General features: G+C 40.6%; 1 protein-coding gene across 2 annotated transcripts; it reads left to right on the top strand.

The window, feature by feature from the left end:
* The first annotated feature begins 20,399 nt into the window (after positions 1 to 20,399).
* Positions 20,400 to 65,682, top strand: LOC131248013 (protein PAT1 homolog 1-like). Of its 2 annotated transcripts, XM_058248057.1 has the most exons (6): positions 20,400 to 20,814; positions 29,062 to 29,219; positions 31,287 to 31,332; positions 34,588 to 34,644; positions 43,664 to 43,733; positions 63,019 to 65,682. In XM_058248057.1, exons 2-6 carry the CDS (start codon positions 29,179 to 29,181, stop codon positions 65,118 to 65,120), a joined length of 2,316 nt encoding a protein of 771 aa, XP_058104040.1. In that variant the 5' UTR covers positions 20,400 to 20,814; positions 29,062 to 29,178; the 3' UTR covers positions 65,121 to 65,682. The 2 variants fall into 2 exon arrangements, with proteins under 2 accessions (XP_058104040.1, XP_058104031.1); XM_058248048.1 differs by lacking the exon at positions 31,287 to 31,332 and having other exon boundaries at positions 20,403 to 20,814.
* The last annotated feature ends 6,407 nt before the right edge of the window (positions 65,683 to 72,089 follow it).

Here is a 72,089-nt window from a genome sequence, read left to right as displayed (position 1 = left end):
CGTAAGGGTGATCGAGACTCAGCAGACAAATGAGTCATTGCGGAGTTATAGAGCAGAGGCAGCATATGACAGTCAGTCAAATTGGCAGATTAGTTTTGATGGTAGATTTCGCTTCAAAGGCCGATTATATGTCCCGAATATTATAGAGTTGTGCAGAAGTCTTATGACTAAGGCACATTGATCACGGTTTTCTATTCACTTGGCTCGAGCTCGACGAAGATGTACCGTGATATGAGGCGACAATATTTTTGGGCGGGGATAAAGCACCTGATCGCCAGTTTTGTAGCCGAGTGTAACACATGTCGGCGTGTCAAGGCCAATCATCAGAGACCCCCTGGTCCTTTGCAGTCATTGAGTGCCCCAACATGAAAGTGGGAGCACGTATCAACAAATTTCATTATGGGCTTACCGAGAACTTAGCGCAGTTATGACACCATTTGGGTTGTTGTGGATCGCCTGACGAAGTTGGCACATTTTCTCGTGATTCATGCAACTTGGTCTATGGACCAACTTACCAGATTATTCATTGAGGAAATTGTGAGACTGCATGGCGTTCCATTTTCGATCATTTCTGACCGAGACCCGAGGTTCACATCTCAGTTTTGGAGGAGCTTTCAGAGAGCGATGGGGTCTGTTTTGTAGCTCAGTACCGCGTATCATCCGCGGACCAATGGGCAGACCGAGAGGGGCAATCAGACCTTGAAGGGTATGCTTCAGGCATACATGATTGACTTCAAAGGTAGCTGGGATAAGCATCTGCGATTGGTTGAGTTTGCATACAACAACACCTATCATGTGACTAATGGCATGACTCCTTTTAAGGCACTATATGGCAAACCGTGTAGATCACCAAGTTGTTAGACCGAAGTTAGAGAGCAGTGTCTCCTAGGTCCCGAGCTTGTGCAGCAGATGTCGGAGGCTATCAATATCATCAGGTAGAAGATGTGCATAGCTCAGAGCCGGCAGAAGAGTTTTGTTGATCGCCAGCATCATCCCTAAGAGTTCATTGTTGGGGACAGAGTGTATCTCAAGGTCTCGCCCATGAAGGGCGTAGTTCGATTTAGAGCAAATGGCGAGCTTGCCCCAAGATTTATTAGACCTTTCGAGATCACTAGGCGCATTGGCGCCATGGCCTATAGGCTTGCCTTGTCATCTCAGTTGTCTGGCATCCACAACATTTTCCATGTCTCTATGTTAAGGAAGTGTGGGTTAGACATCATTCATATTATCGATTGACAGACATTAGAGGTTCAAGAGAGCACTTCTTACATTGAGCAGCCAGTTCGTATCCTTGATTGAAATAAGTAGGTCCTCCAGACCAAGGTTATCCTTTGGTGAAGGTGCAGTAGGGTCACCATTCTATTAATGAGGCATCTTGGAGCACGATGCCGAAATTCGAGAGCGCTATCCTCATCTCTTTAATGATTAATTATATGTCATATCTTGTATGCTATCTCCGATTTTATATGATGATGCTATGTTTCCACTTTCCTTGTGAGTTATGTTTAGTTGCGCAATAGTGTAAATTTCGAGGATGAAATTTTTATTAGGAGGGAAGAGCTGTAAGGCCTATATCCTAGTACGTACTGTTCCTTAGACTCCCGCGGTCCTCCCAGTTGAATTTCGATAACTCGCAATGCGTATATAGCATGTATGCACGACCCTTATTTGCACCCTGTCAACCCGAGTCGACTTGACCCGAGACTTCTACCCTTGCGACCGGGTTGTCGCCGTAGTTCTAACGCCGCGTCTTGCACATAGATGTCATACCCAGGCCAGGAGTTTTGGGCTCACATTTATCTCTAGAAAACACTGCACGTTGCGAATTTCGAAAGAATCTTTACCACCTTTCACATCAATCAATCAAGTACAAGCAAGTACACAACCCATCCCTCTCTTGCCAATAAAGCATGGCACCTATCTCTCTTCCATTCCCAAGATCAATTCTCATGTCCCCTCTCTTACATCACCCATCCTTTCCTTACATCCATCTCATCCCCTTTCATCCCATCACATCTCCTCTTCCTCCCATTCTCTCTTCCATTTCCAAGCAACCTAAGGGAGTGGACGTCCAAGCAATTCCTAAGGAGAGAAGAACCTAGGTGTGGCCCACTCCCTACCACCTAATCTCTCATCCTAGTCATCCATACTTCATCATCATCCATCAAAATCAAAGCCAAGGAGCTAAGGAAGTTCAGAGATCCAGAAGGAGGGCAATCGGTGGGTGATTTTAGGATATCCACTGTTGATTTTCATTTAAGGGCCCACTTGTGATGGGACCCATTTTAATATATGTGTTGTAAACAAAGGGGCCCATAATGACGGGGTCCCTCCACTACACCATCTCTCTCTCTGTCTGTCTCTCTCTCTCTCTCTCTCCTGATTGTATGGCCCACCTATGAAGTATGTATCATATCCATGTCGTCCATGCATTGGGCCCACCTTGCTGGACTATCCAACAAACAGGATTGCCAGATGAAGGAAAACACAAATATTAACTGATCCAAATCTTTGGTGTGCCACCACGTGGACCCACCTTTGATGTATGTGGTGTACCCACAACGTCCAGACCCTAGACGGTGGGTCCCACGCAGCCACAACTACTTTATAACGTCAGCAAGTTTTGTGGATCTCAGCGTGATGTATGTGATTGATCCACACCATCTAGCCTCCCAGATGGTGTGACCCACCTCAATGTGTGTATATATATAATATAATATTATGGTGGGCCCCACGTGGGACCCACCTACAGTAGAAGCTGATTGGCTGGAGTACCTCACACGTGTTGCACATGTGGAGGTGAGGCCCACCAGGTGTATGCGTTGTATATCACACCGTCCATTCCTGGACGGGATAGGTGAGGGCCTAGCATGATGTATCTGTACATCCTCACTGTCCAATTAATTTGGCAGCTGTGGGCCCACCCCACACGTGCTGCACGTGTGGGGGGTGGGGCCCACCTCGTATGTATATATTATGTATCTAGGTCGTCCGTCCAGCTGGGACGTGGATGCCCTACCATGATATATGTGTTCTCCACGCCATCCATCTATTTTGGCAGTGTGTGGGACCACCCCACACGTGCTGCACGTGTGAGGGGTGGGGCCACCTTAATTTATGTATTCTATATTCACACTGTCCACCTGGGAGGCGTGGGGTGGGGCCCTTCTTGATGAATGTATTCTATATCTAGCCGTCCATCTGGATGGTGCTGGTGAGGCCATACCATGATGTATGTGTTGAGATTTCCACTGTCCATCCCTGAACGGTGGTGCCTCGTGGGGCTAGTAGTGATGTATAGGTCTTATCCACACCGTCCAGCACCCTGGATGGTGGGACCCACCCCATATATGTGTTGTATATCTAGCCACCTTCCGTTCCTTAGAGTGAGGCCCATTATGATGCATTCGAGGCCCATGGTATGTGGCCCATTGTGAGGTATTTGAGAACCATGAGATATGGCCCAATGTGATATACATGTGAGGCCCATTGTGATGTATTTGTGGACCATCTGGTAAGGCCCATTGTGATGTATTTGTAGACCATCTAGTGAGGCCCATTGTGATGTATTTGTGACCCATTTGGTGAGGCCCGATGTGATGTATATATGGTCCATGTGTGAGGCCTAATGTGATGTATATATGGCCTATATGATGAGGCCCATTATGATGTATGAGAGGGCCATTTGGTGAAGCCCAATGTAATGTATATGAAGCCTTTATGTAAGGTCATGGGCCCACTATATCTTTGGCTCCATGAGGGCCAGTCCTTAGGAGTTAGTTAAATGTCCACATTAATGGGCAATAATGGTTAGATGTCCACATTGTGACCTTCCCTTAGGCCTTGATTAGGCCCATTCTCATTCTCCCATAGTGGGCCACTCCAAAATGATGGGCCCCTACTAATATTAGTATGACCCATCTCACCTTATTGAGCTAACCCCAAACCGATGGGCCCCATTATTGTTGATTCCATCATGCCTTAAAGACTTGTCCAAGTCCTTAAGCCCGCCTTGTGCTTATTGGGCCCTTAAGAAGCCCAGATTTGCTACATGATGGGATGGCTAAGGAAGCCCATTCCCTTATTCTTAGGCCCATCCTTAATATGAGAAGAGTTCATCATCATCGTATAATATGCTTCATGATTCATACTCATGCACATCATATGTATGTTTAATATGATGAGTGATTGATCATCGTAGATGTCATTGGGCGGATTATTATGAGACTCCCTGAGTGGAGGAGTTGCCCACATGAGCGCGCGGTACGCGTAGGATTGCTATATGACTGGATAGTATGATTCATACATCTCGCATTTGTGTGATATGATTTCTATATGCCTTAGCGACATTAGGGTCATAGCATCCACAAGCATATCGTGGATGGCTGGATTGGATACCGGAAATACCATTACTAGCATCGGGGCGCCATAGATGTCCCTTGGTGAAAATCCCTACCCCCAATGATACCAGAGGATGACTCAACGTCGAGACCAAGTGGATAGATGAGCGCACGAGACCCGGATACCAGTAAGCTGCGTTTCTCACTGTGTCATAGTCGGTTGGAATGGGGTGTGGCCTTATTCGCCTGAGGGTAGGGGGTAATGCTAGGCTGAGTCTGACCAGCTTATAAATAGGTTCACTATCGACAGGTCACGTCGATATTGGTAAGCGGATAGTGAGGTCTCTTCCACTTGCATGGTTGCGCGTCCAGTGGGCGACGAGATGGTGTATAGTGTACTAAACCCCGGTGATATATATTCCAGAGATAAACTGTATTAATATGAGGATTCAGATGAGATTTGGCATGCTTGAGTTGCATCTCGCATATGACATTGTCCCTATAGACCTTAAAGTATGGCCGATAGCATTCATGCCTTGCATCGTATAGCCTTGGTATGGCTGTTAGCATTCATGGACTTGTCAGTATGTTTTCGCATTACTCTGATGTTGTATCTTGAGCACACTTATATTGCGCACACACAATACCACCCTCTAAGCTTTCTATAAACTTATGTACGATTGATGCGTGTAGGTGACGTTAGGCCGTAGCTGAACAGGAGAAGGAGCATGCCATAAAGCTTCTGGAGTTTTGTCATTATTATCATTATATTTCCCTTTATGCGCATTGTACTCAAGTTTTGATCATAGTGAATTTTTATGATGGTGTTCTCGTTATTGTTCATCGGTTATGCTTATAGTTATGCTTATTATAAATTAAATTCATATTGAAAATCCTCCTTGTATAATCCAAGGATCGAAACCTAGTATATGGGTGCTGGGAGCCGAGAATGGGGTACTACGGAGGCTGTCGGCACTAGATTCGGCGATTGAAAATTTTGTGAGCCCGGTTTCCAAGTTTAGGGCATGACATTGAAGATATTTGACAATCTCTTCTACGAATAGTGTATGGTCTCTCTTCCCTCTCTCACATCACTATTTTGCTGGTCACCTAATTTGGTCTATTTACTGCTTTTTAAAAAAAAAAAAAAGTTACAACACTCATTCTCTCTTCAATCTTCTTTAGTTTGTCCGAACGTACACTCTAAGGCTTACTGGTTTACCCGAATCCTGCCTCATAAAAAATTTCAGTTGACTGAGACTTTCTATTTCTTATTATCCTGAGTTAGACATTGCATTCACATCTCCCTTGCATTTTATACCTTTTGCATTCACCATGTTTAGTCAATCATAGTGTATGCTTTGTGGCTTGTAGGTTCCCCAAATCCTACCCATCAAAAACTTAGATTAACTAGATCTCGTCCGCTTCTTCAAGTAGGTGAGTCATGGTGGGGAAGTCTTTCTTGGTCCATTGCTTGAAGCAGGCATCACATCTCCACACACATTATTGCATCATTTGCATGCAAGAACTATCCCAATCCCTTATATTTTATTAAGTGATGTGAAATAAAGACCATACGTTCATACGAGTAAAGAGAATGCCTAACACCTTCCTATTTATTACCACAATCCTTAGAATCTCAGTTCACAGATTAGGAGTCATTTAGACAAGAACATATTCGGATTGTCTAGGTCGTTAGTTTTGTAGGGTTTACCCAATTGTGGAAATATGAATAACTAGTTAGTGATGACTCCAAATTAGATATACAACACCTTGAGTTACAAATATACTCAAAAGACCACGTGATCATGATATGCTCTTTATCCAACATCCACATAATGAAGACTCTGATGGAGACTTGCTAGTACAACTAGTCGTGACTCAACTTGAAAAATAGAGCTTTACAAAGTTTTGGAAATTATAACTCCTGTGCATAATATTAGCATCCAACGTTCATATTAAGCCAAACCCATATGCCTCACAAGTTAGATCTAACATATCCCAAGACACAATGAAGTCATTCTTATATCTAACCCATGTATCTCAAGGCTAAGATTAAACCCAGACATAGCATGTAATTGTCACTTGGCCGCTAAAAAGATCTAGAATTCAAAGATGATCTAGTGTAGGATCCACAATTCTAAGTTGTTGATCTAACTTCCCTCGCCCATGTTAGAAGCACACATCGTATGGTGTAGCCCATATGCCCAAACGCATGATTTTTTCTTGTTTTTAAAAATTAGGTTCCGGGCTAATATAGGAGAACACAAATCTTATGGGATTTTATTTCTAGGAAAGAGTAATTTGCCTATATATGTGTTGGGTAAAAATATGACAAGTCCGGAGACCCGATTATGGAATGGACCAACTCTACGGACAAAGCCTGAAGACCCGAGGTAACGGGTTTGACCGAGGAACGATAGTAAAGCCTATAGGAGACTTAGCTCAGATTGCAGGAAATGAATTTCGACCAAGACTCAAAGAGTCAAGAGCCATGGGCAAAATATATAAGACGCATTAAGTTGACTCGGTTAACAAGCTAGCAACGTCTAAAGGACCAACTAAGGTCCCAAGGCTAGAAATCGCCCGATCGATCATAAAACCGACTCATGTTAAGACGGTTGTATCGGTTATCGGAATAAAAAAGAGTATCAGTTACGAGCTGACTCTGTTTCATCCGATAGAAGATAAAAAGCCCTGTCCTTGTAGCCAGCCGAGACTCGTCTATTGCTAGAGTCGGTCAAGGCCAAGCCGAGCAAAGAAGAAACGGTGTAAGCATGAATACCATTCTGAAAATCTTATGAAATGATTTTGACCCCGAAAATCTCGGGATTGGGAAGCATCCATAAACACAAAGCAACTAAATCAAATCTCCTAGAAATCAGGGAGAAAATCCTTCACGCTGGGGCCTCTCACTCCTATAAAAGCAGGATTCTATGAGGCTAAAAGGTACGTAGAAAAATACCTCAAAAACTCCTCCCTTCTTCTCCAGTCATTGGCTTAAGCATCGGAGGTTCCCTGGCTCTAGCCAGGGTCCCCTTTTCTATCTTTCTTGTACAGGTGACAACTCAAAAGGAGGTGTACCAGTTTTTTGCATCAACAGTTTCGCACCGTCTGTGGGAAACGATACAAAAAGTCGTTCTCCAGGCTCTATTCAGAAGTTTTAAGTAAGCGTTAATGCGAGAACCAGAAAAACTGGTCCTAGCGAACCAAATGAGGCCGATAATGCTGGGCCATCAGGTCCAGACGAGGCCCAGGGAGCTCAGAACCAACCTGATAATCAACAAGGTTCCACGGCTCATCCTGCAGCATCTGCCGCAACTAGAAATACCCGGCGAAATTGAGGAAATGGGCGATTGAATCAGGAGGTACAGGAACTCAGAGCCGATATAAACGTTATGAAACAAATGTTGGAGTAGATGCACCGTCAACAGACTCAGTAGCTTCAACAAGAACAGGTGATGAATGTTCCGCAACAAGTTGCCGACCTTCAACCCACTGCCCCGCGATCGCTAGCACAACCGAGTCAGCCCTATGGGTCGTTCGAGCCAGCGCCCGCTCATTCCGCGACTGTCGTGCTACCTCCCACTGATCTCCGACACGAGATAGATCGGAGGAGGTGCGGTCGGCCTCCGGTTGAAGGTGTGGTAGAAAGTAATGAGCCTTGGAAAGCTGACCTTCGGGACTTTAAGAAAGAAGTGCTAGAAGAGATGGCGGACATGAGGCATAGTCGGGATGTATATTCAACCAAGACCGAAACAAAAGCATCCCCGTTCTTTGATGAAGTGATGTAAGCTCGGCTACCGGAAAGGTTTCGCCTCCCGCAGATTACACCTTTTACAGGCAAAACCGACCCAACTAAACACATCGAATGCTTCCTAACGTACATGGAACTACATAATGCCTCGAATGTCGTGATGTGCTGCGCTTTCTCTCTCACTTTAGCCGACATAGCCCAACTTTGGTTCAAGCAGCTGAAACCAAAGTCCGTCAGCACGTTCGCAAAACTCAACAATGTCTTCCTCACCAATTTCATTGGCGGAAGAAGAAGTTGAAGCCCCCTGCGCATCTGAACAATATAGTTCAGAAGGAGGGAGAGCTACTGAAAGACTACATCAAACGTTTCAACTTTGAATCACTCCAAGTTTGGAAACATTCAGAGAAGACGACACTCAATTCCATCATGCAAGGCGTTAGGGATAAGTAGTTTCTGGCATCCCTGGACAAGAATCCGCCTGAAACTTTGGCTAAATTCATGACTTGGTTAGATAAATACATAGACGCCAAGGAAACACGGAACTTGCGTTAGGCCGCCCAAAACGCAAAAACCCCAGCCAAAGAGTCAGCCAAAAAGGAAGTTGACTCGGCCGGAGGAAAGAAGCGTAAGGACGATCGAACGAGCGACGAACGCAAGTCGGGCAAGCAACTTGACCGAAGGTTTTCTACATATACTCCGCTTAATAAACCACAAGAGTGGGTGTTGATGGAGATCAAGAGTGAAAGATTTATCAGTTGACCGAATAAGCTTCGGAGTAATCCGAACCAGCGGAATAAGGATAAATATTGCCACTACCATCGCGATCATGGCCACAATACGAGTAATTGTTATCACTTGAAGGAAGAGATCGAAAGGCTTATCCGAGAAGGCCGGCTCAGAGAACACGTCAAAAGAACCGGTACAATGGAAGAATGCTCGAGGGACAACCGACCTACAGAGGAAATCCGGACTATTGTTGGCGGTCCCCGAGGCGGAGGCGACTCAAATAATGCTCGCCAAATCACGCCAGGAGCATTAGTTGACCTAAGTCTGAGATCCTGATCATAGCTCGACCTTCGAAAGAAAAGAAGTGAGAAAAGTACTGTATCTCGTTCACCGATAAAGATGCTAGAGGCATCCATCACCCCCATGATGATGCGTTGGTCATTACTCTCACTATCGCAAACCGAAAGGTATTCCTCATACTCGTCGACATAGGATCATCTGCTGATGTGTTGTTCACTCAGGCGTTCGACAAAATAGGTGTTGAACAATCGACCTTACGGCCGATGCATACCCCATTGATCGGATTCTCGAGAGGACAGATAATCCCAAAAGGTATCATATCGTTGCCACTTACTGCTGGAAAACTTCCGCGTTAGGCGACAATTATGGTCGATTTTCTGATAGTCAATCAGTTATCAGTCTACAATGCGATACTTGACTGACCCTCCCTGAGTCTCCTCCAGGCCGTGGTATCTACATACCACCTCTCCATGAAATTTTCGACCGACTTGGGAGTAGGAGTCGTCAAAGGAGATCAGCATGATGCGAGGCGTTATTACGCCACAGCCATGAAAGCTCCGGCCGAGGTATCTATGATAGAATCACTGGATCCCCGGGTCAAGACTCGCGAACGAGGACAACCAGTGGAAGATCTTATCTTGGTGCCTCTAGTCGAGACCGATGAATCTAAAACGGTGCATATTGGCTCGTCTCTCCGCTCGCCCCTAAAAGATAATTTAATAGCCCTGCTTCGAAGATATGCTGATGTGTTTGCATAGAGTCATGAAGACATGCTGGGAATCGATCCATCAGTAATCACTCACGGACTCAACATTGATCCGACCTACCGGTCGATCCGACAAAAGTGACGTCCACTCAGCCCTGAAAGGTATGCTATCATTAAAGAAGAGGTCAGCAAGCTCCTCAAAGTTAAATTCATAGAAGATATATACTATCCAGAATGGGTAGCCAACGTCATACTTGTGAAGAAAGCCAATGAGAAGTGACGTGTCTGTATTGACTATACCGACCTAAATAAAGCCTGCTCAAAGGATAGTTTTCTCTTTCGAGGATCGATCAGTTGGTGGATAACACTGTGGGGTACGAACTTTTTAGTTTTATGGATGCTTATTCAGGGTACAATCAAATTGTAATGTATCAGTCTGATAAATCTAAGACTACCTTTGTCACCGACAAAGGTCTTTATTGTTACCGAGTGACGCCGTTTGGTTTGAAAAATGCTGGAGCAACTTATGAAAGGTTAGTGAACAAAATCTTTGCTCGGTTGATCGGCAAAACTATGAAAGTGTACATTGATGACATGCTCGTCAAAAGTGTACACGCAACCGACCATATAGCTGACCTAAAAGAAACGTTCCTGATCCTACGCAAGTTCCAAATGAAGTTGAACCCGAGCAAGTGTGTCTTTGTGTGAGCTCTGGAAAGTTCCTCAGATTCCTAGTCAGCCACCTAGGAATCAAGGCAAATCCATAAAAAATTAAGGCATTACTCGATATAGAGTCTTCGAAAACTATAAAAGAGATACAAAGATTGACTGGACGAGTAGTGACACTCAACCGTTTCCTCTCCCGAGCCACTGATAAATGTCTCCCATTCTTCAAACAATTGAAGGGACGACAAACGGTGGATTGGACGGAAGAGTGCGAAGCAGCGTTCCAGCAATTAAAATCTTATCTCGGATCTCCGCCTCTCTTATCGAAACCCAAGCCGGGAGAAGCTCTGCTGTTGTATCTTGCGGTGTCCGAGGCAGCGGTTAGTTCAGCACTGATACGGGAGCACGAAGGAAAACAACTGCCGATTTACTACGTCAGTAAAGCACTACTACTGGCAGAGACAAGATATCCGCTTCTAGAAAAAGTGGCCTTAGTCCTAATAGTTTCCTCGCGGTGACTTCGGCCGTACTTCCAAGCTCACACTATTGTCGTTATGACCGACCTCCCACTGCATCAGATTCTACAGAAACCAGAAGCTTCAGGTCGATTTACAAAGTGGGCGATTGAACTCAGCGAATTCGATGTTCAATTCAAGCCGAGAGTGGCAATCAAGGGGCAAGCCGTGGCCGACTTCATTGTTGAAGTGACACCACGAGCAGATTCAATGACTTGGAATATCGAGCCTATTGAAGAATCGACGACCGCTTCTCCCGAGTCAGTGCCCGAACCAATCCCCTGGAAGCTGTATGTCGATGGCTCCTCCAACTCTAAGGCAAATGGGACAGGAATAGTGCTGGAAACTCCTGATCAAACTTACATGCATTATGCCTAAAGACTTGGATTTCAAACCTTAAACAATACAGCAGAATATGAAGCTTTATTGTTCGACCTCCGACTCGCAGCCAGTTTAGACGTTACATATCTCAATGTTTTCAACGATTCACAATTGGTCGTCAATCAAGTTGCCGGTGTGCATCAAACACGTAAAGAGCAATTGAAAACATACGTAGAGAAAGCCAAAGAGTTAATCGATGAATTCCAACAGTGTGTGGTTACTCAGATCCCTCGGACAGAAAACGCCAAAGCCGATCTGTTAGCAAGACTTGCCTCAGCCAATGATGACGACATACGTAAATCCATTCCGATCGAGTACGTCGCCAAGCCGAGTATCAGTGAACCAGTTAACTCGACCATGCATACAATTGATTCGGAACCCACTTGGCTCGACCCGATCATCCGATATCTCGACAATGGAGAGTTGCCCGAAGATCACACCGAGGCTCGACAATTAAAGATCCGAGTTTCTCGCTACACCATACTCAATGGGGTGCTGCACAAGAAAGGTTATTACGCTCCGTTGCTACGATGCCTAAACCCCAGTCAAGCTGATTACGTACTGCGAGAAATACATGAAGGAATATGTAGAAATCATTCAGGAGGACGATCACTCACGCATAAGGTTCTACGTCAGGGGTACTACTGGCCAACCATCCAGCACGACGCTCATAAGCTTGTCCATAAATGCGACAAATGCCAACGGATCGCAGCCATTCCGAGGTAACCCTTGAAGGAGCTGTCTCCAATGACTGGTCTTTGGCCCTTCACGCAGTGGGGAATCAATATTATTGGACCACTTCCCATGGGAAAAGGACAGACTAAGTTCGCTATCGTGGCAGTGGACTACTTCACAAAGTGGGCCGAGGCTGAGCCATTGACAAAAATAACTGAGCAGAAGATCACAGACTTCATATGGAAGAACATTGTCTGTCGGTTCGGGATACCCCGGACCATTGTTATCGACAATAGGAAGCAGTTTGACAATAGGAGCTTTCGTGAGATGTGCGATAATCTCGGAATCAGAAATGTATACGCATCGCCCCATCATCCTCAGACAAACGGACAGGTTGAGGTGGTCAATAAGATCATCAAACAGCATTTCCGAACTAAGTTTGACCGAGCCAAAGGAGCATGGGCCGAAGAACTCCCAAAGATACTGTGGGCATACCGAACTATGGTTCAAACCGTTACAGGAGAAACTCCTTTCTCCCTCGCTTATGGCTCGGAAGCCGTTACCCCGATCTAGATCGGGCTACCCTCAGCTCGAATCAGTTCGTTTAACGAAGAGGATAATGAAGAACCCTTGGCCCTCGGACTTGACCTTGTGGACGAACAAAGAGAAAGAGCTCGGCTACAAACTATGGCTCGGCAGCTAAAAGTAGCTCGATTTTATAATGCCCGAGTCAAGGTCAGACGATTTTGAGTCGGGAACATGGTTCTCTGAAAAACGTTCCTCGACACCAAGAAAGTTGGTACGGGCACACTGAGACCCAACTGGGAAGGACCATATGTCATCTCAAGCACCATCCGACCAAGAACATATCGATTGGAAGACCTAACCGGACAATTGCTACCTCATCCGTAGAATGCTGAGCATCTAAGAATCTACTATCCCTAAGTCAGCCTAGCGAAGTGCTCAGAAAGACTCAGGCTTGACAAACATGTAAACCGAATCAAAATGAGAAAGAAAACCAAGTATATTCATTTATCAGTACATTTGTTAAATTGAGTAACATCTTGTTGCGGCATTACATTGATGAAGTAAAAGGCTTAAAAGCAAAAGGAAAGGTCAGCCGTGACATGCAAGCATCTTCCTTGGCTGTGGATACTCTCGAGCCTGCCCTGGAGCTCGGTCGGTTTGGAGAGCTGGTGTGAGTGCCAAAAATGGAGCTGATGATGGTACCAAAAAAAGTGGTTCAGACTCAGCTACCACTACTAGAGCAACCTCAGCAACCTCAGGAGCTACCTCAACCTCGACACCAGCCGCAGCATCAGCAGATTCGGTGGTCTCAGCCTCCGGCTCCTCGAAATCAGCGGCACCTTCATCAAATCCCAAGAGATCAAGGTCAGAAAAAGATTCCTTCATCACCTTGATACAAGCTGTGTATCCGCTCTGATACAAGCGATCCCTCTCTTCCTCAAACTCTTGGGATTCGAGAAAGGCCTGCACAACCCGATCTTTGGCCTCCGTAGCCTCGTTGATGGCCTTCTGAATGGCTGCCTCAGCCGCACCCTGGGTTTGAGCCAACTTATCCGCGCAAGAGGCATGAGCTTGACGGATTCTCCGACTCTCTTCTTGAGCCTCCGTCAATAGCGAAGCCACACGAGCACACTCGACTTTGGCGTCAGCAGCGGCCTTCCTAGCGAGTCCCAACCGCCCGATAGAATTTCAGCCCGAGCCAAGGCAGCCTCGACTTTAGCTCCCGCCTTAGCAGCCTGCTTTTGAGCGGCAGTCAGATCCGAGCAGGCCTTAACCAAATATGGGGCCAACTGCAAAAGGAAAATGTGAAGCTAGACTGAGTTATCAATAGAAGAAATCACAAACAAAAAAAAGAGAGAAAAATCACCGACGTTACCTCAAGAAGTATCTTCGCTGCATAACCAAGAGTTTGCAGCGAAGAGGCGTTGTAAAGACTAGCAAAGTCTCTCTCGCTCCCATGAGCGATGGCCCAAGGGATCATCCCCGATACGACCTGTTGGAAAGGCGATGGCTCTTATTCAGTCATCCTCCCTCCTAAAGTCTCCCCTCTCTGCTCCTCTCTTAGTTCCGAGACTCGCTCTGTAACGGGTCCCGGCTCAGAAGCCACTTGAGACTCGGCAGGAGCCGCTCCTACCTCTTCCACCCTCTCTTCGGGGTTAAAAAGCACGATGACGGTGAGGATGACCGGAGCAGGGGCGACTGGGGCGGATGGCTCCTTAGCCTTCGGAGCTGTCTTCGCCTTCTTTGAAGGCCAAGGCTCCGACAGAAGCACCGACCTTGGAGGAGCCTTCATTTTTTACGCCGGTTTAAGAAAGGGTCAAGCTTCAGCCATCTCTGTATCAGATAAGGTAAAGAGTTAGGGAAAATTCAATAGAAACGCGTCAGAATAAATAGAGGATACCCGTCACGACAGAATCTAGGCCCGAGAGAAGAAGACGTTTTGGCTGAAGAAAAGCCTTCCAAGACCGATCCTCCAGACTTAGCGCCCTCAGATCCTTGATTCGACCTAGAGCACCAGCTCCTAGCTTCAGCCTTCTCTTAGGGATATCTGCAAAACGCGTTCAGTCAAACTTAGGAATGTCAAAACAAAAAAGATACGAAGAAAGGAAATGCTGAGCCACCTGCTTTAGAAAACGCCCGGGGAACACGAGACTCGAAGAGCCCAAGCTCGGTAGTCTCTCAGCGACCACATGCCCAGAACCACCTCTCTCTCCAGTGTTTGTTGAAGGTAGGAGGGTCGGTTATCAAATGACCGCCCTTGTTCAGCCAAGCGCACAAGAAGTACTAGCCGGGTTGTTGAGGGTTTGACCATACTTGGTACAAATAAAGGAACTCGTCCATAGTCAGTGAGGGTTGCTCTGTCTCGGCCCATAACACTGAACATCCAAACAAGTTCCTCCACCCGTTCAGCACTATCTGCCCAGGAGATTCGGAGTCGGGATAAAAAATCCTGAGCAACGGGTTGGAGGGGCAGATGTAAGCCACATTGCATTGCGAGTTGAAAAATTGCGACCATCCCATCAGGAGGATGGTCAGGCAATTCACTTGGAAGGGAGAGAAGAATAATAACTGAGTCGGGGACATGATACCCGACTCGAATCCTGTCTAAATTCGAAGGGACCGAATCCCTTTGATCGTCTCCAACTTCTCCTCCCTCGACAGCATCTCCTTCTTTGTCTGCCGACTCAACGGCCCTAGCCAACCTTCTAAGATGAACCGATTCAGTGGTTTCTTCTAACTCCTCATCTTCTTCTTCCAAGTTATCCCCAGGAAAACGAGGGTTAGGTCTCCCAGGGGCAGTCGCCAGAGACGCTCCTCCGCCGGAAGGAGCTGCCGAAGCAGGACATTCCGCTGAAGTTCCAGACGTTCTTTTAGAGAACTGAAAAGCTTCATTGACACTAATCGCCATCTCCGCCAGCAATGAGGGCGATTCCGAGACATTCCAGGGATGTCCCATTCATCCTCATCACCGGAAATCCCTTCACGGGGACTTGAAGAATGCGTCATCATTAAAGAGTCGAAAAGGAAAGGGAGGGAAAGAAAACTCACCGGAGAGGCAAAAAGCGCACAGTTGGGGAAGTAAAAAGGAGAAGAATGACGAAAATAAGGGAGGAAGTGGCGAAACGCGAAGACATGCAGTGAGAAGAAGAAAGGAAGAAGAGAAAACAAAAAGGGAAAGCACACGCGAAAATGGGAAACAAATCCCGCTCTCCCCTTTTATATCCGAGCCACGTGGTAACGACATTTAAGGAGGAGTCGAATCGACGCCTGCTTCGACTCCCCCGCCCGACACGTGGCGCACGCCAACTGACGCAAGTAACGCCCTCGCTACGCGTTCGATGCCCATAAGCAGACGAAACGTTCTAACGGCTGTCGGCTCGTGCGACCTCGAGGACCGAACCGATGCCAGTTAAGAATGACACAAGAAGCATTAAATGCTCCATTATAACCTCAATCTTTATGGCACACCGACTTCAAAGACTCATTACTCCTCAGTGTCGATATGATTGACACAAGGAGTAAGGAGGCTTACTGTTGGGTAAAAATATGACAAGTCCGGATACCCGGTTATGGAATGGACCAACTCTACGGACACAACCCGAAGACCCGAGGTAACGGGTTTGACCGAGGAACAACAGTAAAGCCTAAAGGAGAGTCTTAGATCGGATTGCAGGAAATGAATTTTGACTGAGACTCAAAGAGTTAAGAGCCATGGGCAAAATATATAAGACACGTTAACGAGCCAGCAACGTCTACAAAACCAACTAAGGTTCCAAGGCTAGAAATCGCCCGATCGATTATAAAACCGACTCATGTTAAGACGGTTGTATTGGTTATCGGAATAAGGAGTATCGGTTACGTGGCGACTCTGTTTCATCTGATAGAGGATAAAAAGTCATGTCCTTGTAGCCAGCCGAGACTCATCTATTGCTAGAGTTGGTCAAGGCCGAGCCGAGCAAGGAAGAAACGGTGTAAGCATGAATACTGTTCTGAAAATCTTGTGAAATGATTCCTGACCTTGAAAATCTTGGGATCGGTAAGCATCTATAAACACATAGCAACTAAATCAAATCTCCTAGAAATTAGGGAGAAAATCCCTTCATGCTAGGGCCTCTCACTCCTATAAAAGCAAGATTCTATGAGGCTAAAAGGTATGCAGAAAAATACGTCAAAAACTCCTCCTTCTTCTCCAATCACTGACTTAAGCATCGGAGGTTCCCCGGCTCTAGCCAGGGTCCCCTTTTCTATCTTTCTTGTGCAGGTGACAACTCAGAAGGAGGTGTACTGGTTTTTTGCATCAACAATATATATATAAAATCCTTAGTCCTATTCATATGGTAAAAAACATGTGCTCTCCAACCATAGCACTTGCACATAAGAAAGAAATAGGAAGAAAGTGATCCAAAGTTAGATCAAGATCATTGGACGCATGGATCAAGTGATCATGAACTATCAACTTCAAGCTTGGCACACTACAAAATCAAAGATCAAATGACACAAAGATAAGTGCTCGGTCTTACGATCAGTTAGGTGATTCTCATTTTGAATTCGTATGGTACGCATTTTTTATCCGTGAACATGGACTAAAATATACAAGTTCTGATAATAAATAACACTCCATAGATGAAGGATGTTCCAAAATCTCCTCCATTTAAAGATCCAACCATCCAATCTTTGCCCTTTTATTCCCATTCAATGGATATTATAGCTGCATTTATATCTTTAGGGTGCATTTGGTTGCACCCAATATTGTAAAATTTCATAATATTTTGATATAAGTCATACTTATTAGTCACGAAATATCATGAGTTGCACCTAATATTGGAGAAAATTCATTATATTTAATAAATGTAATGAAATTTGATGATATTTAGTGCAACCAACGCAACCTTACCATCTATTCGCATGGAGGAAATCTTCAGGGTATGGTCCATACCTGGACGCTGCACAGCAAGTCATCCTTTCGGATAAGCGAAGCATGTACCCTAGTTGCACAGACTTACGGCCTTGATTCCCTCAGCTCCTCTCTTTTCGCCCAACACGCTCAAGGGCATAATCTAGATCGTCCATCAGCTGGGTCCAACCAGAAAAAATGCCTGTAGCTTAGAAATGAGTAATATCCTCTTGTCAGGGGGGGCCGATGTGACTTTTGAACGTATACCTTCTCCCCTTTCTTTTCCCATGCGTGTATAATTCGAATTGCATCCACCACAAACCCACATAAAGTTCCTGTGCTCCCGTCCTAAATCCACTCCATCCATCAATTTCTAAAGATCACAATAAGATAGCAACTCAAAAATCATATGGATCAAAATCTCATATGGGCCACATCACACGAACAGCATGGATTGAATGGCCACCATTGGAAAAATTTTGGCTGTTTTTTAATTATCAGGATGATATTTGTGCCAACAGTTTATCTGAGTGGTGGTAAGAGCAGTTTGACATGGCATATAAAGATCATGGTCGGCACCAGGAAATTTTCAACTGTGAACGTTTATATTGTCACTTTTTCAAATGGTGTGGCCCACTTGAGTTTTGAATCTGAATGGTTTTTGGAATCCTGTTATAGTATGATCTCGAGAAACTGATGGACGGAGTGGATTTGTCACAGACATCTCTGTGAGCCCAACCTAGCTTCCGAGCATAGTAGCTTCATGTGGCCGGGGGCACGAGCAATTCACGTCCCAAATCACGTGGATCTGCCAGTATATTTTGCGAGTAGTTAAGGTGTTCTTCACTTCTACGTGTTTCTTTACACCTTGCTTGTGTTTGATTCGTAAAAAGGCTAATCTCACTCGCACACTTACTCGGACACACCTTCACTTACTGCGTACTCGTGAACTTACTAAGAGATCAGACCCTCTCATTAGGTGAGGCCCGCTGTAGGAATAGATAAATGTAAACCTCAGATTGTTGTGACAATCCTAACTAGTGAATTTCAGACAGATACCTTTTTCAGCCGTTTTTGTTTTTAAAATATACTGGAGATGATCATCCAACCGTTCTAATTTCCAGATCAGGTCATATCCACGGTGGGTCCCTTCTGAAGGGCACCTCAGGTCTTGCACGCCTGTGATTTGTTCGACCGTTTGCCGCGAGTAAGTTTTGTAAGTAAGATTGGCAACGTATTGACTGCGAGAATAATGGGCGGCAAAAAAAAGTAAAATGGGAGTGATAAGGTGCTGAGTATATTCCACAACTAAATGTGGCAGTGAGGCTTATGTATTGTACACATGGATCTACCTCAAATCTGAACTGTTAAAAAGGTGGGACCCATAGTAGATGGACTGTAACACAAAGCATACATTGGAAGAATGATCCTCATGGCCGACTGGTGGACAATAATAAAAGATCCATCTTCCGAAAATGGTACAAACCAATCAAAGGTCAGAATCGTGTAAATGTGACGAATCCACAGTGTATTACCTATTTCAACGGTTCAGATTGGAAGTAGATGCCAAGTGAATGTAAAGAGCGCCAAATACAGAACTGGAGTTGGGTTACAGTGCACAGCACAGTATCATTCCCAAAAAATTTCTATAAAAATAAAACCAACATAAAAAAACTCAACTGCTCCCATCAAGAATCCATCTCTCACTCGTAATCTCGTGCACTCCCTCGTGTAAGATGGAAGGACGGGCGTCGCTACAGATTAGCCAAAGGCATACGTGTATAGAATCTGGACCATTTATCGGGTAGATCGTATTTAGAGAATTCTGTATATAAAATATGTGGTTAATATACTCCTAATATAGGCCGCAATTGTACTTTGATTCTTAACCGTTGGTCATACTATTCCAACCGTCTATTTTTCCAATGCTAGGTAACCCAATATGGCCCGATTCGTTTGATATTTAGGCACATCGTGCCAGCCTAGTTGTCCTCTTCTTGCGCACGTGCTACGTTCGCACGTGCGAAGCGGTCATCCTCCTCTGTCACAGACGAGGAGGTACATTTTGCGTCTCTCCTCGGACGCAGATTGCGTGGCGATCCCAATACCACGTAGCTACGTTATGTTAGGACTCTGTGGGCCCACCGTAACGTATGTACTTTTATTCCCGCAGTCTATCCGTTTTTCAGCTCTTGTTAGAGAATGAGACCAACATTGAAGCCAATCCAAATCTCAAGTGGACCACATCATAGAGAAAAGTGAGGATAATGATTTTCACATCATGCAACCTGCTCATAAGATCAGTCAAACATGGATGAATGAAAAAAACAAAATATCAGCTTGATCCAAAACTTCTTTGGCTCCGAAGAAGTTTTCAACGGCAGGTATTCAATCCCCACTTTTCCCGTGGTGTGGTCCAATTGAACGTCAGATATGCTCGAATTTTGAACCTTGAAACTTAAATGATCTGAAAAAAATGAATGGGCGGCGTGGATAAAATAAGTACTCTACTGTGAGCCCTAGAGAGTCCTTTCACCAAGTAGCTGGGCAGTACTGAGGTCACCGAGCAATCCGCGTGTTCGTCATTCCTTTCCCTCTGTCGTGCACCGGCTCTACGTGAGCTTTCAACATGGCCATTCCTAGAAACGTGTCACATGCGTGGAATATGCAAACAGTAGAAAAAGGTGGGCCACTCCATGATGATCACCTGGTATGAAAAATCATGCCGGTACACTCGTCGAGAGCGGGACGGACATAACGTCAAAACCATTGGACAGCTGACGTTACAGCTCAGAGTATTGGTGAGGCCCAATCAATAATTTGGTCGGTCTGATTTTCATAACAGGTCATCATCATGTTGGGGCCCACGTTTTACGCGAATAAGATATGCTGAAACGTGGCAGCTTGGCGGAAAAGAAATGGCTGTATGTGAAAGTTAACAACAGTTGCTGTACATGATCGTTTCTCAGATATATTCCTCCTCATCTTAGGGCTCTCTTCTGCATCAATCTCGGAGAGATCCAAAGTCTCTCTCTCTCACGCGCGCGCGCGCTCTCTCTCACACCCACCTCATCTTCTCCTTATTATCATGAGAAGAAAGAAATACCCCAGAATCGCACCAAAATTACGGTTTTACTTCTTTCCGCTCTCTCGTTCTCTCTATATAGGGTAGGTTTCAGATTTTCAGGTTCCAGATTCTTAGGGTTTTAGCGGATAAAGAGACGGAAGAGCGGGAGAGAGAGAGATGGAAGGATTTGACGGTGGGGATGGGATTGATGGGAACCCTAACCCTAACAATTTCCGGGAATTCGGCGACGGGTCCTCAGGTTTGCTCAGATTCTCTTTTCTTGATCTTTGCATCGTTTTGTTGGGAAATTTTGCTCGAATTCTGATGAAATTTGGAAAATTTCCGATTTCTAGATCTGGGTTTTAGGCGGATGTGGCTTGGGTTCGTTTGGATTTTTTTATTTTTTATTTTTAAATTATAAATTTTTTACTATTTGATTGGGAATTCTGTAGATTACATTTTGGTGGGATTTTAGGGTCTGATAATATGAATCTAAAAAGTGGAAACTGTTGATCTTTTGTCCGACCATTTCTTGACTGAAGAAAATCTGTGGTAATGGATTTTCGGTTCTGTTTGGAATTTTAGTGTTTGCTTGAGGTAAAGGGAGAGTAGAATATTAGAATTCTGTTATCTGATTGCATTACCGTTGTTCTAAACCTGTGTATTATTTGAGAAATTCTGTGAGAACAGGTTTTTAATTTTGTTTCGGACTCAAGTATTTGGTCGATATAACCGTATAATGTCTTCATCCTTTGGAATATAGATGAGATCGGAGACCATTGGGTAAACATGCAACAACTTTTTTAAGAGCAAAGCCTATATTCCTGTTAGCCTCATCCAGTCACTGCGTTCTTAAGTTAAGACTATATAAATCCAGTTGTTTATTGTGTTGTCTAGCTCTTGTTTGCTTGTCGTAGAAAGTTTCTGTTAGATTGCCAAAAATGGGGACTCGGTCTATGTACAATAAGATGAGGGAACCAAAAATCTTTCTCAGACAAGGAAGGTCGAATTTGAAATTACATTTGTCTGCTATATGATCGCATTCTTTTGATAGATGATCGGGAGCTTGATGCTGTAAACCATTTATTAGTTAGACAAATTCTGTGTGAACTGAAGATTGAGATTTTGGGGTTGGGAGTCTGATGTTGATTGAGAAATGAATTGCAAATTTGGTTGTCAGTTTCATTGATTAGGGCTGATTAGACACGAGAAAGCAAGTGGCATGGAAGCTTTTTGGCTTTTTTATGCCGTGCGATGAAGCAATTCAGTTAATTCACCATGTTTGGACATCCATGACGGGTCCTGATGTTTGATTGCGATATGTATTGTGGTTAAATAGCATTTGGAATTCTGTGTCAACATCATGTTTGGGGTTTTGTGTTGCAGGCTTGCGCCTTATATTGTGTTGCAGGCTTATGCCTTATATTGTGTTGAATTGATGTCAAGGTATTCAATAACAGTAATGATGGCTGTAATGGCCACCATCATTACTGTTACGATATGGGCACTAATGGCCTTTATGGCCATTTAAAAAGGAAAAAAAAAAAAAACTGTATCGACCCCATAAAGGGTCATTACGGATGGGCCATTTTTTCTATAATGGTCGTTACGGCCCTATAACGCATAATGGTTCCCACCGTTATGTAATGGCAGTTACGTAACCGTTTGTGAATGTCTCGATCGATGTAGTTATGCCCAAATGACTATTGCAACCATCTTAGTTTGATTATAAATAAATTAAATGGAAATTGAGGTGGGATTATGTTTGATTCACTTTTTGAACATGATTGATGCGACCTATCAAGATTATTTTTTGTTTGAATTCTTCTATTTAGCACAGCCAGCAGGTGCTTGAGCTTCTATACCAATGGTTGTTTTTTGGATTCTTGCTTGCTAGGCTGAAAGTTGGAGGTTTGTACTAGTGTTTCGAATAGCGCTGTAGCGTAGCTGCAAGCATACAACGCTGCATAGCATATGTAAATAGTGTAAATCCCCATATATATATATATTAGTTTTCTTTACCGGTAAGTTCAATTTTTATGTAAAATAGTGGTGACCCATTCTTATCTTAAATGATGCTAAACTCACACTTCAATATAACTTAAAACAAAAGGCTTTTGAAAGAGGGTTTTCGAAAACCCCTCTTTTGAAACCCTAAGTTGACGCAAGCACCCCTCCACCCCAAATACTCTCTTCCATACTCTCAATCCACAAAGCCATTGAAGGAGAGATTTTGGCCGATCAATCAACCCTCAAAGAAGGTCCATTTACTGCATTTTAAAGATCATTGGAGCTCAAACGAAGGAGAAAAGCAACTTCCCCCTTTTCACATCTATGCGGCTACGAAGCTCAAATTTTTTTTTTTTTGTTGTTTATTTTCCACCTCCACATGATGCGATCAACAGAAAGAGGATCCATATTGATGCTATGCAGTCTTTGAAGAAGCTCGACATATTCGGAGGCCTCCCGGTCCTGCAAATGTCTTCTACAGACCACATTCCAGATATCATTCCGCTAGAAACAACAACACATGTTAATCATGATTTCTTTGCTTGGGGCTAGCTGGAAGATGTTTGGAAATGCTTCTTTCAGAGGAACATCGCCCAACCAGGTGTCTTCCCAGAATCGAACACGATCCCCTTCCCTGGAGTAAAAATAACCCCCTTAAGCACCTGATTTTGCATTGACAAAATTCCCCTCCAAATTGCAGAGGCCCTATATGTAGTAGAGGGCTTGGACCACCAGCCCCTTATGGAACTACCGTACTTATATTTGATCATCTGATTCCATAAGCTGTCATTTTCAGTCCCAATTCTCCAGATCCACTTTCCCAGGAGAGCACTATTCATCACCTTGAGATCCTTTATACTACCACCCCTTCTTTAAAGCTGCGACACACCTGTTTCCACTTGACAAGATGGAATTTTCTTGTGTCTGTCTTGCCGTTCCAAAAGAACTCCCTCCTCAGCTTATCGATCATCTTCAGAATGCTAACCGGGCATCTGAAAAGGGACATGAGGTGCACAGACAGATTTGAAAGGGCCGCTTTTATGAGGGTAAGTCGACCGCCTCTCGAGAGATATCGACATTTCCATTTGGTGAGATAGGATTCGACTCGATTAATCACCTTATCCCACGCAGCTTTTGGGGGCACCCCAATACATAATGGAAGACCAACAAAGGAAGAAGGGAACGTGGCCGTTGCACAGCCCATCTTCTGAGCGTTTTCCGATACCTCCCTGTACTCCATGTTGATGCCGAATAATTTTGACTTGGCCAGATTCACTTTCAGACCCGACACTACCTCGAAACAGCGGATAGCGGAATGCAGATTATCCACCAGTGCTAGATTTGCCTTGCAGAAAATGAGTGTGTTGTCCACATATTGTATTTGAGAGATTGAATTGGGCATTCCTTTCATGCTGACTCCACTAAAGAGACTTTCCACTTCACCTTTTTGCAACATTCTGGAAAGGGCCTCACCAATAATGAGGGTAGAGAGGGGGACAACGGGTCACCCTGAATAGGCCACGAGAGCTTTTAAAGAACCCTTTGGGGGATTCGTTAAAAAGAATGGAAAAGTGAGCTGAACTGATACATTCCCCCATCCATTGTCTCCATTTTGTACCGAAGCCCATCCTCCTAAGCATGTACCGCAGAAAATCCCAGTCGAGGTGGTCGTAGGCCTTCTCAATATCTAACTTGCAGGTTAAAACTTTGAAGCTGGATTTGTGAGCGGAGTCCAGACATTCATTTGCAATGAGGGTACAATCCACAATCTGCCTTCCTGGTATGAACGCGCTCTGAAAGATGCCCCCAGCCCCTTAGACAGTCTGCCTCTATCATGAAATTCCATAAAAAACGCCATCAGATCTTCCTTAGTGACGTTCCAGTAGATTTGAAAGACATAGATGGGGAACCCATCTGGGCCCGGGGCCTCATCCCCACCGAGCAAGGCCACAACCCTCCACACTTCCTCCACGCTGAAAGGTGATTCTAGACTGTTGGACTCGTCTATTGATAGACTCGGCATTTGAAGATTGTCCAACCTTGGTTTGCCCCAACTCTCACCTTGGAACTGAGCTTTGAAATGGCGGATCACCTCTTTAGCAATTTGCACCGTCTTCAATCTGACTGCCATCAACCACAATACTATTAATTCTATTCCTCTTGGCGTTCATACTGGCAAAAGCCCGGAAATATTTTGTATTGCTATCCCCCTCCTTAATCCATCTGACCCGGGATTTTTGTTTCCATTCCACTTCATTCTCAAGAGCTTTGGTAGATAGGGCCTGAATAATCTTGATGCGTTTGGATCACTTAAAATAACTTACTAATTCCCATCATACCTAGTATATTGTTTTGATCATACTCTAGCTTGAGCTTATCTTTGAACTTGAGAATGTAGATTGCAGAGGGACTTCATAGTCCTAGGAAGTGTTTTAAATAGCTACGCTAAAATAACTAAGTCCCATCATACCTAGTATATTGTTTTGATCATACTCTAGCTTGAGCTTATCCTTGAACTTGAGAATGTAGATTGCAAAGGTACTTCATAGTCCTAGGCAGCGTTTTAAATAGCTATGCTATGTAGCGTGTAGTTTACACTATGTAGTGTAGTTTAGCCTTAACGCTATGTAACGCTGCATGATTAATTTGCATACGTTACACACTGCATGCATAGACAACGCTATACGCAATGTAGCTCGCATTACAAATTATTTTTCACTACAACATTAATTGAAATGTTTTCAATAATTTATTACATTTTTCTATTTTGAATAAAAATTAGTTAATCTTTTCAATGCTATTAGTAAAATAATATAAGTAATAATATTAACCCAGTTTCGTCGCTCTTTCTTTACCTTTATAGTTAATCATTGCCCTTTTCTATTACATAGGCTGCGTTTGGTTGCACTAAAAATCTTGAAATTTTGTTAAATTTCATTATTAATCAGTTTAAGTTGGTGTAGAATATTATCAAATTGGTGCAACCAAATGCAACTTGGATTAAAAATCTAGAAGTAGATTGTAGCTTATGCTACATGCTATGTAGCTTACGTCTCATGTTTTAGAGGGGTGAACGCCACGTTACATGCTATTTTCTATTTAAAACACTGGTGATCACCCAAGGAACAAGGCTTGGGAAAAGTTGTTGTTTCATCCAAACATTAGCATCTTTTATAATTTTGGTTCCTTCACGATTTATGTTTTGATATCTATTTTAATTTATACATGGTAAAATTATACATACAAAGGTATACAATCAAATTCAAGAATTCAAGGATTGAAGAACGATGCATTAATTTGTTATCTTTCAAAAAAAGAAGAGCAATGCAAGGTCACACATCAATTAGATGGGCCCATTGGACCCCACAAGATGACTGATCAAAGATTAGGCCATCAGATGGTAGATCTGTCCCATCAATTCCTAAATAAATATATGGCAAATTCAACTGTTGGATTGAGGATATGGTCCATTCAACCATCCATATTGAAGATTGGGTCGTTCAATTGTCCAGATTGATTATCTGGACTTCTTTTTATCAGATTGATCTGATGGAAGTTGGGGCCACATCAGAGGTCCATTTTGTGGGGCCTTAAACTCATGGGATCTAGTATTTCATTACTTCTCAGAGTTACGAGTTAATCTATAACTTGTTGAACAAGTTTCCCTATTCCGTGGTCTATAATTAAAGATCTTGTTCATCCAACTATTCATATTGAAGATCTGGTCCATCCAACTGTCTAGATTTAGTAGCTGGGCCACTTTCTGTTGTGATGAATCTGATGGAAGATCGGGATGGCATCAAGGGTCCAGATCAGAAATTTGGACTGAGTGGTTGGATTGGACTGTGGGACCACCGGTTCCATGTGGTATTATATAATTATTTATTCGAGTTAGAGTTGGTCAATGATTTGTTGAACAAGTTTTCCTGTTAGTATTTTGTGACTTATGTTTGGCTACTTTTCTAGTATCAAAGTATGCTAGAATGACATGAGATTGGTCTTGTTTGAAAGTCTATTTGGTTAGCTCTCAAATGAGAGCCAAAGATTATGTCAGGACTTCACCAAAAACTTAAGAATCGACCTATTTACTCTGTTGGTTCATCTGTTGGACATAGTCAAATCTTCATTCATCACCCATGCCTTTTTATGTCTCAGCTCCTCTCAATGTTGTCCATTTCCGCTTTTATGTATTTATTTAGTTCATGATATCTTGAAGCTTCAAACCGGATTCGAAAGATGCTGCCACTTCCATCATAAGAAAGGAAGATGTACTTTAACAAGATTGAACAGAAGCACACTCTCATATAGAAATCTAGACATTGAAAGACATACATTTTCTCTATTCTACTTCAAAATTTGATTTGGGGTGGATTACTGTCCTCTTCCTCCATTTCCTTAGAAAATCATTCATTAACTCTTTTCTTTTACCCCCACGCTGTTCTTCATTTCCCCCTTCACCGATATCATTCATGATTGGAACCTATTCAATCTCAATACATGATGTCTTTCTTCCCCCTCACTGATATCATGTATGATTGGAGCGGCTCCTAGTTAGAAGGATCTTGCAAGTACCAAACCTGGACTCAAAAGAATGGCTAAAAGGATGATATCATGTATGATTGGAGCGACTCCTAGTTAGTAGGATCTTGCAAGTACCAAACCCAGACTCAAAAGAATGGCTAAAAGAACGATATCATGTCTGATTGGAGTGACTCCTAGTTGGAAGGATCTTGCAAGTACCAAACCCAGACTCAAAAGAATGGCTAAAAATTTAAAACACAAAAAAGAGAAAGTTTTAAGGGGTTTTAATAAAAAAGGAAAAAAGAAAACTTGCAACTCAAATAAAGATAAACAAAAAGATTTGCAAAATTTTATATATGCTTTTGTGCCTTTTTGACGTGGAAGCGGATGTAAAGAAACGCCGTCGGAAACCAATTAAATATGAGAAAGGTACAGGGATTTATTCTCTGTAGGTTTTTGGGAAATAAAAAACCTCTAGTCCTCTGTCTTTTTTCTCTCTCAAACAGCGTAGAAGTGAAAACTAAAGCCATAGTTTAATAGAGGTGGGCCCTAAATGTGTTTTAGAAAGCAAAAGGAAAAAAAAAAGAATCTAAAAGTCAAATTTTAGTGATTTTCGGATGCCTTATTTATGCATGAATTCATCTGGTTTGTAGCGACCCTAATTAATTGGGATAAGGCTTACATGATGACGATGACGAATCATATGATTTGTATGGATTCATATGATCCAAGTACGATTCGTGCTGATTTGCGATTCAGATCATGTACAGGACAATACGATTTGGATCCTCCAATTCAAATTTGTAAATATTATGATAACATGACACTTTTTGTGACATCTTTGAGGAGCTTGATCTATAAATTGGTCGGTAATTTCAGATTTTTGCACAACAACTGAAATGTACTCGTTAAAAAAGAAAGAAAGAAAAAAAGAAGAAAAGAAAACAGATTCTAGCTCCTCAACTTGTTTCAGCAGGAGGACCGTTCTAACTTTTAAGCTTCCTGACATTACAGTTCGATTTGTAAAAGCAAAAAGGGATGGCCTTTTGGAGCATTTAGGAGGTGATGAAAGAAACCCTGATTTATCTCTCCTTTGTAAAATGGATAAATGAGTTATATAGAGGGTAGGGATGTGATTTTGCCTCAGGTTGCAGGGAGTCTCCTAGGCATTAATGAAATGCCAAGGTGACTGGTCAAACTGTTGGACTGTTGCCAAAACTTGGGTATGCCTAGTAAAATTCCATGTAATTTTAGCCTACGTGATAGATGTAGGTTCAGACGTCTGCATGAATTATCTTAACTACTATGTACGTTGATGTCCTTCGCATTAGGTAAATGCACACAGAACTACCTTTGCAGTGTATTCTTTTACATATTTGATCTAGGAAGAGATTTTTTACACCCAAGAATGATGCTTTAATTTGACCTGCATGAATTAATTGTGTTGAACTTACCCTGATGCTTGATAATTCAATTCTTCTATTTAGCATGGCAAGCAATTGCTTGACCCTGCATGCTAATCATCGATTTTTCTGACTTTATTTTGCTATTAAAAAAAAAAAAACCCACTATATATAGAAATGAATATGGAGTTCTTTATGTCTCCATATTATCTCTTGTAATGCTGTTTATTTGCTTTTTGTGGTTGTTTTGTTAGGAGTTAAGTGTGAACATTGATTCATTTTTTTCTCCGAAATTTCAATGGAAGTTTGCTTATAGTTCTGATTTTAGAGTGCAGCATGAACAATGCTTCATTTTCGACTCTGAAATTTCAATGAAAGTTTGCTTATAATTCTGATTTTAGAGTGTCGTCTGTCCCTCCACTGATTTTATATTTACTTCTGTTTTATTCTTGTTCCTTACATTCCTATTGCATTACTATTTACCTTCTTTTGGTAAATAGATGTATACATAAAATATGGAAGACCGTTGCCCTGTATTGCAGTTTTTAACTTTCGTTTTCATTGTCATTCAGATAATACTCGCTTTGACGCATCACAATATGCATTCTTTGGTAAGGATGTTTTGGAGGAAGTTGAGCTGGGGGGATTGGAAGATGATCAAGATGATGCTGCATTAGTTGGCTTTGAAGATGATGAGTATCGGTTTTCTTCCCTCGGGGATAGAGAAGAGGTGAGCTTTGAAGTTGCATAAAATTATTGCATTTTCATGGTATTTGTTATCTAAAGGATTATGACATGTTCATTGGTCGATATTGTAAGGGAAAATTGTAAACACCACCCCTTGCTTCAAAATTGTAAACACCTTTTTTGAAGATTAAAAGTAATTTTTCTATAAGGAAACCAAAACAAAAACAACCACTGACACTTTCAGGGAAAAAAAAACACTGACTGGAGGTGCCTACCAAGAGGCCCAAAAGAAAACAAAAACAACAGCAAGCTGGCACTAAACAAAGACCGCGGAAGAAAGACGACAAACAAAACAGCCGTGGCATGGACTGACAAAAAAAAGAAGAACAATCAACCAGATCTTTTGATCTTCCACTAGAAAATCAGCTCTAAGGTCCTCTGCTTTTGGTAGAAAATGTGTTACATCGTTGGCTTCATGTGGCATACTTCTAAACTCCACCGGCCGATGCTACATGATTTACAAGCCTTATCCACAAGATTAACAACTCTCCAAGGGCAGACGCCAGAGTGAACCCTACCAATCTGTGGGGTCACCTTCTAGGAACACTAGGAAACAGATTGAATTTTGGGGATCTTGATCGCTTGGAGTAAAAGCTGAGCCTCAAGCAAAATGGGAGCGAGGAATGCTAATGGGCCAGAAAACTCAATGAATGGGAGTATTTCCACCCAGTGTTCTAATTATCTTTGATATTATCGAAATATCTCCGATATTATCTTTATCTCTAGTTCAACGATGCCAATAGCACTGGTAGCGATACCGATAACGCTGGTAGTATCAGAAATTTCAGGTATTAGCAATGTATTGCTAAGTATCGCCAGTGTATTAATATCGCTAATGTAATTACCAATATTTTTAACTATGTAAATTCTAGGTGTCACTTGTATTGCCAATGCAGCAATATCGCCAATGTATCGCCGGTATTTTCAACTATGTAAATTCATATAATACTTGTATCATAAGTGTATCGACGATATTTCAATAATATCGCCAATGTATTGATATCATCAAAATTTTGTTTATTAGAAAAAAATTTATTTCATTTTTTTTATTTTTCATGGGCACATGGTTGTATGTGGTGTTCAATTTGTCATTGATAATATTGGTAATATCTCGATATTGTTGATATCGCAACATGCGTGATATTGAGACCACAATCTTTTGTTTCCTTTCCAATTGTTGATGATTTCTTGGTGAAATATCATGTGTTGTTGATATTTTGCAATATCGATGGATGTTTGGATGGAAGGTCGGATGGTTAAATTGGCTGGATGGGATGGTTGGACCGATTTCTTACAACAACACATGCTTTTAAGGCCCCATTAAATGGAAACTTGTTATATATGCATTCTTTTTGCATATTTATTTATTTATTTTTTAAATTTCTAAATATGCAAATATATGTACATTTTAACATCTCTTGAAGTTTCGCTGAAAATTCCACCGTTTTCCCTATGTTTCCCCACATTTCCAGTTATCATCAATATTATCGGCGATATCGATATTGTTTCCGTATCCTTGGCTAGCAAAACTTGTAGCAATATTGATACTTTGAACACTGCTTCCACCAAAATCCGTCAGTGCCAACCCCAGGTTATTGAAATAGCACTCATCAAAGTTGACTTCAACAAGAAGAGAGGGAGGGGGCTTCCAAATAGCAGCAATCTTAGGACTTGAAGATTCCAAAGGGCCTCCTCCTAATTCGATTCCATAGCATGGGAAGGAATGCACCTGATGTTTGCATCCCTTCTCAATCAGAAGGCTGACAATCTGAAAATATGCTTGACAATGGAGCACCTGGAAGCAGATCACCCTTAAGAAATGCGAGAGTTCGATTCCACCCAAGTAACCTATAATGTCACATGACCAATCAATTTCCCAAGCATAGAACCAACTGGGCTCCACGCAGATGCCGACCGCCCAATGATGTTCCTCAAAACTGATTGGGATGACCAAACTCAATCCAAACTTAGAAATCACATCCATCCAAATGGCTTTGGCCACTTGATTATGAAGAAACAAATGATTCACTGACTCTTCCTTGTGTTGCAGAATGCATCTGTATGGAAGCTGCACCTCTCGCTTCTTACAGACAATTGTAAATACCTCCCCTCTTGTTTGGATTATTGTAGGTATCTCCCCTCTGTTTGACAGATTCGTTGCAGATTTCACCACACCATCTATTAACACTGTTATCTTTGACCAATTGACCATTTTACCCCTATCTCACACTCGATCAGTTGTAGATTCGTGGGCCTACCTGAGTGCATATATGTCATCCAACCCATTCAGCAGGGTCACTCCATAAAAATGGAACGTGCTGAAAATCAGGTTGATCCAATCATCAGGTGGCCCACCAAATGAATTTCGAGGTTTTTGGGTTTCTCCATTGTTTTCTAGGCTGTGGCCCATTTGATGATTGGATTGGCCTAATCCTTTTGGCCCAGATATTATGGAGGGACCATGACGGACGGGTTGGATGCCATTCATACAGAACAGTGGGCCCCAAGCACAAGCAAAAATGAACTCCTCTTATGAGGGTATTTTCGTCATTTGGTACACTTCTCTAACGTAGGGAAGGTACTTGCAATAATCCAAACCAGAGGCGTTTACAACTATCACATTTGTAATCTAATGATTGTAACCTGTTTGATGATATAATTTAACTTGGAGATTGTTTATTTTCAGTATTATGTCAATTGTGTATCTTATGGCTTTCAGTCATTTGTTTTTTTTTTTTTTATTGGTCATTGCGCTTCATCCTAAAGACCAAACTCCACTTTGTAGCACTTGCTACCATCTGGTCCCTGCCTGGGTGCAGGAAAAGGGATGATGTCAGGTGGGCAGCCAACTACCATACTTTTAAGAATAAGCCGACTTGGCTTAAGAATATGTGCTGCCACAAGGTCCTCAACTCCTTGCAACTATGGACTCCTAATATTGTTGTGTTTATATGGAGTGTGGAGTTTTGTACGAAATTGGCTCTTGTCATCATAGTTGTCAAAATCCTATGATTTATAATTGGTTGAATGTTAGGCAAAATAGTGTGGGTTCACTTTGTGTGTTCTCATATTTTAAATTTTATTTGGCTTCCATTTTATGTTTTTATATTGGTGGGCTTTAAGAATCTTTTACAACAGGCCAATTGTTTTATTTATTTATTTTCTTTGTAGGAATTAAGTGATGAATTTACTTTTCAACTTTAAGAGATCAAATGATGGTTCTTTTCAATCTTTTGTTGGAGTATATTCAAATTTTGGTTTGCCAACATGAGAGAAAGCAGTCTTATAGACCTTTTGTTCCAAAAAAAGAAGAGATTACTTTTACCTTCTTCACTTGGTTTGAAGCAATCTTATAGACCTTGTGTTGTAAGAAAGATATCGTTACTTGTACCGGTTTCACTTTGTTTCATTTCATTTGTAAAATTGATTGGGATTCAAGGGCAAGTTCAAGGTTAGTTTTGGACATGCTTGAACCATGACCACTGGAACCTTGGTTGGGATTTGTTTATGTTGTGATTGCCATTCTCCAGCCAGAGCTCCTGATGTTCAGTCTTCTTCAAGTTTTAGTTAGATTTGATGGTTGTAAGGGGATTGAATCTCATTCATTTGGGATCCCTACATCTTTGGCATGGAATGCCCTTGCTACCATGTGGATCATTCGTTGAGGATTTTGGAGATTCATTTCAAGAGATTAATTGTTATGTGGGCTCATACTTCTCATGGTTTCTCAAGGTGTTTTCTATTATCTGGATCATACTTTGCATGGCATTTCAAGGTGTTTTCATGGTGTTTCAAAGTGAGCTTAACAGCAGATTCTTGAGATCAGCAGGGGTCCTAGTTGTTGGCTTGGCTATTTGAGAATGTGTTCCCTTGGTGCTGTTTATCACAAATATTAGTAGCGTATGACCCTGGGAAATAAAGTAGCCTTAGTTTGATATTTAAGATATGTTTTTCTATTTCTAGATGTTTGAAATATGTTAGAAATTAGTAGTACGTATTATTTATCCTTGTTCTTTCAATGTCACTGAACTGCAGTTCTGAAAATCTTTGAGGCAGTTTTGAATGCTAGAACTACAGGATGTTTGACCTGCGTTACTGGAACATCATTCCTAGCCAGAGAATATCTCATCCTAATGCAGCTGTTAGTTTTCCACGGCCAGTTTGTCATGCCTTTTACTTGGGAATGTTCTGAACTTGACAACTCATTTTCTTGTTTTGATGCTGAAAAATGCCCTTTTACTGAAAGTCAATTTTCTTAGCAATATTAGGGCGTCCTAGAACTTCATCGTGACATGCTACTGCACACGTCTTTGTTATTGCTGTGTTGCAAGATCAGTACCATGATCTTTGTTTATTGATCTTAAGAATGGAAGTTGGATGGCATAGTTTCAGTCAATTAGGATGACTTTTAGAGTGTTTCAACATCTTCAGCCTGTGTCACTAAGGGGCCGTTTGATAAAACTTATTTTCAGCACTTATCACTGAAATTTGATATTTTCAGTGATTTTCACTTAATCAGATTGTTTAGCAAATCCATTTTCAGTGATATTTTCTGTCTTTTTAGGGATTGGGCTCTGTGATCTTGTTAGGGGTTTGTCCAGTCGAGGGACTGGTTTTGTTGTATGTTACTTTTGTTTCTTCTTTTGCTTTGTCCTTTGTGTTGTTTGCTGTTTCTTGCTTTTTCTTTTGCTTTGGCTGAATAAAATCTTTATCTTTCAAAAGAAAAAAAGTGTTTAAATTAATTTTCACTGAAATATGGGTCTTTTTTGAGCTCCCCTTCCTTCATTTAATGCTGAAGCCTGAATGCTGAAAGTGGTGGTGCATTAAATTTTATTTTTTTCACTTTTCACTAAAATATCCCTAAATTACTTCAAATTTTCAGTTCAGCACTTTTAAGTTTTCAGAGCTTATATTTCAGTTTATCAAACGGCACCTTAGTTCTAATTTTTGGAGTTGTTATTGCACCATTGATTGTACTGTCTGGTTGTCTGTTTCTCTCGTAGCATGTTCATCCTTATATTTATTCATTTGAAGCTTTGGTTCCCATATCTGATTGCTCCCTAGTGATGACTCTGACAAAGGACTGATATGCATTTTCAGCACTTCAATTAATTTGCAGAGCTTATTTTTCAGTTTATCAAACGGCACCTTAGTTCTAATTTTTGGAGTTATTGCACCATCTGGTTGTCTGTTTCCCATGTAGTATGTTCATCCTTATATTTATTCATTTGAAGCTTTGATTCCATATCTGATTGCTCCCTAGTGATGAGTTTGGCAAATGATTGGCATTCATTTTCTCCTCGAGGGCATGATACATCATTTTGATCATAACTATTGCACTGAATTTGCAGGGTGAAGGCTTGGGATCTTTATCTGATGTTGATGATCTTGCAAATACTTTTTCAATGGTCAGTTTTTCTATTCTTTTGCTTGCCACCATTGATATAATTATGCAATGCAACAGAAACGTCCAACTGTATATTGGTATGTGAACGCAAGAAGTTCACTATTGTGAATCTTATATATGGAAAACGCCCACATGGTACTGGTACCACCACTATTAGTTGTGGCACCCCACTGTTGTGGGGGCCCACATGATGTGTGCATCAAATCCCTCCCATCCATTGGGGTTGTCCTTTGATATTATGCCATGGGGCCAAAATTCAGCCTGATGGAAACTCAGGTAGGCCACACCATAGAGGACAGTTGGAATGGGACGACAAACCAATGAAACCTCAGTGGAGATTTGTTGGGTCCCCCATGTTGTGGCCCGCCTGAATCTTCGTATGCCATTCAAGCTATTGATCTGACACGCCTCACACCAGGATGAAGGGACACCAAAAATCAGGCCATCCCAAAACTCAGGTGGGCCACACAATGTGAACTTAGAGATTTCAGGCATGATTTTACATTGTTCTCTAGATTTCAGGCATGATTTTGCATTGTTCTCTATGTTGTGGTCCACCCGAATCTTGGATTGTCCTGATTTATGGGCTCTACAGTGAACATGAGATTGAAGGTCTAACTTGATGGATGAGATAGATTGATTCAGGCATCACATGGGCCCCACAATAACCTGGTACCATGTGAACGTACCCCTATACATAATACATTATATATATGCACATATTTTCACACACACACACACACAAAGGGGTGTGCTCCAGTGGTACCAGCACCACTGTTAGCTGTGGTGTAACTGGGTAGAAGAGGGCCTAATTTGATGTATTCATGACATCCACCCGTCCATTAAATGTGCCGCCTCACATTGGCCCCTAGCCCCTAGCCCCAGAGTCAGCCCAAATGGGAACTCCTGTGGGCCACAAGAAAGGGGAGATGTTGAGAGGGGATGCCCACCCTTGATATGCACAGGAGCCCTTTCATATTGCGTATATAGAATCTAGGCCATCCAGACCATTCATTTGCCATGGCTCAAGAATCAACAAAAATTAGGCTATTCTGCAACTCAAGTGGGCTCCAGTGAGAATCAAGGGTCAGCATCCCTCCCACCTTGTACATTGTGCTCTGGTCCACCAGCGTTTTGGATTAAGCTGATTTCCATGCCATGGGGGTTATCTTGAGGGGATGCAGCTAATGGATGGGTTAGATGCGATCCATACACCAAATGGGTCCCACATCTGCTCATTACCATTGTAAATTTAAAGGGAGATACTGATAGCACTTGAATGCACCTCACACATTAATGTATGTTTTAAGCTTTTCTAAGCAAAATGCATGTATAAGGCAAGCCCATGTACACCTCACCACATGCTAGAATGGCACATGGGTGCGAGATCCAATCCATCCACCCTCTGTGTAGGGTACGTTGGCCAGCATCAGGCCGGTCAACTATTTAGGTGAGCCACATTTTAGGAAACAAATGCACCACTAAAAAACTTGGGTGAAGTCTTCCTGCAAATCCACCTCTCTCTAACATGGTGGCCCTCATGAGTTTACCAGAGCTTGATTTTTGGGTGAGAACATCTATACAGTTATGCTAACTTGGTGGATGGCTTGATTATTACCACGCTGGAGTGTGGTGGCATGTACATTGTATGCCTTGCACACAAGGTGTTCAAAAACAGTTAAGGCTGTTATGTAAGGGTAACAGTGGGAACCATTACGCATTATGGGGCCATAATGGCTGTTGTAGAAAAGAAATGGCCGGTAAGCTGTTATGGCCCATAACAGCCCATTATGGGGCTGATGCACTTTTTTATTTTCCTGAATAACACAGTCGTTACGGTAATGATTGTGGCTGTTAAAGCCACTGTTGCCATTATTGAATATCTTTCTTGCACATGCAACTTAGCATAGCAGACCTAATGCCTTTGATCAGTGTGAATCATTTAAATTTTCTTGAGCAATGTTTTGAAAATTGTACTATTCGATGAAAATTGAATCACATCCCACACATTTCATATCCATGATAGTATTCGCCTTTGGGCTAAATTGTATGTTTCAGTAATCCAGTGTTATGATTGACAAAAAATGACTTGATACCTTTTGCGGAAACCATGACTTGGGAAATTGTATGTTGGATATTTGATTTTACTTCATTTTTAATCAAAGGTCTTCTTTCTTTTTCACACTGAAACCAAAACCATCCATTCCAATGCTTAGAGATTTGGCTGGAGGCTGAAGGTTTTGGATGTTAATTTTCAAATAGCAATCTCCATATTTTGTTGAACAAATGTTGATTTTCTTTTCCACTGGTTTTATGTCTCTTTCTGGAATTTTCGTGTAGGCAGGTTGACCACAGGGAGCCGTTTCTTTTTGAAAACTGTAAAATCCTAATGCAGGGATTTAATGACTTAGTATACTCATATGACATTCTTCAATCTTTAAAAAAAAAAAAAAAGAACACATAGCATTTGTTTTGTAATTGATGGATATGGCAGGAAAGGATGATTAATCAATATTTTATTTTTGCTTTTATCTTTCAATCTTCTATGTTTCTCCCTTTTTTTTTTTTTTTTTCTTCTTTTCAAAAAATAGAAAAAATGCGATTAATGATTTGATTAGCCTCCTATCGCTTTACAATTCAGTTGCAATTCTCAAAAATTCCTCTCAAGGCTAAATCCCATAAATATTCCTAGAAAAAGGATTTCTTTGATATATCAGGTTTCCTTTGATAAAAACCTTTTCTCTGTTTAGAATGCAGTGAGTTTGCATTTTTCAACTAAAAGATAATGTTATTATGAAGCAATTAGCATTGCTTGGCATTTTACCTTTAAAAATAAATAAATAAATAATGGCCTCAAAGCCATCTCGAATGGTTTCAAATGAGATTTAGTTCTTAGATTTTTATTTATTATTTATTATTTTTCCTTTTTTTGTTCATTAGCTATCCTTGAAGTCATTTAGGACTAACATTCATTGTAAGTTGATAGTTGATATATGTAATTGGTCTGTGATAGTAATTTAGAACTTTAAGATAGTTGCAAATACTTCACAAGACCTGTTGCTTTTCTAGGTTGCCAAACTGGTACAAACTGGCCCTGGACATGGCAATGCAAGCTATTTATGCGCAAGCCCTCACACTATCTGGGCAGAGCCCCAAAAGTCTCCCTGATTTGGGTAACCTAGGCATCAGAAGTGGATCCTTTCCATGAGCTTTTTCTTTTCTAACCATCCGGTTGTAGGCCTTCAATTGGATGTTTTCAATCTGATGAATGAGGGTTTTAGGGTGTAGACCGTCCATCTTGGGGCTCACCAAATGAATAGCGTGGATCGACCGTGGGATCCACATGTACTGTTGGTCGTGTTGAGAGAAATCGTATGTTATTCTATACTCATGCAAGGATATGTCAGAGTAGTGGAACTTTTCCATTAGCAATGCTATTTTTAAATTATAAGACTTCATGCCTCTAATTGGATGATTCATGGTGCAACTAATGAGAGTTTTAGAGCACAATATGTTGGACTCGGTTATTCCTTAGCCTTCTTGTCTGTGTGACGCTCACGTAAAACCCAAATGCTACTTGAGTTAGCCTTCCCGATGTGCACAACTTAGAGTTATGCACTGGAACTTGGCTAGGATGCTCAGTGAACACAAGAGGCAAAGAATGCTTGTATCATAATATGAGGATGGTGTTAGAATGCTTGTATCACACCAGTGAGGAGGATGTTACAACTCTTGAGGAGTAAGGGCAAGGGATGCTCATTGCTCAGCCCAAGAATGTTTTGGATATGTTACACTAATGGATTGGATTATGCCACTTGGCATTCGTCCGATGGTCCATAAGCCTTCTAGATTTTCTGGATCATTCGACATGTGTCCAGTTGTGAAACATCATAGAGATCTAGAGTCTGATGGACATCTCTACACACATGCTGCAAGGGTCTACATGGCTCTAGAGCCACACTTTTCCAGAGCAGAAGCCTCACTACTCTGTGCATGTTAGGCCAAAAACTGGCTAAGCCCATGGGATAAACATTCATTTCTGTGACAATGTGCCATTCACCTTGGAGATGAATCATTTGGATCAATCGATAATGGGATTCATGCATACTTCTACTGGATCCAGCAAACTATATGTATGATCGACACTGATGCAAGGAGTAGACTATATGGGGTGCATTTTACAGTAGAAAATAAGTTATCATTATTCAGGCAAAAGGCTTCTTCCTGTTGCAATGATCACACATTTATAGGGGTTGCTAAAACCCTTAGCATAAACTAGGAAACTACTCACAATTTGTTGTTACTTGTTACCCATAGTGAGGATATTATCCACATCTACATAACTACTCAGTACACAATTAATGAAACTACTTTTAGACGGCCAACTGGTTATGAAATTATGTTTCTTCATCTCTACACGGTTTCTTAAGTGCCCAAGAAAGTAGGAAAATGCCTATCTACCCCTCGCAGATCCATATTTGCATGGTTGGATGTTATTTGTACTTGAAATTTCTGTGATCTGGTTTGCAACTACAAGCATTCTCCGTTAAGCTGTTTTTTTTTTTTTTTTTTTTTTTAAATTTTAAAGATTGAACATTGTCTTTGATTTTTCTTTCCCTCAATCTTATGATCGTTCTCTGTGATTAAGCTTCTCAATTATCTCATGAATCTTCTCTACATCAACTTCTTAAATGCTGGATCTTTTGAATCAAACAACTTCAAGAATTCTGGAATCTAGTCATCACCTCAATTATCGATACCTCCACTTCTGACACTCTCTCATTGCAACTACATTTGGCAGCTTAGGGAAAAAATGAACTAAGATTGACACAACCTTTCTTCTGCAACAAATTCTTTATCTTTTTTCATACTTGAGAAAATATCTTCTCTGATCTTTTCCCCTCTTTTACCACCCTTTGAGACCATAGCCTAAAGTATGTTCTTTCCAGAAAGGGTGCTTGACTGAACCTTTCATTTAACAATTCTCATAATCTTTTGGAAAAGACGTTCAGTAACATTTCCCTAATATCAGTCCATAGAAACTCTATTTTATGAATCTTCTCTTTCCCCCAAACTCAAGGCCACAGTCTTGCACACCATGGCTGATCTTTTTCTTTTTCTTTTTTTTTTGAAAGTCGACGATTTTATTGAAAAGCAGCTTCAAAAGAAGATGGGAAAGAATACAACCAAAAGAAAAGGAAAAAGTTACAAGCCCAAATGGGTGAGGAGAGCACATGCGTTGAGCTCCTTGAACTTGGAACCCCAATCGACCACCCAAGAGGTTGTCTTACGAACAACCAAATCCACAAGCTCGGATCTATTTTCAAAGCATCGCCTATTCCTCTCGCTCTTGCCCCAAATAGGCCAAAGGACTGCCATAGCCACTAGGTGCCACACCACCTTTCCATCTTTGCTGACCACCCCTTCATGCGAAGCGGCCAGAAAATCCACAATCGAACCTGGCATCACCTGACAGATTTTAAGCTTCAAAATGAAGTCAAGTCTCAATTCTTCTTAGCGAAGAGAGAATGAAGAGAAAGGTCATTGACTGACTCCTCATCACTCTGCACATTACAAAGATATTTGGGAGCACCCTCCTACACTTCATCAGATTGTCCACGGTGAGCACCCTAATTCTCCCAGCTAACCAAACAAAAGCAACCACTTTAAGTGGGAGCCCAATAATTCCAAGGACGAAAGTTGAAGGGGGGGGGGGGGGCGTTTAATTTGAAAAAAGAACAAACAGAAAAATCTCTTGGAGGTATGACCCCGCCACACCAAGGAGTCTTCCATAGAGTCCTCAAACAAAATGAGCTTCAGCCTATCTACGAGGCTTATGAGCACAATTGCTTCGTCATCCGAAAGACCTCTACGACAAGGAGGGGCCCAAACCACCTCTTCGTCGGATTTAGAAAAATAGCACGCACTAGAAATATTCCTATTTGGCGCTAGGAGAGCCAAGCTTGGGAAGGCCTCCTTAAGAATGCAGTCTTCCAACCAAAGATCCTCCCAAAAGCAGATGAGGCTTCCATCCCCCACTGCAACAGACACACCTTCTTTGAATCTCGCTGAAGATGTGAAGTTTGCATAAGCCTGAGGCTCTATAGAGCGAAGAATCTTTGATCCACCAACCATTAGGAGAGGTCCCATATTTTGAAGCTAGCACACTCCTCCATAGACTGTCTCCTTCCATGGCAAATTGCCACAACCACTTCCCCAAAACAGCCTCCTGATTCATAAGATCTAGATTCATGGTTTATCTGTCTCAAAATATATGCTTCATGGATGCCTTTGGGATCTTCAGGTATGGAAAACATTGAGAACGATGGGAAATTGGTCAATTTTTTCATTGAAGCTTCGAGGGATGTTAAAATAAACATCATTACATGCTTACAACTCGTAATATTACAAGAAACAAGAATGAACAATGTGCTTCCTTTGCATTGGGTTGTATGCTATATGCCATCTGACAAAACACAGAAGTGATGCAGTTGTATTTGAAACAAGTTCATCTCATTCAAACATCCTATAACATATTTAGATTAAATCCGAGTTCCAATTTAGATGCATGGTGAACCAAAAATTACTCTTATTTCTTTATTTGACTATTAGATAAGTGGGCTAACAATTTGGACAGGCTAGATTCCCATACAACTATACCATGCACACAATCAAAGAGTTACCATCATTTTTTAAAATTATTATATGGTGCTAAACTAACGTGTTAATTTGTTCTAAATGAGAAGAGAAACTTTGATACTCTACCAGAATGTGTGGATAATATGCAGGCACCTAGAAATTACTCAGAAATTGTAGACATGGCATTCAAGTAGTCAAATGAAACCGTCCAAATTATGGTAGCCAGTGTCGATGTATCATCAAACAAAAGTTAAGCTTATTTAATTTTCTGATTATCAAATTAGAGACATTTCCTGGACTGTTAAAAGTGAAATATTTTAATATTCTTATTTCCACCAACAAGCATGCATGAATCAGAGGTTAGGATTATTCAACCAATCTGATCTTTGGGTTGTGATTTGGCAACTGTGGGCTGCACGATCTAGTCGGTTTTATTTGAGTTAATGTATCCACGTGTACGATTTTAGAGTGCATGTGTATCAAGTGTCATACATTGCCCAAGTATCATATAACTCTTGAGAAAAACTTTGATAATAAGTGTGATAATGATACACGCCATTTAGAAAATACTTAAAAATTCCAAAAGTAACATGCAGGCATTAAACTGTACAGATTAATCTTTTGTAGCTTAGATGTACCATAACCCAAAAAGTATGCTTATTTCATCATCTGACATTCAAATTGGTGGACATTTATTGGATGGTTAACAATGAAAATATCCGATGGTTCTGTACCAACAAGCAAGTATCCACAAATCAGACGTTTGGATTGTTCAAACAATCTAATTTTGGGGACTGTCACTTAGTGACAGCAGGTTCCACAACTTATTCGGTTTATTATGAGTTAATATATATGCCACTTGTACAATTTCTTGAGTGCCAGTGTATCAAGCATCATATGCTGCCTGAGTATCATATAACTCCTTTCTAATGATGATAATAGCAGAGCCTTTTCAGGCTCATTTATTTAAAATGAGGGAGGGAGGGAGGGACCTTGTGATATCTTCGATGATAATATCGTGAATCACGACAAATTGTGATATCGTGCTATATTATCACTGATATCAGGAAGAACGACAACTATCGTACTGCTGACTTGTGATACCGATAATATCTGTCAGTATATATCGTGCTATATTATCACTGATATCAGGAAGAACGACAACTATCGTACTGCTGACTTGTGATACCGATAATATCTGTCAGTATATATCGTGCTATATTATCACTGATATCAGGAAGAACGACAACTATCGTACTGCTGACTTGTGATACCGATAATATCTGTCAGTATATATCGATACAGTAAACAGTGCTTCCAAGTCCCATATACCTGTGCTCTTAAGGCCATCCTGGATCTCTTAGCCTGCACACTGGAATAGATTCCTCTATCCTGCTTGCATAATCAATCTACGCTTCATATAATTTCTCACAATAGATTGCACTTTTATAGCTTTTTATCTCAAACAGGATCCTCTCAACATGTTCACTTATATTTGGGGTTCCTATTGATGTAGTAACTGGTTATAGACATAATGTCATGGGATCATTGCTAAGGTGAAAGTCGATGCATCTTTTGTTAAGGTTTTGGAAACTACTGTTTCAGTTCTTTATCTGCAGAATTTTAGATAATGATGTTGGCTCCTCTATGATGATGATGTCGGCCTCATTATGACATTCTGCAACAGATTCTTTTGCCATTTTCTTGCATTTCCAAATGTTTCACACCAAAGTGTGCTTTGTATTGAGAATTGCTTGCCTCAAGCTGTCAATTAACCAAAAAAGCTTCTCCAAGAAAGATAGGAAGAGTCATGGCTTTATAACCAATTATTCAACTGGACCCCCAGATACCAATTATTTCATCTGAGCTGGGCTAGTTTGACTATCTGCTTCCACATGCACATGAAAGGTCCTAAAGTCATGTCTCATTATTGAACATTTTATTGTTTCTTACTGACCAAATTCTCAATGTAACTGCGAAGGAAATATTTGCTTTGTGGAAATCTAATGGAATTTAAATTACTGAGATGTTGTTTCCAATTTCAATGTTTTCCTCTGTGGAAATCTAATGGAATTTAAATTCCTGAGATGTTGTTTACAATTTCAATGTTTTTCTTTTTATTTACAGAATTTGCCTCTCTCTCTCTCTCTCTCTCTCTCTCTCTCTCCCCTCCATTGGATAGTCAAGAAATTCAATACCTACTTGTATGCATTCATTTCAATAATTCATCATATAATTGTTACAGGTCCAATATTAGTTTGTTATTTTTCCCTGTTTGCCTTGATCATTTCCCTGAGCTGTGGACCTTTCTAATATTAAACTTTTAGCTGTTTGCATTCACCCGAGCTATTTAAGCCAATATGTTCACATCTTACTCGCAGATAAACAAGGTTGTAAGTGGACCAAGCAGTGCAGGAAACATTGGTGATAGGGGATCTTTTTCTAGGGAAAGTGAGTGATATCCCCATTTAATATTTTATCTTGAATCTTGATTAACCAAAATAATTTCTTGAAGCCTTTTTTCTCTCCTTTTCATGCACCAATTAGTTTGTTCTGCCTGCCTATTGAATGTATTTAATTATTATCCATCAAGAATGTTTATGGATTATATTTCAAGGTGTTGCAGATCATCATAGTGGTTTATTTGATAATGATTATTTTGAGAATGGGTGCATGCTTGGGTGTTAAAATGCTGTCTGCAATTGAATTATGCACAAAAGTTTCAATTATGATGAAATCACTTGAATTGCTTTTTCTAAAACTTGCAAGTGGTGAAAATATCAGTCTATCTGAAATCGTTACAATAGATGGTTACATCCATCTCTTATGTGCACAATGATGTACCTTATATTTGATGATATATCTAAATGCTTTTAGGGCACACATATATGACAAAAATAATAATAACAATAATAACAATAACAATTATGGGTGCAGCGTGTAGGTTGATACGAAATATTGGTAATGACTAAAGGTTTTCTTATTCTGGTGGAGAACAAACTACTAGGTGCATGCTTGCTGTTTCAAGGAAGATTGGAATCCTAATATGCATGTTGCTCATGAATTAAAGGCATTAGTGCCATGTAAAGAATCCCTTGTAAGAAAATGCCTTCTTTGTTTGGATGAACATGAATATGATGCATCACACATGAATATCCTTACTAATAATCATCCTAGTTATTAAGCCACCTGGTCCCAATGGATTATGAGGAATTACTCCACAAAGTATGCATAAAATTTTAATTTTCTATTCAACTCTTAAAAGAGTCTTTATATGCATGTGTGCTTTTTTAAAGCAAGAGAGACCCTAATCTAATCCTAACCAGTCATTCTAACCATCTAGTATTAAAAAAATGTTAATAATTGCTATAATATCCTTAAACACAGTATTACCAAGCCCTTCCATAAATTGGCAATAAGGCAATCAATTAATGTCCTTATAAAAGCTAAGTGAGAAGGCTTTTAAACACCATGCTTGTATTGAGCATATCATCCAATAGGTTCCGAAGAATCGCTCTCTAGAGCAAGGTGTTCCGTAATGGTCACCACTGGTACCTTTATGATACGGGTTGTAACATTCGTAATGGCCATTGTGGTCTTGATGCAGGATGGATAGCCTAAACTATAATGATGTGAATGAATTAAACGGATTATTAGAGTAAATCAATATATAAAATATTGTCAATTTATCACAAATCTAAAGAAATCAAATAGTCAACTATGCTCAAAATCAAGGCCACATCACAATCCCGCAGATGGATCTTAAGATTATTGATTGGAAATGGCCCAATGGAAGTTAGAACTTCCATCTAGTATAGGATTCGATCTAAATCTGAGGATTCACTTGCACTTTGTTAAGGTTGGAAAGAATTAGGGTTCAGAGATTTAAGGTTTATAGAATCTGAGAGATTAGGGTTTAGAATTCTAAGTTTACAGAGTTTGGGAGATTAGGCTTTGGAATCCTAAGTTCTAGGGTTAGGGTTTTAGGTTTAGGATTATGGGGTTTTAAAGGAGAAGGATCAGGGGGGGGGGGGGGATGGCGGGCACTTGCTATATGGACAAGGAGTGGTCCGTACGGTTGGGTAGGGTTTAGGTTTTGAGGGTTTTGGGAGAAAACAAAAGAAAAAAAAGGAAATAGAGAGGGGCGATGAGAAAAGTAGAAAAAAATATCATGAAGAGGAGAGAGAGAGAGAGAGAGAGAGAGAGAGAGAGAGAGAGAGAGAGTTGAATCACTCCATGGCTTCACACCAAACTCCAATTACAAAAGGAATTTTTCTCCAAAACAAAACAAGAAGAAAATTTCATTCAATTGCCAAAAATCTCCTAGGCTTCACACGTCCAAGCCTTACATACTATATTTGGGGTGTTTTTACAAAAATAAAAAAACCATTAATATTAGAAAATGTCCAAAATACCGCTCATATAAACTAAATCATAAAATAAATCAAAATAATCAAACTAACTAAACAAAATAACTAAAACTAGTGTCCAATATGAGTCCACGATGAAGACAACCCAATGATTAGAATGGTCCACAATCAAGAGGGCCCATTGCAAAATCCAACGGTAATGCATGGGCATTTTCACACCGGGCTCGAGTGGGGTCGCTTGTGAGATGCAGGGGCACACTCGAGGTGGGTGCGGCCCGTGGAGGTCTTGTGTTCGAGACTCCTCACCGGGGTTGATTAATGCGCATATCACACCAGGCTCGAGTGGGGTAGCCCATGTGATTTACGGCCCACGAAGGGGGTTCGGCTAAGGTCCTAACCCATGCGATGTGGGGCCTGGGCTATGAGATAAAGGGATTAATTCACCATACTCTAACAGTTCGAGCTTTTAGAGCAAGTGGTTAATTGTCCTGCATCAAATTTGGTATCAGAGCTTAGGGTTCTTATAGGGGAATACATTATTTGTTTAGGGTTAGTTTGTTTGAGTCCGTCATGCATCTAGTCCATCACATGTAGCTTTTAGGAGTCCATAGTCTCTTATTTTATTAACTATATTGTTGGAGTAACATTGCATAGTCCCCTCATATAGAGTCTCATAGGATCATTTAGTCCCATATAGTCAGTCGTAGAAAGTCCTTAGGTGGAGTTAGCAAGTTGTACGCCCACACGTACGGGTCATGGTTTTGGCTAGCAACCTACACTAAACATGGAACAATTGCTAGAGTTAGTAAACAAGCTGTCCCAGCAGATCAAGTCTTGGGGTAAGTGCTTGGAACGAAGCATAGATCAACGCCTTAACCAAATAAAGGCCTCCTTCAGGACAAACCCCACCATTAGGGAAGATGGCCAATCTCAAGCAGGTGGCTAGGAGAATAAACCAATGAATAGAGGTGGCCAAGGAATCAGTCATAGGCGTGCACCCATACCCCCACCCCATAAGGGACATCAAGACCATTATTTTGAGGGGTACAACATATGCGGCCTCGTGGCTAGAGAGAGTGCACCAGAGGCTAGTGTAGAGTTACCCACTGAGATCGTTCCGGTAGTGGATGAGTTCCATGATGTTGTTCTTGATGATCTACCGGATGAGTCTCCCCTTAAGAGGGATATAAAGCACACCAGAACATGGGATACCGTAATACCTATAGTCGAGTTTACGTTTAATAGTTCTGTCGATAGGTCCACAGGTCTCAGTCCTTATGAAGTCGTTACTAGTTATAAACTTGGGAAACCTATTGATCTTGTCCCTATGTCATTGTCTCATATGCCGCCAGAGCCTGCAGAGTCTTTTGCGCATCACATTCATTCATGACATCAAGAAATCAGGCAAAAGATCATGACTAGTAATAAACATTACTCACTTTCTGCAGACCAACATAAATGTTTCAATGAATTCAATGTAAGGGACTCTGTCATGATTCACATCAGGCCAGAGCGGTACCCTCAGGGAGCCGTTCGAAAATTATGTGTATAGCGCTGGACCATTCAAAATTATAAAACGAAACAGTCTCAATGCGTATGTGGCAAATCTTCCACCCTCCATGGGAATTAGTTCCACATTTAATGTGGAGGATCTAGTTGCATTTCAAGGGCCATTGATGCATTGTCTAGCCTTTTTCCTAACCATCCTGATTCCCTAGACCTTTCCCTTGATCCATGGCCCCTCCAGGCTTCCCAGCCTCTACGTCACATTCCTACCCGTCTCGACCCATTTTCCCAGCCTCTACCTCTCGTACCTACCCGTCCCGACCCATTTTTTAGCCTTTACCTCTCATAACTACCCGTCCCGACCTATTTTCCCAGCCTCTACCTCCCATACCTACTCATCGTGACCGTTCTTCCTAGCCTCTACCTACCATACCTAACCTTCACACACCCAGAAAAGAAATAGAGGATATCCTGGACCATCAGATAGTTTCAATGTTGGACGACGGGTTTCAGAAGTTCTTGGTCAAGTGGAAATCACGTCCAGCTTCAACCAATATGTGGCTCGCTGAGGAGGAGCTTCAGAGACTTAATCCTTACATCTGGTAGAGGTTCAGGAGTTTTATTTTGCCAGTGGTGAAATCTCTGCAGCTGGGAGAATTGATGGGGAAATCCCGTGCACGCTGTCCACCCCCCCCCCCCCCCACTCTCGTACGCCAGGAGGGCCCCACCGTCGATCTGGATCGTTGAGGACGTCCAGAGAGGGCTTCCTAGTTAGAAGATGAAGTTTTGGTTCAAGAGAGTTGACCCGATAGCCAAGAAAAACCCATCGTGGGATTTCATGATCGTGACCCACTAGTCGGATTAAGTTCATATTTTAGGTTTAGCTTATTTATGTTATTTAGAACATCATGAACACTTTAGATTTTTTGTTTAGTTTTTATTCTGGTTTACTTCATCGCCAAATAATAGGTTACGCACATAACATGAGTTTTGGAGTATAGGGTTTTCTTATAAATAGGCACCCCTTGTAGCTTTTTTTCATTCATTGAAGATTAATAGAAATTTTGTGTTTTCCTACTTTCTGAGTTGTGAAGCCTAATTGGGTGCGAAGCCCACCCTTCATCGAAGGGTTAACTACCGTGGTGCGAAGCCACATCTATTCCGATTCGCCTCCATCCATCGCCATCTCTACTACCCATCTTCTACCATCCCTTCTTCTCATCTCACCCCATCATCTACACTTCAAATTAATCATCTATTGCAGCAATTCTCCTCCCTACAACAGAATTTCAGAATCTGGCCCTACAGGAAGGCTGAAGCTTCGGTAGAGCACCATGCACAAACTGTACATCGGATCGAGTTGAGATTTGGGGGTTTTGGAGTCCATCCCTGATCGACTAGGGCCAAGGTGGCATTTTTTTTGAATAATGGGCCCCACACACGTGCGGCCGGGATCACACGCACGTGTGTCTGGGCCATTGTTGTTGTCCACGCGTGCGGTACTTCTCTGGTTTATCTCTTGTCTTTCACTCCACTTCTACCCAAAATACCTAAACCTAACCTTAAATTACTCAAATCTCCAATTATATGCCCCTTTTCTTACCCTAGGGTTCCTCGAATTGGAATTTCTAAATCCCTTGGATTACGAACCGATTACTATGCATGTGTGGATGATTATTTCTTATCTTTGAGTATCGTTTGGTTCATAATTTTTTATTGATCCAACCCTATCATGTGTGGGCCCGGACCCGCATAGATTTACCTTAATTGAATGTTTGGACTTTCATGTGGGATATGGAATTTGTGTAATTGTTTTTGAACTAATGTGATCTTAAGCCTGAAATCTCGCATATCATATTTAATTTTCACGTCCTGCATCAAATTTGGTATCGGAGCAGGTCTCGTGTTCGAGACTCCTTGTTGGGGGTGATTAATGCAGGGGTATTTTCACACCGGGTTCGAGTGGGGTCGCTTGTGAAATACAGGGGCACACTCGGGGTGAGTGCAGCCCGCGGAGGAGGTCTCGTATTCGAGACTCCTCACCAGGGGTGATTAATGCGCATATCACACCAGGCTCGAGTGGGGGTAGCCTGTGGGATGCGGGGACACTCTCGGGGTGGGCAGCTCGTGTGATTTGTAGCCCACGAAAGGGGTTTGGTCGAGGTCCTAATCCATGCGATGTGGGGCCTGGGCTATGAGATAAAGGGATTAATTCGCCATACTCTAACAGTTCGAGCTTTTAGAGCAAGTGGTTAATTGTCCTGCATCAAACGAGCCGATAGATGCATCCAATCGATCCAACGGTCCTATACTCTCAATTAAGTAACCTACATGCATCTTTCCAGTAGGGTCTTCAAAGAAGCACAATCATGCGATATGGCTAGGAAATCGAATTGGGCCCACTGGGTCCCATGTAATGGTCACAACCATAAAAAAATTGGGGCAACTCTCCTCTGATAAACTCAAAAAGTTGCTCAGTTGTCTTCATCAACTCTCCTTGGCTGAGAAGAGTTCGCCTCTGGCGAAATAAAACTGTGATAACGCTCTAGGAGATCCGGTCTAGTCTCTGAAGTTCGGCCTTTGTAATCCATATATTGTCTTATTCTGGCATGTTCTTCCACTTGATGGCATGTTCTTCCACTTGATGAGATATTTTTGGAAACCCCTTGTCTGGTAGAAACAACTTGTTCATCCAAGATACATTCTATCTCCTCTTTTGGTACGTATGGATGGTAAAGGTGGTAAAGGCTAGGAAGGCTGGTCTGGCAAGAGCCACGAGTCATGGGCCATGTTGGAAGCACCACCATCCAGGCCAATGTAAGGGTTGGGAGAGGCCATTGGGTAGAGTTGCTAGACTGTTAAGAGACACAAGATCTTCCACATTGAATGTTGAACTAATTCCCATGTTAGGTGAAAGATCTACAATATACGCATTGGAACTTAATTCTTTTTAATATTTTTTAAGGTCTTGTATTAAAGGCTTATAATTTCTTCACAACCTCTTACGGATACCGTTTTGGCCTTATCCGAACCATCACATAATCTCCTACTTGAAATTCTTTAAACCTGCAAATATTTTGTACTTTTCAATGCTCACATTAATTCGTTTCTTAATTTCAACATGCAATTCATGAATATGTCATGCAAATGCATCTGCGGACTCTGAAGGTCTATGAGAGACTGACATGGGAATTAGATATATAGGCCTCCTAGGATTGTAACCATGCACTACCTCAAAAAGATTCATGCCTATCGATCTATTAACTAAACTATTATATGCAAACTCTACTACTGGTAAAACTGAATCCCAAGTCCTAATATGGTCATCCACACGACATCATAACAGGTTACCTAAGCTTCGATTGAGCACTTCCGTTTGATCGTCAGTTTGAGGGTGGTATGCCGTTGAGAACTAGAGTCTCGTACCCATCATATATCGTAGTGTCTTCCAAAATTAGCTCATGAACCTCACATTTCTATCAATCACAATGGCTTTTGGTAAACCATGCAAGCGAACCACCTCTCCAAAGAAAAGCTTGACAATTTTAGAGGCATCAGATGTTTTGGAACATGGAAGAAAATGAGACATTTTCGAGAAATGTTCCACCACCACAAAGATGAAATTGTGCTTTCTGAATGTCTTGGGTAGCCCAAGCTCGAAATCCATACTTATATCTTGCCATGGAGCGTGTGGCATTGACAAGGGCGTATATGATCCAGTGTTCTGCCTTTTCTACTTTGCCAATTGACAAATCCTACATTGCTCGATGACTTTGGGCATGTCTTGCTTGAGGCTGGGTTAATAAAACTTATCCTCGACAAGGGCAATGCGCGTCTCTACTGAAAAGATCGGCTACTCTGGCATGAAGCTCCTAAATTAGAAAATCCTGAAGTGAGGTGTGGGGAATGCAGAGTATATTGCCTTTAAATAAAAACTCATCAATAAGGATAAGCCATTAATCACCCCTTGATTGGTCATCCAAAAGTGACGTGTACACTTTTCTAAAATTTAGGCATGCAGAATACTCTCTTTTCAATATTTGAACCTAGTGACTTCCACGCTCATGGATTGGAGTAATGCTACTTTACGACTAAGTGCTTTGGTAGGTTTATTCTCGACTCCGGCCTTGACTTTCAAAACAAAGGTATACTCTTAGAGAAACTCAACCTACTTGACATGCCTTGGGTTTAATTTCTTCCGGGAGTTTAAGTATCACAAAGCCTCATTGTCAGAAAATAAGACGAACTCTTGTGGTAGTAAATGTCGCCACCGTTGTAAAGATTGGACTACCGCATAGAATTCCATGTCATATGTAGAATATCGTTGCTTCGCCTCATTCAACTTTTCACTAAAATAGGCAACAAGGTGTCCTTCCTGGCTAAGTACTCCACCTATACCTACACTTGACGCGTCACACGCAACATCAAAGACTTTAGAAAAGTCAGGAAGGTGTTTGACATGAGCCTTAATCATTTTTCCCCTAATATCCTTAAACACCTTAAGAGGCAGCATTAGTCCATTTGAACTCCCCCTTTTAATGCAGTCCGTGACGGGAGCTATAATGGAACTAAAGTCTTGAATGAATCACTTATAAAAAGTGAATAAACCATGAAAGCTATACACCTCATGAATGTTTTGCAGTTCGGGCCAACTCAACCTTGACTTTTTCGAGATCCGCATACATGCCCTAAGATGAAATAATGAACCTTGAGAACATAACTCTTTATTAGATATGAAAGAACACCTTTTCAAGTTGGATATAATTTCTCTATCCTAAGGACCCCACAAACTTGGATCAAATGGTGGAGGGGTTATTCCTTGGAGATACTATAAATGAGGATGTCGTCAAAATATATCACCGGGATCTTACCCATGAAGGGCTTCAACACATGGGGTCATCACTCTTATGAACGTACTTGGAGCGTTGGTCAAGCCAAAATGCCTGACTAGTCACTCATATAGCCCATCATTCGTCTTGGAGCCTGGAGGGGATATCTTCCATTCATCTCCTAGGCGAATACGCACTTGATGATATCCACTTTTGATGTCAATCTTGTAAAAGATCGCGGCACTGGCCATCATATCCATCATGTCGTCAAGATGCGGTATTGGTAACTGATACTTGATCGTAATCTTGTTGACGACTCAACTGTCCACGCACATGTATCAAGTGCCATCTTTCTTAAGCGTGAGTAGCGCTGGCATGGAACATGGACTTAAACTCTCCTTAACGAACCATTTTCTAGGAAGCTCATCAACTTGCTTCTTTAACTTCGCATGTTTTATGTTCTATGAGGTTGAAGCTCACCCGGTAGGTCGTTAGGGAAAACATCGCTAAACTCTCCTCCAACACCGGAATCACTTTGGGTGACAACTTTACACTAATATTGGGTGTGTCCTCTCTTGCCATGAGGGCATGCACCATCAAATCAGCCTTAGTCACCCGTTCAAACTCTTTGACACTGATTATGTGGAGAGACTTAGGCTGGGGCTTCCTCATATCTTTTAGGCCACCCTTCTTGACATCCTCTTTCTTCGGAGTACTTTTGGGTGGAAGAGGATTTAGCTTTATCCTCTTACCTTCATGAATAAATGAACATGTATTTGAACGACCGAATAGTATCACATCATGATCATACAACCAAGGTCTGCCCAAGATGATGTGGCTTACGTCCATAGGTAAAACATCACAGCACATAGTGTTTTTATACGAAGCAAACTGAATGGGAATAAGACACCACTAAGAAATTGGTATTGATAACGCATCTACCCATGAAACTCGATACGACTGAGGGTGAGAGACATGTTTCAAATCCAAACGAGATACAATGCTAGTGGAGACCACATCGGTGCAGCTGCCACTGTTAATTATCACCTTGTAGTTTTTGTCACCACAGTTAACATAATTATGGAAAATTAAATTTCTGCACCAATCATGACACTCTTTGGCATGGGCTAAGGCGCATCTAACAACTGTAATTAGCACGGGCTCAACCCCTTCAACTTCTTCATCATTAGCATTAACTTCAGGCTAATATTCTTCTTCTTCGTAATCGCCCTAATCATCCGCATCCTCATCAAACTCACCAATCACGAGGGCATTATTTCGCTCTTTCGTAGGGCACTAGTATGCAAAATGACCATATCATTGGCATTTGTAACACCATGTTTGTTTACCTCCCCTCAAGCTGGTATTAGCGCTAGACCTTTATCCTTCAATCCAGAGCCCCAACCGGTACTCAATCCAACAATATAGATGTGAAGGATAAATGCCTAGCTAGTACCAGCTGGATTCATGAGAGTCGAATTGCCCTCGAATTGCGGTTTCAGATACAACTCAAGTTCTAGCACCACTTGATAAGCATGCTCTAGGGTGCTGGCATCGTGAGGAATGAGCTCACACTGAAGTTCAAATCAAAGGCCCATTCTGAAATGGGAAAGGGTCACTAACGGATACTCGATGTTACAACACATCATATAGTAATCAAACTTGGCGATGTAATCAACCATGGGCATTGATCCCTGCCGAAGGGATTTCCATTGATTCAAAAGCTTTAGGTGGTAAGAGAGTGGAATGTACTTTTCGTTCAAGATATCTTTCATCTCAGCCCACAGTGAGACTAGGTCATCTCCAAACTTCTCCACCTTCCGCTCGAACATTAGTCCAAAATGACTTGGGCTTGGCCCACCAACTTCAACTTGGCAAATCTCACTCGATGTCGATCGGACATGTCGTACCACTCGAAATAATGATCCATGTCCAAAAGCCAATTGAGGAAGGCATTGGGGTCAAAGCGGCCATCATAACTCGGGGCCTCAATCTTCACACTCTTCATTACTCGTTCATCAGGATCATGGTGGTCTTGATACTCTCCAAGGGGTGGCTGGACGCACCCTACCACGACCATGACCTCTTCCATGTCCTCCAACTTGATCTCCCACTTGAGATTGGCCATCTTCCTCATCTCGGGGTTTGCCTAGAAGGAAGTTTCCAATTGGTTTACGTGAGTGTTGGTCACCACCAGTTGGTTGTTGGTAACTCTACTTTAGGCATCAAGAGCCGCAAGACAATTACTCATGGCATTGATAGCATCAGTAAGTTGTTCCAAATTCGTTATGAGGTGTAGACCAAAACCACGCCCAGTACGAGTGGGCATAAACCAAGGATCTAATAGGGAACCTAAGAATGAAAGACTCTAGATGCAATGCGATGAGAATGGGAAGACTATTAATCTTAGACACAACAATATGAACAAACCTACTTTAAATGTAAAATGAAAGTCCTATGTTAATTTGAGTACCATACTAAACCCTATGCTAAACCTAGGCTTCGATACCAAATTTTGATGAAGGACGGATAGCTTAAACTCTAATGATGCAAATGAATTAATAAATGGATTAGTAGAGTAAATCAAAATATAAAATATTGCCAATCTATCACAAATCTAAAGAAATCAAAGAGTCAACTATGCTCAAATTCAAAGCCACATTACAATCCCGCAGATGGATCTTAAGAATTATCGATTGAAAATGACCCAATGGAATGTAGAACTTTCATCCAGCACATGATTTGATCTAAATCTGAGGATTCACTTGCGCTTCGTTGGAGTTTGATAGAATTTGGGTTTGGAGATGTACAGTTTACAGAATTTGGGAGATTAGGGTTTGAAATTCTTGGTTTACGGAATTTGGGAGATTACTGTTTGGAATTCTAGGTTCTAGGTTTAGGGTTATGGGGTTTTAAAGGGGAAGGATCAAGGAGGGGCCGGTGGTGAGCCATGATCAACGGCCGTATGGTTGTACATAAAGGGGTGGTCTGTACAGTTGGGTAGGGTTTAGGTCTAGAGGGATTTGGGAGGAAAAAAATAATAAAAAATAGAGAGTGAAGATGAGAAAAGTGGAAAAAAAAAACCTTGAAGAGAGAGAGAGAGAGAGAGAGAGAGAGAGAGAGAAGAATGTTGGAATCACTCCATGGCTTCACATCAAACTCCAATCACAGGTGGATTTTTTCTCCAAAACAAACCAAGAAGAAAACTTCATTCGATAGCCAATAATCCCCTAGGCTTCACACATCCAAGCCTTATATACTCTATTTGGGGGTGCTTTTACAAAAAAAAAAAAAAAAATGCCCTTAATACTATAGAATGTCCAAAACACCCCTAATATCCACTAAATTATAAAATAAACTAAAATAATCAAACCAACTAAACAAAATAACTAAAACTAGTGTCCAATATGAGTCCACGATCAAGACGACCGAACAATCAAAATGGTCTAATGGTCAAGATGGCCCACCATGCGAAATCCAACGGTCTGATAGATGTATCTAATCGATCCAACGGTCCAATACTCTCAACCAAGCAGCCCACATGCATCTTCCTAGTGTGGAGTCTTCAGAGATGCACAGTCTTGTATATGGGGTCTTTAACATGGATAGGAACTCGGATTAGGTCCACTGGGGTCCATGTAATGATCACCTAGCCATAAAAAATCTAGGGCACTCTCTTCTTATGAACTCTAATAGGTGCTCAGGTGCCCTCACTAGGTCTCTTTTTTTTAAAAAAAAAAATTAAAATTAAATTTATTTAAAAAAAAAAAAAAAAACCTTTATCGGGGCTGTAATGGCTGCTACAGGTCCTTTTTTTTTTTTTTTCCTTTCACAATGGCCATTATGGCCGTTACAACCATGTATTGTGTAACGGCTGCTACCATTACCTTTACATAAGGGGGCCTTTACGGCCGTTACGGCACCCCTTGTTCCAGAGTAAGAGAATCTCTCTATTAATAAAAACTTCATTCAACTATTCATAGAAGTATCTTTACATGTGTATATACTTTTTCTAAAGCAAAAGAAACCCTTATCTAATCCTTAACTAGTCATTTTAACCATCTACTATAAAAAATTAGTAACTACTAACATATTCTTAAATTCCATCACAAGATTCAGAACCAACAGCCCTTTTGTGAACTGTCCGGTGGCAATGATTTATCCATGTCAGAGTTGTATGCTCTTGGACTCCTTTGAAAGATAATTCAATAGGCTTCAAACACCATGCTTGCATTGAGCATCATACCCAATTGATTCCGAGGAATTGCTTCCCAAATATCCTTCAGCTATTCATGGAAGATTCATTACATGCATATATACTTCTTATAAAGCAAAAGAAACCGTATTCTAATTCTAGCAGTCATTCTAACCGTCTACTTTAAAAACATTTCTAATTACTAAAATATCCTTAATCCTGTCACAACCAAGTCCTTTTGTCATGGAAATGACTCGTTCCAATTCTTGTTGGACTGGATGTGTGTGTGTGTGTGTGAGAGAGAGAGAGAGAGAGAGAGAGAGAGAGAGAGAGAGAGAGAGAGTAATACATCATGATTGGTAATTGAGTACTTGATTGTGACCAGAGTTGTCAAAATCCTATGATATATGATTGATGCTTAAGTCAAAGATTAGACAAAACAGTTTGTGGATACATGTCATGTCAAATTTGACATGTCAAATCCTGATGATCATTACCACAATACATTTAATGTCTTGAAGATTATGTCAAAAATCACTAGAAACTCTCCACGATTTAATGTCAAAGAGAGGATCCATCATGTAATCTTTTATAAAGAGCAAAAGAAATCAATGATCTGTTTCGATCAATCCAACAGTTTGTCTGCTGGTTTCTTCCTTTTATCCATCTGTAAATTCCTTTGCTGATACTTCTTATCAAGCTATCTATCTGTGTAATATTTCTTCAATGATTATGTATATTGATCCCTATATATATATATATATATATATATATATATATATAAGCCATCTGCAGATTCATCCTTGGATACATCCTTGCATGCATCCATGAATTTCCCTTTTATTTATTCTTTTGTAGGCTTCATGAAACTTGTGATATCCTGATACATGCCTTTACTATGAATTTCTCTCCTTTTTGAGGGTCATCAAAAAATTTATTTGAAAACAAGAACTCTTACAAAGTGGGTGGATAAGGCATCGCCCAGTTAATACAATGGAGAAAAGCAACCCCTAGGCTTCTGTGAGCGCACGTGCACACTCGCACAAAAAAAAAAAAAGAAGGCCTATCAGCAAAAACTTTAGACAATGTAGCCTATTCAATAGCCAATTGTTTCACTTTTTGAAAGAACCGAATCGGCATGCATGACTTATCCTAGGAAGAGAGATCTGAACAGAATAATTTGACTGAGAAATGGCCCAATCTGTCATTATTCTACCCCATCCTAGTTAGAAAACACTAAGCCAAACCTTGGAGGAGATCCAGAAGACAAGCAAAGTCAGCACTCTCATCATCTTTAAGTTCTCAACAAAAATGAGTCTAAACCACACCTTCTCCATTCGAGAGAGAAATATATATAGAGATGAAAACACCTTTCTCCACTGTGGTACTGAGAAAAGGCTTAATCAGTCAAAATTATGCACCCACCTATCTCGATTAGAAAGCACCAAGCCGAGACCTTGGAGTAGATCAAGAAGGTGAAAAAATTTGATGATCTAACCATGTATGAGGTTTTTACAAAAAAAGAGTCGAAGCCACACTATCTCCCACCGAAGAGACAGGGAGATGAAAGCACCCCTCCACCACAATACTAAAAGGACTTGTATAAGCAACATTGAGGAGCCTATCCACACAACATCTATCCAACCAGAACCAAATTCAATTACTAGGAATGTAGGAGACTTCCCCTCTTGAGAGACAACAAACTCTTAGCACAATTGCTCACCACCCCCAACCCCCCCCCCCCCCTGGCAAAATAATAATAATAATAACAATAATAATAAATAAATAAAAATAATGAAATCCAAGTGTTTCAATTAGACCAGTGTTTGAAATATCGTTACCGTGTTATGTATTGCATCCTTGGGATACAAGTACATATTGGTTATCGCACATGATAATATTGCTCGTGTTGAGTAATTTATCCCACTTTTTGAGAAACACGGGGAAACATTAGGAAAATGGTTGAATTTTTCAATGAAACTTCAGGGATTGTTTAAAAAGACCTTAATACACACTTTTAAATCATAAATCTCAAAAAAGAAGTGCACATAATAGGGTCTCCTAAGCTATGCGTTGAAGGGAAATTTCGAAAAACAAAATTATAATATTTTATTAATTTTTAATTAAAAATGATTTTTATTTTTTGAAAATTGTCAAGGACTTAACAAATCAGTAGATAGCCCTCATGCATGCTTGATTTCATGTTTGGAGTCTAACATTGCAAGCAATTTGGGAGAAATTGAGGAATTTTTGAATTTTTCCCCTATCAGACCACCTGCACTCAAATTTCAAAACTAGAGTGTATATGATTATCATTTCATCAAATACTCCTAAATACTTCAAAATTAGTCTAATTGACAGCTGGTTGAATGAAAATTTTGGAAAAAAAAAAAAAAAAAAAACATGGAGAACATGAAGAACCAATGGATATCGAAATCAAAGCTCCAACTTGATTTTTCATGCAAAACATGAGGAACCAATGGATTTATAACCATTTGACACTAATTTAGTATAATTTTATCGAAAAAGGGATTGGAAATTAAAAATGCTCAACAGATCGAACATGTGGGATATATCGGCACTACTTGTGCATTTCGTATCCTGCATGTGGGATACAAGGATATATCGTGGGATATATTGACCGATATTGTCAATATTTAAAACGTCAGATCATGTAACTATAGTCTTTCGAGAAGAATATGATAGTTGTCCATGGGACCGACAATGCCCTGCACACCCTTAGAGTAATCTCCAAAGGAATATGCACGGGGTAATGTTTGTTGAGTGTTCATTGCACGTTCTCCACGAAGACGAAATTATATAACTATTTCCACTGAGTACCATCTTTGTGATCCTTCTATCTATCACCCATCTAGTTCTAAATAACTCATCCTACAGTACCATCTCAATGATCCTTCAACATGTCATGCTTCTGGTTCTAAATAGATCATGTGAACAGGATGTCTAAGTTATCTTCTCCATGGAGATGAAATTTTGATAACTATTTTCATCTAGACTAGTTATTAATAAATCATCCTTTGTTACCATCATAATGATCCTTCCATCTTGTGAATTGGATGTCTAAATGTCGCAGGACAAATAACAACTTGCTCTAAATGCTCGAACTGATAGAGCATGTCAAATCAACCCCTTTATCTCATAGTGTAGGTTAGGCCCTTGGTCGAACCCCGAGTATGCCCCCACTTCACACATGCCACCCTACTTGAGCCCGGTGTGAAAATGCCCATGCATTAATTACCCTCAGTGAGGAGTCTCTAACATGAGACCTCCTGCTTTTATATGGGTGTTCTTTGCACACGGTTTCCACAGAGGCGGAATTATATAAGTATTTCCACTTAGTACCATCTTAATGATCCGTCTATGTATCACCCATATAGTTCTAAATAAATCATCTTGCCATACCATCTCAATGATCCTTCGGCATGTCATGCTTCTAGTTCTAAATAGATCATATGAATAGGATGTCTAAGTTATCTTCTCCAAGGAGATGAAATTCTGATAACTATTTTCATCTAGACTAGTTATTAATAAATTATCCTATGATATCGTCATAATGATCTTTCCACATATCATGCTTCTGGTTCTAAGTAGATCATCCTGCAAATTGGATGTCTAACTGACGCAGGACAACTTGCTCTAAAAGCTCGAATTGATAGACCGTGGCGAATCAATCCCTTTATCTCATAGCGTAGGTTAGGCCCTCGGCCGGAACCCTCTCATGGGCCCCACTTCACATGGGTTTGCCTCACACGGGCCGCCCACCCTAAATGTGCCCCCGCTTCACATAGGCCACCCACTAGAGCCCGATGTGAAAATGGCCTTGCATTAATTACCCTTGGTGAGGAGTCTCAAACGCGAGACCTCCCGCTTTGATATGGGTGTTCTTTGCACAAGGTCTCCACGAAGATGAAATTATATAACTATTTCCACCGAGTACCATCTTAATGATCCTTCTATGTATCACCCATCTAGTTCTAAATAAATCATCCTGCGATGCCATCTCAATGATCCTTCGGCATGTCATGCTTCTAGTTCTAAATAGATCATATGAATAGGATGTCCAAGTTATCTTCTCATTGGAGATGAAACTATGATAACTATTTTCATCTAGACTAGTTATTAATAAATTATCTTGTGACACCATCATAATGATCCTTCCACATATCATGCATTTGGTTCTAAGTACATCTTGTGAATTGGATGTCTAATTGGCACAGGATAACTAACCACTTACTCTAAAAGCTCAAATTGATGGAGCGCTGCGAATCAATCCCTTTATCTCATAACCTAGGTCAGGCCCTCGGCCGAACCTCCCTCGTGGGGCCCAATTCACATGGGTCCTGCCTCACACGAGCCACCCGCCTCACACGGGCCGCCCACCCTGAGTGTTCTCTCGCTTCACACAGGCCACCTCACTTGAACCTGATGTGAAAATGCCCCTGCATTAATAACAGTCTAAGGTCCATCATGGATGGGATGCTTGCCATCAGAAAGTCACATTTTCAGTATTAAGAAGACAGCATTGGTGAAAGTGGTGGAAGAAATCTAAGGCAGCATAATCAAATGGTTCTCATCCAGAAAGAATTCTGGGGATTTCTGCCTCAATTGGCTTATAGTGGTCGGATAGTTGTGCGATACTAAGAAGAGGGGAGGGCAAAGGTAAAATGGAAATAACTGTCCTCTTGAACAAGGAATTTAAATTTTGATGATTCCTTTTTTATGAGATGCCTGTCATATGAAACATTCATTTTCTGCAGTTGGAAGGAAATTTTGGAGAAAGTGGTGGAAGAAGTTGAAAGGAGCTTAAATGGCTAATCAAATGGTTCTCATTAACAAAGAATTCTGGGGTACTTTTCTCTTTGGTTTAGAGATTAGATAGTTTTGGCCAGTAAAGAAGAAGATGGTGAGGGCAGAGGTAAGATGGAAATATCTGCCTTTTGGAAGTTGCAATTTAAATTTGAGGACTCCTTTTTTGGTAAAAGTGTTTATTTTTATCCATTAGGATGACCGCCAAATTGGTATCATGGAAATGACCTCCCAAGGTCTCTTAAATTGAACTTTGATGGGTCTTCTTGTCGCAATTCTGTCCCAGCGGGTATTGGCGGCCTCATTCGGAATCATAGGGGGTGGGTCATTGTTGAATTTGCAGGGCCATTTGAAGTTGGAGACTCAAGTTTTGCTGAGACTGCTGCCCTCTGGCAGTCATGTAAAATAGCAGCAGAGATGGGCAATTGTCAGATTATCCTCGAAAGTGATTTGCAGATTGGTGCAACTTATATCTGCGGAGATTCACGGACATCATTGATGAAGCTAGGCATCTGCTCGTTGCCCATGATTTTTCTTTTGTCCATATACCCTGGGATGCAAATGGAGAAGCAAATACCCTGGCAAAGGAAGGGGTGTCCAGGGTCATTCTCATTATATCAGACATCAGGCTTTGGGCCCTCCAATCCCTGGTTGGGGGCTGTCCTGCACAGGCTTTTGGTCCTCTAATCCCTGATTGGAGGCTGCCCCCACCTCCCCCTTCATCAAAAAAAATAAAATAAAATAAAAATCCATAGGGATGACCCAGGTGCTATGAGAATGACTTCCTCCAGGCCTTTCGGGTTGAGAATCAATGAAAGTAGAAAGCCATTGCGCTTAGGGAAGAATTAAGGATTCATGTAGATTCACTGTTCGAAATTCTTGTTGTCGTAGGAGATTCAAGCAATGTGATCTGTTGGGTAATTAACAAGCCGGACATTGAATTGCCTCTAGTATTTGGAGGAGATCAATGATCTCTCGTCGACGAAAATGCTTCTGCTCTCATGGTCATGGGTAGGGATGCTAACAATTTGGCGAGCATCAAGGAGCAAATGCTCATTGCATGCGATGGTGCGATCCTTTGGTTATTTTGACATTTGTTGTGGACAGTCACAGCTTTACCTGCAGTTAGGGACGGATGCACTCTAGAAGGCATTTGAGTAATGTGCAGTACTGGCATTTGAATTTGGAGGGTCTAAATTAGAACGGAACAGGGTATAGGCTCATCAATGATCTCCCTTTGAATTGGATATGGGCCTGCTTGGGTAGTCACAGGTCATGGTTATGGTCTTGTTTAGATAAATGTTCTCTAGTTTTCTTTCTTTTAATGCCTAGGAACAGTCATGTTATTTATTGATGGGTAGAACATGTTGAGAATGGTACACCGTACACCAAAAACTTTGACCAAGAAAAGTGTGATCCAATGCAAAAGAAATCTGATGTCATTTGAAGTCAAGCTATGAGGATTGACATTTTCTCTGTATACAGTCTGGTATAGGATCGAACTTCAAACCTGATGGTTCACTCTGGTGCCATGTGAACTTCTAAAATCTGACACTTCATTCTGGTTATTGGAATTACATCCCTCTCTGGTGAGAAGTGGTCTTTAGTTAATTTGTAAAATCTGACAGTTTATTCTGGTTGTTGGAATTACATCCATTTCTTTCTGGTGAGAAGTGATATTTAGCTACACTATGTAAGAGTTCCGACACCAGTGCCCCTATACAGCTAGAAATGTTCCACGATTAAAATATCCATGTAGTGCAAATTGGCTAAAATATACCTAAAATATCCACTTCAGGTAATATATTTTGCACAGTTAAAACTGTTCCTCATATTGCAAGAAGACCATCCTGAAATAGTTCATCGCTCAACTTCTTATTCATTATTGGTTGTCCTTGTTTCTTGAAATTCTAATGATTTTTCCTCTTTCCCTTTCTTCTTTTCTTTTATTTATTTTTTCCAGTCGTAAGTATTTGGCTACAAGTATAAATTATGATGTTGTCTCTCAGGTTCATCTACTGCAGATTGGTCGCAGGAGGCAGACTTTTCTAACTGGTTAGATCAGCAGATATTAGATGCTGAAAATTTTCAGGAAGGCAAAAGATGGTGGTCACAGCCACACCCTTCTTCCGCTCGTCTCGCGGAATCCAAGCCATTGTACAGAACATCTTCATATCCCCAGCAGCCACAGGAGCAACATGGCTCCAGTGAACCAATTCTCCTACCCAAATCATCGTTCACTTCCTACCCTCCTCCTGGGGGTCGATCTCAGGCATCCCCGAACCATTCACACCACCCAAACAATCCACCCCCTCCTCCAGGACTCCAGATGCCTTTATCTGCACCGAATCTCTCTCCTTTCTCAGGTCCACAGCTTAATTTGCCTGGCCCACCTCATGGTTTACACTATAGTGGAAATATGCCTCAGTTCAACCCTCAAAACATCGCCATCAATAGTCGACCACACAACCCATGGCTGAACCAGTCCAACTTATTCTCTGGGGAGCATTCCAGTCTCTTGCCTGGCTTGTTACAACAGCAGTTACCTCATCCAAATGGATTAATGCCTCCACAGTTATTGGCACAGCAACAACAGCATAGGTTACACCAAGTCCAATCTTCTTTGGCCCATTTATCTGCCATTCAATCTCAACTTTTTAACCAACATCCTTCACCCCAACATCTGATCAACAAGTATGAAGCGATGCTTGGGGCAGCTGATCTGAGAGACCAAAGGTCGAAGCCAACACAAAGAGGGAGGCACAACCTTCGTTTTTCTCAACATGGCTCTGATACAGGTAGCCAGAAGAGTGATAATGGATGGCCGCAGTTTAGATCCAAGTACATGTCAGCTGAAGAAATTGAGAGTATTCTGAGAATGCAACATGCCGCTACTCACAGCAATGATCCATACATAGATGACTACTACCACCAAGCTTGTCTAGCAAAAAGCTCCAATGGGTCAAGGGTGAAACACCATTTTTGTCCTTCTTATGTAAGGGATCTGCCTTCTCGAGCCCGTGCTACTGCTGAACCACATGCTTATCTTCAGGTTGATGCTCTTGGGCGGGTTCCCTTCTCTTCCATCCGCAGGCCACGCCCTCTCCTTGAAGTCGACCCTCCATCTGCTCCCGGCGACAGTTCCTTCGAACAGAAAACTTCTGAGAAGCCCCTCGAGCAAGAACCGATGCTGGCGGCCAGAATCACTGTTGAAGATGGCCTTTATCTTCTTCTTGATGTAGATGATATTGATCGGCTTCTACACTTCGGTCAGCCCCCAGATGGTGGCTCCCAACTGAGGCGGAGGCGGCAGGTTCTGCTGGAGGGACTCGCTGCCTCGCTTCAGCTGGTCGATCCACTTGGACCAGGCAAATGTGGTGGCAACTCAGTGGGGTTAGCCCCCAAGGATGACCTCGTGTTCCTACGCATTGTTTCCCTTCCCAAGGGCCGGAAACTCCTCTCAAAGTACCTGCAGCTCCTCTTTCCTGGCAGTGAGCTTACACGGATCGTCTGCATGGCCATCTTCCGTCACCTGCGGTTCTTATTTGGTGGTCTTCCATCTGATTCAAGTGCTGCTGACACAACAGTAGGCCTCGCTAGGACAGTTTCTGCATGCGTGCACAGCATGGATCTGAGTGCACTCAGTGCATGCCTTGCTGCCGTTGTCTGCTCCCCTGAACAGCCACCGCTCCGTCCAGTAGGCAGTCCAGCTGGTGATGGAGCATCTGTCATCATAAAATCCGTTCTTGAAAGGGCAACCGACCTTTTAACCAATCCTCATGCTGCCGGCAATTACAGCATGCCTAACCGAGCCCTCTGGCAGGCATCATTCGACGAATTCTTTGGGCTGCTTACAAAATACTGCCTTAGTAAGTACGACACCATCATGCAATCCTTGATGTTGCAGGCACCAAACACGGCCGTTATTGGGGCAGAAGCAGCTAGAGCTATAAGCCGGGAGATGCCAGTTGAGCTTCTACGTGCAAGCCTTCCCCACACGGATGATCATCAGCGCAAGCTATTATTGGATTTTGCTCAAAGGTCCATGCCTGTCACAGGATTCAACACACACAGTGGCGGCCAGATAAATTCCGAATCTGTACCTGGGTAGTACTTCATGAAGAACAAACTATGTATGGTTTAAGAACACCATCTTGTATGCGAGTTCTCTACATTGTGGTCGTTTTCTGATGCTTTTGCACCCTGAAACGGAATGTCGCTGGTGGGGTGTGGGCAGCTCTAGTGGTCAGTCAGTTTAGATTTATGGGTTTTTCTTTATTTGGTTATCTTCTCTTTTTTTATTTTTCATTTCTCTTATGGATGAACTTTTTATAGTCGTATGGCCAATGTGTATTATGCTTCAACTTGTGTGGGATACAAGTGGGCTAGAGGTTTTCTTCAAAGGGAGCTTGATTTTGGTGTGCTCTGAAGAGAAACTCCAGACCCAAGTAGTAGTGTTACAATGTACAGGGAATATTTCTGGGAGCCTTTTCTCTTTTCTATTTTTTCATCTTTAAAGGGAGATAGGTGACCCACAAATGGGAAGGATTTTGGGATTTGTGTTTTGGTTGGTGAGGAAGTTGGGGTAGGTACTGTGTACTGTTTCTACTACCTGTAATAATCACAATGTACCTTTGTTATAGACAGATTGGGAATTTTCGCCTTCTTTTTTTTATTTCCTTTTTTATTTTATTTTATTTTATTTTTTTACTTTTTAAATTTTTGGCATCGGATATTAAGGGCCCCTGTAGTCTTTCTGCTAAAACTGTTGACAATGCTCTACAAATTCAAGCCTTTGTTTTATTGTGATGGCAATGTTATGTATTTTTCTCATGTCTTTTCATGTTAAATTTGCATGGAAATGTGTACACAGGCTGGTGCTTCATGCACTTGCTGCAACTGGTTTTTGTTTTATGGTGTTTTGGGTTTGATTGCGTGGTGCTGATGTTTTAGAAACTGGATTCTGGACCAGGCAACCTGTATGGCTTCTCGACCAGAAGCTCTATCCTTTCTGGTTTGTGTCTTCAAAAACTGTATAAAATGGGGGCCTGATTAGTTTTCGGTGTGAACTGTTTGCTTGTTTGTCCTCCAGTCCAGTTTCTAAAACATTGCTTAATGTGTATCATGGTAGAATTCTGATTATCAAAGCAATATGGAAGTTCATTTTAAAAGATGACTTGTTATCTGGTGAGTTGGGCGTGGTTTCTATCTCCATGGCTGAGTGGTAGACAGTCTCTGTTTCAAAGGGATGAGCGCCCATGTGGTGTGGGTGTGGGTTTGGGTAATTGCTGAGGTAATTACAACTTTCATTCAAATTTAAAAATCACATTTCAATTCGATTATGAATTCAAGATCCGCTAAAGGGAACATTTGGTTGCACAAGGTATCATGATATTTTGCACCAAATTGGCTGAAGAATCATGAAATATCATAAAATTTCAAGATATTTGGTGCAGCCAAACGCACCTTAAACCATAAATTCTGATATTGTTATTGTTTGCGTTATGAACACATTCGTATTACTGCCCCCGTGGTTTTGACTTTGACATAACTTTCCCACTTGGCATGGATCATGCTAATGCTTATTCATGAACCTAGTCACGCAGTTCTATTGTGTGTAAATGCGTGCCTTTTTGGAATCTTTCCTTGTGTTGGACCCCCATTGGGGCAGCGATTCACCAATCCCAACTTAAAGCGAGGTTTGTGGGGAAACAAATGATCGCGTGTGACATATGATAGACATTAAATGGAACACAATGTTTAAGTTCAAGTTTTGTTATTAAAATCATGAAATCGCCTAAACCTCTGTTGCATCAAAAAGTTATCTAAATGTTTAAAAACCAAATACTCTTTATAAAAAGTTTGAGCTCTAATTATAGATAATAATTTTTTTTAAAAATTAAAGAAAAAAAAAGGGCAAAAAATGGTTTTGTCGATGACATTGAGAAAATCAAATTTCTAGTTGAATTGTTGCTGGATAGTCTATATATACTACCTGATGTGATTGAGTGGTCTTTGATGGCATCGAGGAGACTCTTCAATGGATACTCAAATGTTATTAAAAAAATCATATAAAAAGACTTAATTGATTCCATACAGAGGATCTTTGATGTCATCCTAACCAAATGAGTGGTTTAAGGCCTAATTTCTATCCCAAGTGATCTACATTGTAAGGCATCCATTTTTACATGGGTCAGATTTCTCAGAGAATGGCACGCGGAGAACAAATCCCTGTGAAATTAAGTGTGTGGTAGTTGACGGTGATCATTTTCTCTAAGGAGTCAACATTGCCTAAAATATTGTTTGGTGATGTTTACAGCCATGGCCGTTTGGTTGCTGGTATTGTGCCCAATGCTAACAGGAAAACGTGGTGCATTTCAAACTGCACTTTTGTCACTAAGATCATGTGCTAATTTTGTGATTAAGATCATATCATCCATATGCCTTTGATCGTTTTATGGCCAGATGTCTCCTAGATGTCTATTTAAGTCAGATTCAAGAGGCAGATTTCGGCATCAATGCAAACACAATTCTATGCATAATTCTGTCTTTCCGAAATGCAGTTTTTTGTTTTTTTGTTTTTTGTTTTTTGTTTTTTTTTTGTTTTTTTTTTGTTTTTTTGTTTTTTTTTGCATCGTAAGTTTTTGTTGGTTTCTATACTTAATTTCTGTACAGCAAAAAATAACAGAGCATGCTCTTTCTAACAAATTCGTTGCAAGGCTGTTGGAATCAATCACCAACACTGCTCATTGTACATAAATTATAGAAAACTGCTATATTATATCCTGCAACAGACTGCTAGTAACCGAAATAAGTAGACTAGGATTTTATTTGTAACGGGTGAAAATACCATCTTAAGGAAAGTGACTCTGTAACATGGCTTGAAGCCGCTTTTATTTCTGCTCCTGTTTAAATTCTACTTTATTATTATTATTTTAATAATATTAAGAATCTGCGTTTTTTTTTTGAAAAAATTCTGAATATAATGGCACAAACTTTTGTTCGAGTCATCAATCCTGACATTTCCAAGCTTGATCTATTTGATGATACTAATTTCAAGTAGTGGCAACAAAAAGTTCACCTTCATCTCATCACCATTGAGTCTCCTGCGTTTTAACTTCACCAACACCATTGCCATTAGAGAGCAAGTCACTCGAACTAGCCCAAGAATCGAAAAAAGAAGAAGAAGAAAGAAGTTGTACGATTACCTATGTAAGAGACATTCTAGATTCATTGTCAGACTTATTTTCAACACAAACGAACTTATGGACACGACGAAGGATATGTGGGAAGATTTGAAATACAAGTACATGACTGAAGATGTGGAGACAAGAATTGTCTTGTAAGTTAGATCCTCGAATTCTCCATGACTAACAATAAGCTAAATTCAAGTTGCTTGAATACTCCATGACTAATAATGGGCCAGCTCTTTATCAAGTTCATGAGATTCAGCACATTGTCGGTCAATTTGAAAGAGAAGGCAACAAAATGGACAACTCTTAGTCAGGTCCATTATTGCAAAATTGCTTCGTAGTTGGAAAGATCACCATAAAAACCTAATGCACAGAAAGAATGAAATGTCTATGGATGATCTCTCTCAAATCTTTGAATTCATGAAAAGTCTAGACTCCAAGAAAAGAATGAATAACAAAATCAAGTGGCTTCCAAGGCTTAAATGGGGAAAGCAAAAGCTGAAAATCCTATGAACAACGACAACCTATTCAAGAATTCTAACAACAATCACAATAAAAGTTCCAACAAAGGCAAATGCAAGGGAGAGCGTTCCAATGCAAGAAACCTGATCATTTCATGCAGGAGTGTAGATTTCTAAAGAAGAATAAAACACAAGGCAAAACCACTCCCAATCCGAGGAAATGACCCAAAGGACATGTGACCAAAGATGAAATGGTTGATATGATCTCTGAAGCATTTGTGATGGGAGACGGCAAAAGTTGACTAATTGACACTCGGCTATTAAGTATGTATCAGATAACTAAAGTTTATTCAAGAACTATGAACATGCGGAAGAAAATAAACTTTACATAAGTGGATAAAGTCTACTCAAGAACTATGAAACCATGAAAGATGAAAATAAACTCAAAGGAAATCATCCACTGCAAAAGTAGTAGGAAAAGGAACATTCTCAAACAAACCTCTAGAAAGTCTCTCACCCTCATTGATGTACACAATGCATGGGAAATTCTGAAGAATTTTATTTTGGTAAATTTTCTTCAAAAACATGGTTTTAGGTTGGTTTCTGAGTCTAATAAGTTTATAACTAAGGGGTGTTTGTTGGTAAGGGATATACTTGGGTGGCTTATCCAAATTATTTTTTGAAGGGTTTTTTTTTAAGGCATATACGAGTAAAGAAATTCTTTCGTTTGCTTATATTGTTCGTTCCTTTTTATTGTGGCAAGGTAGGTTGGGTCATCTAAATTTTGGATGTATGGACACAATGATGAAATTAGGAATAGTTTCTATATGCATCAATGATAAGGCGGATAAATGCAAGGTTTGTGTCCATGCTATGATGACTAGTGAACTTTTTAGTTAGATAAAAAATTATTCAAAGCTACTAAAACTTGTACATGATATATATGACTTTAATAATATCTTAACTTATGAGGGAAAATGTATTTTATAAATTTTATAGATAATCACAATAAACATATCTTTGCATACTTGTTAAGGAGTAAAGATGAGATTTTAGAAAAACTAAAAATATACAAAGCTAAAGTAGAAAATCAATTAGGAAAAATGATAAAGTCATTTAATGAATTTTATGAAAGTGTAGTTATAATTTATCATACTACAACCTTTTATACATGACAACCAAAAAGAATTGAAAAAAATGAAAAAATAGGACATTAGTAGAAACAATAAATGTCATGTTAAGTTAATTCCAAATTAAGTCAACAATGGTGGGATGAAGCATTAATAATAGTATGCCACATTTTAAACAAAATACTTCATGAAAAAAAAATTAAAATTATGCTTCAAAAATTTTGGAAGAAAAGGTTGTCAAATCTAAAATATCTCAAAGTATGAAGGTGTAGAGCATTAGTTAGGCTTCCTAATCCCAAAAGATTAAAATTAGGAGATAGGCACATTAAGTCTCTATTTTTAGGATACGCACAAAACAATGATGCCTATGCATTCTTAGTGGTAGAACGAAATAGTACAATTGAAAAGAACACGATTATATAATTGAAGGATGTGGAATTCTATGAAAATGTATGTAAATTAATTCATAGGATAAATCAAAATAAGGACAATCCTCTAATACAACCAATTCAATCTTTAATTTAAGAGAAAGACTTAGAAACTAGGAGAAATAAAAACAACTAAAAAAGTCCCAAACTATAATTTCAAGTTATATTTCTACATGTTTTTAATAGAAGTGGAGGTAAAATAAAAGACAAAACATATAAAAGCTCCTAATGTGAAAGATGATCCAACCACATACAAGGAAGTAATGAAATCTCCTAATGTTACCTTTTAGAATGGATCTATTAATGATAAAATGGATTTAATAATAGGTAATAAAAATAAAAACTTGTGGATATACTTTTAGGATCAAATCCATAAATTACAAATGGATATTCAAAATAAAGATTAAAATAGATGGTACGGTAAATAAATAATGATTAAGTTAAGGTTAGTGGTTAAAGGCTTCAGATGAAAAGATTGAATAGACTCAATATGCACTAGTTGTTAAGACATAAACTATAAGAATTCTAACTGCCTTAGCATTTATTCATCATTTTAAAATATAATAAATGGATATTAAATTTATTTTTCTAAATTGACATTTATAAGAAGAAATATACATAAAGTAAGCAAATATTTTTATAATACTTATACGATAACATAAAATATACAAGTTTATAAATTTTTTATACAATCTAAAGCAAGCTCCTAAACAATCACACAAAAAATTCGATCAGCACTTCTAACCCATGGTTTTAAGATAAACAAATAAAGTAAATGTGTATATAATAGGTTTTATTTTTGAGAAATTGTATGTAGATAATATACTTATTTTCAAAACTAATATTCATAATATAGAAAATGGTAAAGGTTTTTGTTTAATATTTTTTATATGAAAGACATAAGTAAAGCTATGTTATGCAATGTATCAAAATAATAAAAAATTGTAATGAATTATAGTTAACACAATCTCTTTATATAGAAAAGATTCTAAAAAGTGCAATCACTTTGATTTAAGATCTATATATACTCTTTTGGATCATTGTGTTAAGTTGTGTTATAGTGAAGGAAGAACTATAACATAAGAATAATTAGCCTAGCAGTTTGATGTTATACAATACATTGCACAAGACCTAATATTACATATATAGTATGTAGACTTAGTAAATATACTTATAATCCTAATCACATGCATTGAAATGCAATCTATAGAGCATTAATGTATCTTAAGAAGATTGTGATATGGTTTATCCTGTAGCAGTTACCCAATTGTATTAGAAGGATATAATAATACTACTTAGATAATAAATTTAAAATAATCTAAGTCTACAAAAGTATAAATTTTTACTCTTAGAAGTGTTGTGGTATCTTAAGCTTCGAAGAAGCAAAAGTGCATAACTCATTCTTTAAGGGAATCAAAATTTATTAGTTGGCAATAAGAGCCAAAGAAGTAGAGAGACTACGAAATTTGCTACTTAAGATGCCTCTTTGGCCAAAGTTAATGCTACCAATTTCTATACATTGTAGTATTGAGGCAACACTATCTAAAGTGTAAAGTGTACAATGAAAAATTCGAAAATATCAAGTTAAGACATAGAAATGTGGACAATTACTCGATGGAGTAAGTAACATCGATTTTGTTGGTTGAGCCAAAATTTGGCAAGCCCACTTACAAAAGACCTTATAAGGGATTTAGGTTATAAAAATAAAAATAATAATAATAATAATAAAACTTATAGACGGATGTATTTAAAGTTCATTAAGGGCCTGTTAGGGCAAACGGCGTTAGGTGTATTAAAGGGGATAAGGTAGGATAGGATTGTCAAATCCCTCCTACCCTACCCCTCTGCATGTTTGGGCGGCGTCGTCT

This window comes from Magnolia sinica, chromosome 1 (genome assembly GCF_029962835.1).
Source record: "Magnolia sinica isolate HGM2019 chromosome 1, MsV1, whole genome shotgun sequence".
In the NCBI taxonomy this organism is placed as follows: Eukaryota; Viridiplantae; Streptophyta; class Magnoliopsida; order Magnoliales; family Magnoliaceae; genus Magnolia; species Magnolia sinica.
The sequence above is the reverse complement of the archived record's forward strand: the minus strand, read 5'-3'. Positions and strand labels throughout refer to the sequence as shown.

Bases quoted from the DNA above. Each gene is read 5' to 3' on its own strand.
- LOC131248013 (XM_058248048.1), top strand. From the start codon at position 20,733: ATGGAAGGATTTGACGGTGGGGATGGGATTGATGGGAACCCTAACCCT. The intron at 29,220-34,587 runs GTGAGCTTTGAA...CTGAATTTGCAG, and splicing joins CCCTCGGGGATAGAGAAGAG to GGTGAAGGCTTGGGATCTTT. The intron at 34,645-43,663 runs GTCAGTTTTTCT...TCTTACTCGCAG, and splicing joins TTGCAAATACTTTTTCAATG to ATAAACAAGGTTGTAAGTGG.